This window comes from Phragmites australis, chromosome 12 (assembly GCF_958298935.1).
Source record: "Phragmites australis chromosome 12, lpPhrAust1.1, whole genome shotgun sequence".
In the NCBI taxonomy this organism is placed as follows: domain Eukaryota; kingdom Viridiplantae; phylum Streptophyta; class Magnoliopsida; order Poales; family Poaceae; genus Phragmites; species Phragmites australis.
In genome coordinates this window covers 3,835,362-3,891,730 of record NC_084932.1, presented here as the reverse complement: position 1 = coordinate 3,891,730, position 56,369 = coordinate 3,835,362, and the positions used below count along the sequence as shown (strand labels likewise).

At 43.8% G+C, this 56,369-nt stretch overlaps 5 protein-coding genes, 2 long non-coding RNA genes and 1 pseudogene across 10 annotated transcripts; 2 read left to right on the top strand and 6 right to left on the bottom strand.

Annotated features, from left to right (window-relative positions):
* The first annotated feature begins 9,513 nt into the window (after nucleotides 1–9,513).
* Nucleotides 9,514–11,314, top strand: LOC133887193 (protein FAR-RED IMPAIRED RESPONSE 1-like). Its single transcript, XM_062327146.1, has 4 exons — nucleotides 9,514–10,125; nucleotides 10,212–10,600; nucleotides 10,687–11,144; nucleotides 11,223–11,314. Exons 1-2 carry the CDS (start codon nucleotides 9,653–9,655, stop codon nucleotides 10,465–10,467), a joined length of 729 nt encoding a protein of 242 aa, XP_062183130.1. The 5' UTR covers nucleotides 9,514–9,652; the 3' UTR covers nucleotides 10,468–10,600; nucleotides 10,687–11,144; nucleotides 11,223–11,314.
* Nucleotides 10,701–12,822, top strand: LOC133887306 (uncharacterized). The gene is made up of 3 exons (XM_062327239.1): nucleotides 10,701–11,144; nucleotides 11,223–11,297; nucleotides 12,019–12,822. Exons 1-3 carry the CDS (start codon nucleotides 10,701–10,703, stop codon nucleotides 12,820–12,822), a joined length of 1,323 nt encoding a protein of 440 aa, XP_062183223.1.
* An 869-nt stretch (nucleotides 12,823–13,691) lies between these two features.
* LOC133887448 (uncharacterized) lies at nucleotides 13,692–14,342 on the bottom strand. The gene is made up of 2 exons (XM_062327405.1): nucleotides 14,010–14,342; nucleotides 13,692–13,930 (listed from the first exon to the last, which is right to left on the bottom strand). The coding sequence occupies exons 1-2, from the start codon at nucleotides 14,334–14,336 to the stop codon at nucleotides 13,811–13,813; spliced, it is 447 nt and encodes a 148-aa protein (XP_062183389.1). The 5' UTR covers nucleotides 14,337–14,342; the 3' UTR covers nucleotides 13,692–13,810.
* Nucleotides 14,343–16,097: 1,755 nt separating this feature from the next.
* LOC133887305 (uncharacterized) lies at nucleotides 16,098–18,172 on the bottom strand. Its single transcript, XM_062327238.1, has 6 exons — nucleotides 17,723–18,172; nucleotides 17,451–17,606; nucleotides 16,775–17,102; nucleotides 16,572–16,682; nucleotides 16,236–16,350; nucleotides 16,098–16,125 (listed from the first exon to the last, which is right to left on the bottom strand). The coding sequence occupies exons 1-6, from the start codon at nucleotides 18,161–18,163 to the stop codon at nucleotides 16,098–16,100; spliced, it is 1,179 nt and encodes a 392-aa protein (XP_062183222.1). The 5' UTR covers nucleotides 18,164–18,172.
* Nucleotides 18,173–30,337: 12,165 nt separating this feature from the next.
* LOC133887049 (uncharacterized) lies at nucleotides 30,338–34,991 on the bottom strand. Of its 4 annotated transcripts, XM_062326955.1 has the most exons (7): nucleotides 34,738–34,991; nucleotides 34,543–34,639; nucleotides 33,983–34,242; nucleotides 33,340–33,433; nucleotides 32,980–33,033; nucleotides 32,815–32,859; nucleotides 32,474–32,733 (listed from the first exon to the last, which is right to left on the bottom strand). In XM_062326955.1, the coding sequence occupies exons 3-7, from the start codon at nucleotides 34,219–34,221 to the stop codon at nucleotides 32,635–32,637; spliced, it is 531 nt and encodes a 176-aa protein (XP_062182939.1). In that variant the 5' UTR covers nucleotides 34,222–34,242; nucleotides 34,543–34,639; nucleotides 34,738–34,991; the 3' UTR covers nucleotides 32,474–32,634. The 4 variants fall into 4 exon arrangements, 2 of the variants coding, with proteins under 2 accessions (XP_062182939.1, XP_062182938.1); XR_009903507.1 differs by lacking the exon at nucleotides 32,980–33,033 and adding an exon at nucleotides 30,338–30,569 and having other exon boundaries at nucleotides 31,498–32,733; nucleotides 32,815–32,927; nucleotides 33,983–34,639; XR_009903506.1 differs by lacking the exon at nucleotides 32,980–33,033 and having other exon boundaries at nucleotides 32,815–32,927; nucleotides 33,983–34,432.
* Nucleotides 34,992–35,519: 528 nt separating this feature from the next.
* Nucleotides 35,520–52,324, bottom strand: LOC133887302 (receptor kinase-like protein Xa21; annotated as a pseudogene).
* On the bottom strand, nucleotides 39,904–43,148 carry LOC133887051 (uncharacterized). Its single transcript, XR_009903509.1, has 2 exons — nucleotides 41,236–43,148; nucleotides 39,904–40,094 (listed from the first exon to the last, which is right to left on the bottom strand). It is a non-coding gene; the product is annotated as an uncharacterized LOC133887051 (long non-coding RNA).
* On the bottom strand, nucleotides 45,643–47,837 carry LOC133887050 (uncharacterized). Its single transcript, XR_009903508.1, has 2 exons — nucleotides 47,196–47,837; nucleotides 45,643–46,054 (listed from the first exon to the last, which is right to left on the bottom strand). It is a non-coding gene; the product is annotated as an uncharacterized LOC133887050 (long non-coding RNA).
* Nucleotides 52,325–56,369: the final 4,045 nt, after the last annotated feature.

Genomic DNA, 56,369 nt, shown 5'->3' with positions numbered 1-56,369 from the left:
ACCAGATTTCCATCTGTTTCAACTCACTTCTGTACACATAACCGTATCTTCCTCTGCCAATTAAATTGGATGCCGAGAATCCATCAATCGCTGTAGCAACATCGTTATAAGAAACTTTGGAAAAATTCCTACCAAAAAAGGGAGGGACATAAAATTTCTCTTCCGACCACGCCAGCTCGCCGACACGCGGGGCCCGCACCGCCCCCTCATGAACCTCCCGTCGCCCGCGTCCTCACGCTCGTCCATACCTCCCTGTCTCCTCTCTCCTGGTCTCTCGCTGTCCTATCGCATCAGCGTCGAAGTGAGCACCACAAGTAGCGTGTGTGCACGAGGAACCTGCCGTCTAGCCATCCAGGTCGCAGCCTTTGACCTGAGAAGTGAGAACCCGCTGTCGACGACGACTTCGGAGCTCGACACTACCATGACTAGGAACTCTGCTCGTCCCGTCCCATCTCTCCCTCTCTCGTCACTTTTTCGCCGTTGTAGCCACACCGCGACCACACTGAGCTCGCACCACTGCTTCCCTCTTCCCCACCGTCCGATCTCGTCACCATCAAGAAAAATCTCGCTTCCCCACGATTATTTTTGGAAATTTTTTACGATGATCTTGGAGAAACTTGAGCCATCTATTTTTTTAATCGGATGGTCTAGATTGGTTAGAATACTACCCATTATTTAGAGGTAGTATATGAGAGGAGTATATGTAGTATAAGGGTATTTTTGGGAAAAAAGAAATAGCATGTTAGTTATATCGTGCAAATTTCTAGGTTTAATGTTTAGACTGGCATGAATGCTGATTATTTGGTTGAACGATTATTTGAGGATTAGGTATAAAAAAAAAGATTGCAGTGCCCTTCAATAGTATGGTAGGTAAATATTAACATTACTATCGTAATTACAGAAATGTCCAATCACGTGGACGGTCAGATTAAATTTATACTACCTCCTGCCTACAGGTAGTATGAATCACCATAAAAGAGCTCTATTTTTAAGGCCGGTGAGCAGAAATCCCGCGTTGATATCCCGCACCGTGGCGCGTGGCCTAGCTTCGGAAGTTGGACGCGAGATCCCGCGTTGAGCAGCCGCTCCGATGCGCACAAGCCACTTCCCCTATTCCTCTACAAATGGAACCCAAATAGCAGCGTTGAGATTTCAATTAACTCGAGAGTCCCTCGGAGGAAGAACAAAAAAGTGTGATGCCTTCCCGTTCTTAAGTGTGAATGCGGAGTGCCTGCCGAGGTGAAACAAGCGAGACATCCTTTCACGGCTGCTCGTGCTTACTATACTTGTGTGAATTCTCATGTAAGTGCATAGTAACCGATTGATAGTAATCATTCTACTATATTGTTGTTGATTTTTTTTCATAATTTGACAGGAGAATATGAAATGCTTATTCTTTCAGTGAATTGATGGTTCGGAGAAGTATGATCTAAGAATCTATCTATTCCTATATTGGGATCATCATAGTAGTCTGTATCATCTGTTTAAGCGTTGGGTGCCTCCTCTACTGAACCCACGAAAAATGACTGAGGAAGAGGAGGAAGCTAGTGCTAGGCACCAAAGGAACCCCCTTGTGACATTGTGGTGTCCATGCCAAGCTTCAGTGTTTGCTGGAGAGGTTGACATATACTCATTTCTTCCATTGCTCGAGATGGGATCATGTAATTGAGGAACCATGTCACTCGAACTAACAAAATTATAATCTTGATATGCTAATTTCAACATGTGTGCAGGATGGACAGGCTTCGTGCAACTTTGAACAATTCATATATGGTATGAAGCCATATTGGCTAGAGGAGGAGGAACATGCAGAATACAAGTCATATGAGGAGAAGATGTCATGCGACGTGAACCGACTGATAAAGTGTCAGTGTGGGGACCCGCCTCAGGAGGGTGTACTGCCATATGAGCTCAGTCATGGATACTTTTGTGGTAACACTGTCAGCGATGATTGGGTGAGTATGCGAATTGTGGTAGCTTTGGTGTCAATTTTGAAATTTCTAACTTGTACATACTATGTAGCAGAAGACACAGAGATGCAACTGGAAGAGCTTCATTTGTTGTAGTGAACTGTTGGAACATATCTACTGACTCGCACCCTTAGACAAGAACAACATAATTCAAAAGATTAAGAATGAAATGAGAAGTAGGTATGGTGTGCCATCTCCATCGTGGGATGTTTTGAGCTAAATTATTAGGGAGAAAAAAGTATGTATGGAGGAGGCTTTGATGTTGTAAAGAAAGAATCGTGACAAGTATCCGCCACCATATGAAGGGTCTAAGGAAGAGCGAGAGGGCACGTCGGGCGCGTGAAACGAGACTAGATGCTGCGAGGAAGGGCAAGTATCCCCCAATGCACTCAATAGACTAGCGGCTGTAATTGGGTTGTTTACATTCTTTAAGACATGTTAGGTTTAGAGGTGATACATGGCTAGGTTAGTAGGGAAGTGTAACGTATATGCCATCGTGTGTGTTGGTTGTAATATTACTATGAACTTTGTGTTAATAGTAGACGTCCAACTTTACTAATAAAATTAACGGCTTGTACTGCTCATCCGATTGAATCACTTGTAACCTTTCCAGACATAAACATTTTAGACATAGCTTTTTTAGACGTAGTCTTTTCAAATACAATCTTTTCAGACATAACATTTTTCCAGACATAGCCTTTTTTCAAACATAGCATTTTCAGATGTAACCTTTCAGATGTAGTATTTTTAGACATAATCTTTTTAGATGTAGTCTTTTCAAATAACAGACCACTCTAGATAGAGGAATTAATTGCTTTTACCAACTATTTTCTATGAACTTAGTTTATGAATTAGCATGAATTTTCTGTATAAATAGGAGTGCAGAGGCCATTCATAGAATGAAACCAATCGTCTGGACCTCTTCTAATCGTACTAAAATGGCCTCCGATCCTTAAAAAAAATATTTGCCGGCCGCTACACTGCTGGGTGGAGACCATTGTAGGCTGAAGAAGTTAGACACCTTAGGAGGTTCGAATGAGTGCTTCGCGTTTTCTCACGGCTGATGCAAATCCATCTGCCGGCCGGTCAAAGCCTTCGGCTCGCCAAAAGAAAAGGAGGCAAGAAGTCTTATGACGAATATTCACATATCTTTCGAGATCTCTCGTGCATATGTCTGAGCAATATATCATGTAGCAAGTGTTATTTTTTCTAAAGAAAACAAGGGCTGGAGCTGTGTCATCATTTAAGAAGAATAGAATTACAACACCGGGCCTCCTGAGAGGAAGAAACCATGCAAAATATAATTGAAAGACCGTTCGCAAACCGGAACAGCACCTCAAAGCAGAAACCAAGCCCCTAAGCTCCCACAACAACAACAGACTTGCTAAGGACAATCAAACAATACTAGGCCACCCTCGCGATAGCATCTCCGACTTCACCGCAACAAGTTCTTTACTTCTCTAATCTTGCAAACAACTCATTATTAATCGTAACCAAAAGCAACAATTGGGTATCGTAAAAAACTCCAAACATAAAGAAAACAGAAAAAAAACACAGCCATTGTGTTGCAGCTTCAGGTTGCCAGCCTCAGTTTGCTGGCCCTACTGACGGGAGGAGTCTGCAGACACTACCGGAGATAGCTTCTTTGCCGAGTGCCTCAGGCACTCGGCAAAGGACGATATACACTCGGCAAAGGCTTTGCCGAGTGCTACACTCGGCAAAGGGCGCTCGGTAAAAAATTTGTCGGCAAAGACCTCTTTGCCGAGTGCACTTTATCGGGCACTCGGCAAAGGCTTTGCCGAGTGCTAATCTGACACTCGGCAAAGTCTTCCTCTTTGCCGAGTGCCACCTGGAGGACACTCGGCAAACAGGCCATCTTTGCCGAGTGCCTGGACCGTGGCTCTCGGCAAAGCGGAGGCCTCTTTGCCGAGTGTCATGGCCATTGCACTCGGCAAAGTGACTGAAAACAGCCAGCCTTTTTTATTTGTTTTTGACATCCCATCCAAACAAACAGATATATATATATATATAACAAACATCACCAACATCACATATATATCATCAGCAGCACATACATATCACCAACACCACATATATATCACAAACATCACATGTCTCACAATATATCACAAATAAGTTCACAAGTAATCCAAGTGCTCCATCATCTACAACCATAATTGCAAATAGAAGTACCATTAACAACTACAAGTATCATCACCAAGATGGTCAATGAAACTGATTTGGTGAATGATTCGCTGAAGCATGAGGATCGTTCGATGCCGCCGATTGATTCTGCACAAAGGAGAAGAGATTGCATGTGTGAGACAAGATAAATATATACCATACATGAATAAAATTTTCATACTCCACTAGGTTTGACCGTAAGCATGAACATACAAACTAAAACATTTATACTCACAGGAGTAGAATAGTGAGGAGGTGGAGGTGGAGGTGGAGCGAATAGCGAAGGTGGCGGAGTCACACCCGTAGCGGCGCCAATACTTTGCATGTACTGAAGAATCTCCACCATCCTCCGCTGCTCGGCCTCCATCGTCGCCTGCATTTGCTCCCGTATCCTCCTCTCTTGTTCCAGCTGGGCCTACAATATATTCACCCTAATGTTACAATAATGCAAAGGAAAGGTATGAAAAAACCAATGAACGACGAATAAACCAGGAATAACCTCGAGTGCCTCCACCCGGTGGTGTGAAGTGTCCTTCCGAGGTCGTATGGCCGGGCTCGTGCTCGTGCTGCTTGCTCGAATCTGGGAGAGACTGGGAGTAGCGGCCGAGTCGATTGCGCCGTCGCCAATCCAGTATCGCCCATGCTTCTTGCCTCCTCCCACCCTCATGACGACTTCTCCATCAAGGTCCTCGGTGCTCGGATCGTACTCTGGCCCATGGACCTCCCTTGCCATCGATGTGTACTCACTAAGGCGGTTGTGGACGGTCGCATTGCTGTACGCCTCGGGCCCGTCCTCCGGGTTGTAGTCGACGTCGGACGTCGCCTTGCCCTTGTGGGCCATAGCAAATGCCTTGAAGATGGAGCAAGGCTGGCCACCATGTGACGCCGACTGCGAGAAAAACAGCAAGATGATTAGAAATCATGCAGAATTGAGCGTTAGAATAAATAAATGAATTCGCGTACCCATGTTTCTGCGTATCCGCTGAGGTTGCGGCTGCCTTGATGGTGTGCTACACCTGGCATCATCAAACGCCGCTCCCGGCACAAGTTGTGCGTCTCCTCCCACTCGCGTGAGCACCACTTGTCCACCATCTGTTCCCAGCACTGGGGATGCGCGGCGCACCAATAAGGAATCATCTACAGGCCATCAAGTACATGACATATCAGAAGATGAAATTAAGCCTACTTAATCTCAAAAGGAATCAGTATTAATGTTCTGTATTTACCTGCAGGTACTGGTCCCGGGTCAGCGTCATGGTTCTTGCGTCCCTTTTGGTGACCTTCGTTCCAACGACGGTCCCGTGGTAAGTTACGACGGCCTGGATGCGCGCCTCGTAATGCATGTCCACGACGAGTTTTTTGCAGCATTTGGTAGCCACCGCATCCGCCCTGGCCTCATGTCCGTCCTGGCATCTAAAGAAATCCTGCATACAAACACGATGTATCCATTCATTATTTCAAGAATGTCCAATAAATACGATGTATTGAGCAATGTAGTGCGAGGAAGACTTACCCACAGCTCTTGCTTCACCCGCTCCGCCTTGTTGTTGAATACCCTGTGGGCCCGATCTGCAGCATCGGGGGCGGCGGCGTAGTGGTCAAACGAGTAGGCCGGCCCCGTCACTCCGGCGTACTCAACCAGGCCAGGGAAGTGCTCCTTGCACAGAAGACCGAGGATGCCATTGACTTGGCGTGTGTGAGCACCTCCACTCGCCACAATCGTCCAGTTCCTGCCCAAGTGATTAACAATCGTCCAATTTCTATTTTGATATTCAACATATCATATAAAGTAGTGATAACATCTAAAGTTACTTACTTTTCCCCCTCGGGTCGAATCAGCGGGCGTCTCTCACGAGGTATCGGTCGCTGAGGGAGGCTCGCGGGACCTCGCAAGTAGACGCTGGACGAACTAGAGGAAGCGGAACCCCCTGCTGTCGCCTCCTCCAGCGCGTCCTCCTGCGCCTCCTCCTGCGCGTCCTCCTGCGCCTCCTCGGCGTCCTCCTGGGGCACCTGCTCCTCCTCCTCCTCCTCACGCGACGGGGCGGCAGGCGACGACTCCCTCCTGCGGCTGCTCCTCCTTGTCCTTCGGTACAAGGACGTTAGCTTCCTCATCCCACCGCCCACCATCTTTGTTCAATCACCTGCAATTAAAAAGAGTAAACCAATAAGCACAGATAAACAAGAAGTACTTAGAAAGAGATGCAAAATAAACAAAACGTAATTACAAAATAACATAGTATTACATGTATTAGAAATAATCTTCATGATCGGGATTAGCTGGATCATAAGTCTCATCATCACTATCAATCATGTCGAAATAATCAACACTATCCGAATGAGCAATGTTGCCATTGTCATTGTCTAAATGTAATCGCTCAAGCATTTGTAAGTCCTTCACATTTTGCACCTCATCTCCAACGTCCTCTTCAATAACCGTTTCATTGTCTACTTCCATTCCGATCGCTTCAGTTAAGTCTATCTCAAACCTCCCTTCTAGTCCCTCTTCTTGAAAGAACTCTCCGTCATATGTGTTTGGGTCTAAGTTGTAATCTTCATCGTTTGGGACAGGCACTTTACCGTGTGGCGATACCCTGTGCACAATATCCCAACCCTTAAGATGCCTTATGGTTTGACACGCATATGGGAGATAATAAACTTGCGTGGCCTGTTGGGCCACAATATAGACATCGTCTCCTGGTAAGATAGAATCCTGTCGAATTTCGACTAGCCCAAGATTACAATATGTCCGCCTCGTTACTTCAGGATCAAACCAATGGCATTTAAATATGACGGGATTAAAAGGTTTGGAACCATGAAACTTGAGTTCGTATATTTCTTCAATTCTTCCATAATACTCGACCTCATCAACGCCGGGCGTAAAAACTCCGGAACTTGTGGTTCTTCGATTGGGCCGACTCTGCTCGTAGCTTGTTGTGCGAAAGCGATATCCATTCACGTCATAACCAGAAAATGACCTGACCCTATAGGCAAAGCCATCGGCAACCTGTCTCAACTCGGCACACATAGACGCATCCCTCTGGCCCTGCAAGCTCAAGCAGGATACATCGTTATATTATTCGCACGTACGAGTAACTTGGAATGTCAAACTACGTACGAGCTAAATTGGACGGTACCTTCCGTTTGAACCAAGAAATGAAATCGGGCATTCCATTTCCCGCACCCTGTCTAAGAAGGGTATCTACCTGCTGCGGGGTAGGATCCCTTGATTGACGCCAGAATTCATGAAGAAATTCCCTGTACCAACGAGAAACAAGGGGGTTGGATGCAGAATAGTGATGGCGTATTTAACAAGATCTATGTTCAATTCTAACCTAACCTGACACAAGAACGAAATACAACAAAGCGAGCACAATACACAGCGAAAACAACACGAAAGAGCGCTCACACCGAACAGCAAAAGTTCACCGACCAGTACCGATGAACAGTACTCCGACCAGTCTGATGAATAATACTCTGACAAGATAAACAGTAATTCCGACTAGAAACTGAGAAACAGTAATTCCGACCAGTATTGGTAAACAGTAACTCCGACCAAATGAACAGTGCTCCGGCAGTACTGGTAAATAGTAATTCCAACAAGTCTGATGAACAGAAAAATTCCGACCAGATGAACAGTACTCCAACCAGTGCACCGACCTACACGAAGGTCCGAAAAAGATCTGGTTGCTGAAAAGACTATTCACGGATGTTCAGGATAGGAACCGAAAGTTACGAACTGGTTGCAGTACTGAAAAACTACAGCTCATAACACAAGATCCAAACTAGAAATCTAACTAAACGTGATCCAAATCCAACAAAATTTTAGCCACAGCTTCTCACGAACATTGTGAGTCTTTATCCAAAAGATCTCCTCAAAGAGATCAAAATTTCAACCTTTATTTGTGGATTTGACCACAAACAAGTGGAGAGGAAAATGTTTAGAAAAAGGACTTCAAGTTGCTCGTGTGAGGGAGATTATATGGGATCACCCTAGATGTTCTCACACAAGTCCTAGCAACCTTTTGACCAAACAAAATCACTTGAAATCACTATCACAAGCGAGGAGTGAAAAATCAACTAAAACTTCAAGAACAAGAGATAAACAGGAGAGAGATCAAGAACATCACAAGTTTGCTAAGCAACCGATGAATAGAAATATGAACTTAGCAAGAATCATAGATATATAGCTTAGAATCCGCTCTTCATCCTCCTACTCTTGTTGAGATAAAGTTTAGAGCTATGAACTCTAACTATTCTCTTGAAATCCTAACCAAGCTTAAGAAAATATCAAGAATGAAGATAGGTCCTGAAGAGGTATTGACGTGCTCTGGTTGTCCTCCTCTCAGAGCCTTTGCACCAGCCCTCTCCCATATATATATATATATATAGGGCGCTGCTATTCTTAGCGCTGCGCGTTGAATAGCTATTTAGCGCCCCAGGATACCCCGCGCCCCGATCGTGGATTCGCTCGGGAAATCCGCTCGAAGCCGTAAAACTTTCGACCGCAGCCGTATATTTTGCTTCCGTAACCGTATGAAGAGCATATTTGGTCCGTTTCGATCGGGAAAAAGATCACAGCCGTAAAACTTTCGATCGCAGCCGTAAAACTTTCGATCGCAGCCGTAAATTTGCTTCCGCAACCGTATAAACATGTTGTTATTTACGGAGGGCGTTATGAGGGGGAAACAAAATGGGCGCCATTCACGGGATGACGGTTGGGCCAATGGGGGGAGGTTACATGAAAATAGAAAGGCCTTAGGAAAAAATGGCCAAATCAAATGGAGAATCAATCGGGATATTGCGGAAAAGGATTAGGGTTGGAGGTCATCCGAGTGTATGCCATGGGACGACACCATGAACACAGCGCTGTGCGTAAGCAGCGGCGGGGAGAGACGATCTCTATGCAAAGCAATATACCCACGTGCCCTTCACCCGTAACGACGCAGCAGTTTGTGCGATCTGATGATGACCGCAGCGACTTCTGTGCTCGAACCACGGCTGCGTCTCAACCAACTCCCGAGAGGACGATCGACCTGACAGCTCGGATGTCGATACCTTCTCATGCATCGGATACAAGGACACCTCCATCAACACTGGCGCCGGAAGAGATGGCAACACCTGAGGAGGGTCTAACATTTACTCACGTAAGTTCATTGGGTTTACTGCATTTCGATTGCCAAAGTCGTATTGTTGTATATTTCTATACATCAATGTAAATCCATATACACAGACATAACCATTTTCCAAACATACAGTGAACCGTAAAACATAATTTGACTAACCGTAAAATATAACATGAAGAGAGCTGATTATTTCATACTGATAACCATATTCAAAGCCTTCAAGTGACAGTAAAACATATGTTTCCCAACCATATATCATCTTTTGATGATGACAATGGTTATGCTATATTGAATAAATTGTTACAATGACATTGTTGTTACTAATTGATACTTTAGGGAGACAATGTGGATGAATCCATTATACCAAAGGTGGGAATGTTCTTTCCAGCAGAGGAGGATGCGTATGAGTTCTACAAACGGTATGCAAAGGAGGCTGGATTTGGAATAAGGCGGGACAGGACTAAGAAAACAATTAGGGAAATATCATGCTCATTGGCAGGGAAGTGGCAGTACTTCAAGCCAGGGGAAACAAGGAAGCGGAACAAGTTCTCTAAAAAAACAGGGTGCAAAGCATACATGAAGCTGAAGGAAGTGGAGAATGAGGACAGAGAGTATGATGGCAAGGTGATGGTGGAGAATATTAGGCTGTTACACAACCATCCGTTAGCGAAAACACCAACAGTAACAAACCAGATGGAGTGTCACAAGCATAAGGATGAGACGGTGATGGAGCTTGTGGACGAACTAAATACAAGCAATGTGCCAATCAACTGTACGATAAATATGCTGAGCGAGATGCATGGGGGAGAGCAGAACGTCCCACTAACAGCACGTGACATAGGTAACAGGTAATAAAACATTTTAATGTGACGATTATGGTAACATACTATAAATATATACGGCTGTATTGTGTTACAATACTGTTTGGATGCAGGAAAGCAGGTAAGACGCGGGAGGAGAATGCAGATGACATAGGGAAATTGATTGAATTTTTCCGTTACTGTCACGAACAAAATCCACAGTTTTACTGGGACGTTGATTGTGATAAAGATGGATACATCAAGAACATGTTTTGGAGCCATGCAAGCATGCAGGGGGACTATGCGGACTTTGGTGCCAATGATGCAATGACCTTTGACACAACGTATAAGACAAACGCATATGAGATGCCTCTTGCAATGTTTGTTTGATCGAACCATCACAACCAGAACGCTATATTTGGGTGCGCACTTCTACGACACGAAACAATTGATGCCTTCAGATGGTTGTTTGGGACATTCAAGAGGTGCATGGGAGGGAAAACACCAAGATGCATCCTAACAGGTAAGAATCTTGCAAGCAGTTTAATATTGCACGCAATCTTTTGTTCGTTTATTGACCGTATTATATGTTTTCGGGTAAAAATTTAGATGAAGACCCATCAATGAAGGTGGCAATACCTGAGATGTTCCCGGGTATAGTACATAGGCTGTGCAGATGGCATGTGGTAAATAAAGTGCAGACTAAACTCAATGAGCTGTACGAGCTGCACAAAGAACTGAAAGATGTGTTCAATTCAACCATCAACCATCCACTGACACCAACTGAGTTTGAGAGTGCGTGGGCAGAGATGTTGTCAAGATTCAAACTGCAAGATGACCCGACATTAAGAAGCCTGTACAATATAAGGGAAAGGTGGGTAAAGGCATTCTTCAAGCATAAATATTGTGGAAGGATGACATCTACACAACGGAGCGAGAGCACTAACATGATGGTTAAAAACAACTTTGTGAACCACACAACTGTGCTCCATAAATTTGCCAAGCAAATGCTGAAGGTTATCCAAAGGCGGAGAGCGGCCGAGGCCGCAGAGGAATATGGTGGCATGGTGAGTGTGTTTCGCATAGTGCAAATAATTTTACGGTTAGACCATATGCATTCTAACATTTGATATTGATAAATGCAGTGCAGAACAGATGAGAGTGGCTGGGGATTTGTTGATCAGCTACGACGGGTGTATACAAGAAGAGTTTTCGAGCAGGTACAGAGGACAGTGACTTCAGCAACAAGGTACCGAATTGATGATGATCCTGTGGGGGGGGGGGGAAACCACTACCTGTTATCACACACTAGAAGAACAAACAAAATATCATGGGGTCAATATCAATTCAAGGTGTGTGCCGATATTGAATGTCAGAAGTTCACGTGCGAATGTAGGACATGGGAACACACAGGTAACAACAGTTTTGGAAATATAATTGAACAAGATATCTTTTACTGTTGTGATTGGTACCTTTATGCACTTTGACACGTGAAGTGCTTATTCTATTTTAGCTGGTGCAAACATACAAGTGGAGTTGTATGGTTGAGTAAATGATATTTTATAGTTAATATATTAGTTATATACGGTCAAAAAGTGAACCAACAATTGACCTGTTTCCATGTTCATAACCATATTAATAATAACAATGTAACCATACTAAAATCAACCATGTAACGATGTTATAGGAATTATGGTTGCATATACAGTTAAAATATGGTTCCATATTCTTAACAATATTCAAAACATCCATGTAACCATATCAACAGCATCTATAAAACCATATTAAATGATATACGGGTGCATTGCTATATAAAATTATGGTTCTGCATTCTTAACAATATTGCAAACATCCATGTTTTATGGATATATAATTGAACATGATATCTCTTACACAGGTTTGTTCTGCGAACATCTGATTTGAGCATTCATGCAAGCACAGGTGGAGAGTATACCAGGGAGCTATATTGTTAGGAGGTACACCAGGAATGCAAGGATGGAACTTCCATTTGACCGACATGATGAGAGATTGGTTGGACCGGATGGGACAACACAGAAATACCGGCAAACAACACTGCTAGTGGTTGCAATGGCAATTGTTCGTGCAGGAAGCATGTCAAGACCGGCATACGACAAGGCAATGAAAGATCTGAAAATTCTAAGAGGACATATTGAGAACCTACCAGCAGACATTGGACATTCACAAGGAGAAACAAGTACAATTACCTCAAGACAGGGTTGGGAGCAAACATATAGCAGCCAGGCGACAGATGGCATGTGCACAGAAGAAAATCATGATGAAAACATTCACACTACAACTGTAAATGGAATTATGGAGTCAAGAGCACCACATATAAACAATATGGTCAACATTGCACCCCCTCCAAAGGCCAAAACCAAGGGACGTAGGGTGGATGAGGGAGAGAAGCGAACACTAGGCGCAAGAGGGCCTAAGAAATGTAACCGAGCTTGCAAGCTTTGTGGAATCACAAATGGACATAATAGAGGAACCTGTCCAGAAAACCCAAAGAACAAGGACAGGATTGCCAAGCTGAATCAAGGTCCGAGAAAGAGGGGGAGGCCAAAGGGTAGCGGGAAGTCAACGGTGGCAGGCAATAAAAATAAGGTTTGCCGGTCGCTGGATGAAGATCTGCACGTGCGTAGAGTTTCTGAGAACTATTCTGAAGAAGAATATTCAGTTGGGGATGAGGAAAATGCAACTACAACGGATGAAGATTCAGAATGAATTAATATACTGTTAGCTTGATTGCATTTTAATGGTTATGGAAATATTGAATTTACTGTTGTAATTGTTGCATTAATGCACTTTGGAACGTGAACGTAAAGGTACAATAATAAACGTGGAGTTAAATGAATGCTTCAATCGTCGAATTTATATAGATATTAACAGGGCAATGACATGGAAGTGTAAAATTTGTTATACGGTCGTGAAGTCGGGAGTTTACGGGTATGAAAGAATATTTTTACGGTCACAAATTGAACCAGCACTTATCTTCTATACTGCTGTGACTGTTTCCTTTATGCACTTTGAAAAATGAAGTGATTATTTTTTTTAAAGGTCGATACGGTCGAGGTCCTAACTGTATGCTTCAATTGTGTCATTTTATATACATTATCAAATCACATAAGGGTGCAGAATTTTGTTTTACGGTTGATGAACTGTATGTTTGACGGTTGACAAATATAAATTTTATACGCGTAACGCTGGCACCAGAAAATAAGAGATTAATATAGGTTTTACGGTTACAGAAACTGGTAAATAACGAGTTTGATGATAGGGTTATACGGTCAAAACTTGAGCCATGAAAATACGTTGATTTCTTATATAGGGCAATCAAATCGGAGTGTAAATTGTATTTTACGGTAGCTAAACCGATATATAACGGGAACAAGAATGTAGTTATACGTTCAAAGCTTGAACCAGGAAAAACAGTACATTACCGAAGTAGTAACTCTTATATGGTATTGTGAATAGGATTTTAAGCCTAAAACTTGACTCCATCAGATTATACAGTTTGGTGAATACAGTTAGCACATATGAGATATAATTGAACAGTAAGAGTAGAACGAAGAATCTTGTATGCAAATTCCGGGCCAAAAACACATAATGATATAAACACAAAAGTGGTTTACAGCTAAGGTCATCGGCTATGCCATTCAACAACTTAACATCGTAACTTGAGTTATTTACAAATAAGGATTATGTGTTCGAACTAAAACGGAACTCCAGATAGCCGGAACCGCTCGATCTCAGGAGGCATATCTTTTATATCGTTCAGAGTGTGAAACAACAAGTAATGGAGCATCTCGGATCGGAGCTCACCAGACTTCTCCTGCATCAAAAATATAGAAATATTGAGAAACCAATGTATTCCTATGAAACCAATGTTAACAAAAAGGAAAAATACTAACGGGCGCAATTGAAGTGCGAAGTGAAGACTCCTCTCCGTCAAAGAACTCTATGAACTTCATAGAGAAGAAGGCGCAGTCATTCCTGTTAACCATTACGGGAGCTTCAGTAAAGGGGACGCGCCTCATGTTTGCAAAAACCTTGAAATCTTTCTTAGAAATCCTCTGAAAAGAATCACTCAAACGCTGCATCATGGTATCACAAAATTCTTTGTCGTGATGTTGTTCCCATTCTGTTCCGATGGATTTGTAGTCAAGGGAGTCAAGTACATCAATGCGAGTGTGCCGGAAGTTTATGCAATAGACAGAGATGTGCTCGCGGTGGCACATCGAGAGGAAAACCTATACGGTTGATCATGTTAATCATGTCAGTATAAATGATTTACTGTTTAGATTGCCTTGCATTGACATGAAGAAATCAACATCTATTATGTCCATTAAACTCACCAATTTTGCCTTGGACCAATCGGTGGGAGGAAGGTTCTCCCTAACCATGTTGTCTAGCGCGGTAGGGTCAAAGACTCTATCATTGCCTTTGTTGAGTTCCTCTGGATTGAGTGCACACTACATGGGAATAAACATTCTATTAGGAAAAAAGTAGATAACAATTGGTTAGCAAAGATGACAAATGACATAATGTACGCACACAAACTCTGGGCGGCATAAAAATCCTATAACCGTATGATTCTGCCCGGTGCAACTTATCGTCTTCCGCCAAGCATTTAACAAAATACTCCAGAAAGAATATATCGGTCATTCACCCATCTGAGAATGAGTCAGCAATATCTGAACCCGTCCATGCAAATGGGAGGAATTGAATCAAGTAATGGCTGTAGAGTAGAAAAATAGAGCCCATAATGAAGGATACATACATATGAATCAAATATTTATTATAATTTTGTAAATATTTGAATTGGATTATATGTTACCTTTTTAATGGTGAACCTGGGGAGCATAAAAGGTCTCGTAGTTGCATTGCATGATCAACTACAGGGACAGTCCTGCTCTTTCCTGCCTTGAATGGCGATGAGTACATTGGAGGTTTCCGATTCGCTCTCTTGTAATGACGAGGCAGCACATTGTCGGTCGACAATTCGGACGTTTTCGCCTTGTTTGCCGGTGGTGGCAATGGGTTCACCTTAAACTTTTGATTTGGATGCTTTTCCCGGAACATTGCCTCTAGATCATGTATTCTTTCCGGTTTTGCAAAAACATGCTGTGTTGGTGCCTCCTATAGTCCATAGCGAAACCAAGGGAAAAAAATGTAAATTAGGTAATGCATATGTGACCAGAAGATTATAATTGGTGTTTCCATACATCTACGAAAAGGTACGGTTGCGTGATGAATGTATATACGGTTAACACATGGGATTGGAAAAACATTTATTGTTCTGTTGTTCTAAATTACGGTTAGTTTCAAAAAAATTTATGGTCACAGATAATCCTATATTACCGTAGATGCTTGGACTGCCTCGTCATTCAAGTATGCATTGAAGTTTCCGTCGATATGTAATTTTGAGATAATCTTGTCAACAGCATCGATAGCATCATCTGTATTGCCGTCCTTGCCTAAAAAAACGAAATTGTTATACGGTACAGTCGAGTAGTGGTAACTGTTGTAATACAAAAAAAATAATAGACAAAGAAGATAGAAATGATTGACACCTTCAGCAGAGCCTTCCTTTGTGGCATTTTCCAATGTATTAGCAAGTACCTCCTGGTTCAGAACAATTGAAAGGCCAACCGTACGGTCGGAAGCTGCATATTTGGTGCGCATGTGTTATAACCGTAAATTTAAAAATGTGGAGGGGAAAATACATGAGCTGGAAAATGAGATAGCAACTTTGACGAGGAGTAGAATCATCAGCCATACTTGATTCTATCTGGGGAGGGGTTGGATCATTAAGAAAACTGAAGGCGCCATTAGGGTCAAAAGTATCCTCATTGACATTAGCTTCCGATCGACCAGACTCATGTGGTGGAGATGTAGATGCATGTAGATTGGGGATGACATGAGGCGAGGAATCAATTCCTCCCGGAGACGTGTTAGCACCTGGTGGTGGCGAACGCTGCTGCTCATCATTAGTAACATTAACATCTCCCACATGGTCTCCTGATGCTACACAATTGCAAAACATCACAAATAGGATTTTGGATGAATAAGGTATTTATTATACGGTTAGCACACATACAAAATACATTGTGTGAAGGTGTGTGGGGTTATTGTACATACCTATGTCAGCCTCTTTAGAGAGGTTGGGATTTACAGTTTCAAAATTGCCTTCAGTTTGTGGAGATTGCTGCCCCTCAGCATTATGTGGTGGTTCTTTAACAATTTGGCCATCTGTGACAAAATATATGAAAATGCAAATGTTATGAATAAAAAAAGGGAAGTGTTCAATGAAAAGTAAGAAAATTATGATTGAGATACCGGAGCCTTACTGATAGCGTGATACAAAATTGCAAACAGCACAAATAGGATTTTGGATGAATAAGGTATTTATTATACGGCTAGCACATATACCAAATACATTATGTGAAGGTGTGTGGGGTTATTCTACATACCTATGTCAGCCTCTTTAGACAGGTTGGGATTTACAGTTTCAAAATTGCCTTCAGTTTGTGCATGTTGCTGCCCCTCAGCAGTATGTGCTGGTTCTGTAACAGTTTGGCCATCTGTGACAAAATATATGAAAATGCAAATGTTATGAATAAAAAATAGGGAAGTGTTCAATGTAAAATAAGAAAAGTATGATTGAGGTCCCGGCCTTCTAAGAGTCGACGAAATTCTTCTGCTAATTGACGCTGACGGGATACTATTGCCTGCTGAGCATCATCAATAACACACATATTCTCGTGTATTTTCTGCTTAGCATCATATACAATTGCCAACTTGGCGCTGATGTAGGAGTCAACTTCTGAAACCATAGTGGAAAATTCTTTCGCACTGCGGCCAGTAAGAAAAGTTCTGGCACCAGAGAGTAGATCATTCAGAAGCGGAACTTCTGTAGACTTATCTGATGTGCTGCAGTGGCTAGGACCAGCGAAGATAGCTGGATGATGCGATTGGTAGCACGATCCCACCTGACTCATGAACTGTTAAGAAAAATAAAAATATAATGTAGCTGTGAGGTTAAACAGATGGAGGATGATGTAACCATATTAATAATATGAATGTAACCATATTAAAATCAGTATTGTAAACGTGTTTTTCTCTAATACAACCACAACATGTATGAAGAATTACGGTTGAATATACAGTTAAAATATGGAACCATTTTCTTAACCATATTCAAAACAACCATGTAACCATATCAACAGCATCCATAAAACCATATTAAAAATATATATGGGTGTATTGACAATAAAATTATGGTTCTAGATTCTTAACCATATAACAACATCCATGTTGCGGAAATTAGAATTAAACTAGATAAATAGTACCTGAGTACCACCATAGACCAATTTTCCATGTCTGTCGGTGAATCTATCATGCATTGTAAGGTGCTCAACCTTGTGTTTGTCAAATAATGCTGCACGAGGGATTGAAATCCTATCGCCTTTGTTCAGCTCGTGATTGAGATTATCCAAATAATATATCTGTTACGCAAAGGAACAGCAAACAAATTAAAAGAAACCAAAGGAAATATTAAAATAAATGTTATGCCGAAATTTGAACTAGGATTTTATTACTTCTAAAGGGTTCAGTGCCTCACCAATAGATATGGGGAACAACCGGATATGGTCGGGTTAATGACCTTACAATCACGACGTTGCCATTGAGAAGCTGCTGCTCTAATGTCCTCAACAACAAGCTTGCACCAATCAACTTCACCAATCTTGCTCATATCCATAGTAAGTCTGATATCGTTGTTCGAAACATCATATGATGATGTCGGGAACAAAAGCCTATTAAACACTATCATGAAGAAACACCTCAATGACAACTCATCCGCAAGGCCCTTGGAAACTTCAAGCTTGAGCCTTTCGATCGACAATTTCTCACCAAGCATATCAAACAGATCTTTTTTTGCATTTGTAATCTCCTTGGTCTTGGTAAAGGTGAGCTCTCCACCGCCAATTGGTAAACCAAGAACAATGTGAACTGACTGGGCAGAAATTGGGAGTATTTTATCATGAGATAAAATAAGATTCATGTGAACTATATCAATATGATCCATAAGAAAACAGTAAAGACGACGGATTTCTGCCACTTGATCATCAGAAAGTGACCTGATGGCTTCCAAGACATCTTTTGGATTGCATCGAGACATGAGCTTACCCTTTTTACCATCTTTACCCTAAGGTATGCACGAGAACATATCGAATAAGTCCATTGAAAAATGTAACAGTAATTGTATGGTCAGATTAAGGATGTAATTTACAGAATGTTTTGACAATAATTTTTTTACCCTGATGGTCTGTGTCTCAGGACGGGGTGAACGTGATAAATGTCGAGTCGCAGAAGCCAGCCTCTTCTTCGGAGGGATTACTGGGGATGCTTCAGCGTCCTCAGTGTGACGTTTGCGTGATAACGGAGCCTTACTGATAGCTCTTCTCTTTCTTGGCAATGGGTTAACAAAGTCGCCATCATCTGTTGATTGTTCCTGTTCAGTATTGTGGGCCGTGCCAGATTTGTCAGGACCTGAACCAGCTTCCTCAGAATTTGGACATTTTTCTTCATGGGCCTGATGACCAACAACATTCATGTCGTAATAAACCTGGCTGTTCATGAATGCGACACGGGTTGTGCGCTCTGGTATGTGATCAATGCGACGCATCTACGGATAAAAAATGACAATGATGTCAAACTGTAGCAGGTGGGTATTAAAACAATACCCTATGAAAATGTACAAATTTATACATATTCCGGATGGAATGCTCCACATTGCATCTAATATACTAAAGTATGACTTCTGAGAACGAAAACTGGATGATAAACAATAATGAGGTGGGGTAAAACTACCTAATCTGATATAAAATCGTTGTCAGGGGTTGAACAAATCAGCAAAATTTATAAGGCAACAAAACCATACAACTAAAAACTGAGTAGAACCCGAGAATAGATTTTACCTTTGATTGATTATCAATCGGATGCCCAGTGGTAGAGTCCATGGCGCCGCTCGACGGAGGAGAAGCGATGCGGCGGAGCAGGATCACGAACTCACCCTCTACGAGGTGGCGGAGGAGGAAGAAGGCGGCGGCGGAAGGTGATCCAGGCGGCTAGAACGTATGATGAATTGAGGAATTTCCGCCGGAACCCTAGGAACTACGAACGAAGATTGCGCAATGACGAGAAAATAAAAATGGTAACCGTAATGTGGTAAATGGTAAACCACCCCAAACCGCACTAAGCAGATGGCGCGGTTTCCAAAATATTCGGGGAACAATAACAACCCAAAAAAATAATAAAAAAGAAAAATTGAACAATCGTGTTTTAACGCTCTAAACATGATTGAGTAAAAGTTTTAATGTTAAAACATGAATGACAAAACCGACAGGGCAACATTTTTTTGTAAATTGTCCTGTCGTGAATAAATAACGTATATACGGTTAAAACAAATGAGTAAATACGAATGGGTAAGGTTATGTGCCGCAAGGGGGACCGTGAAAGAATAAAATATATATGGTTATATTATCTAGTTCAGTATGGTTATGTGCGGGTTCGGCGTCAACATGACTGTCAAAGGTATGTTAGACGTATACGACCATATATAATATAAAATTACGGTTGGGAATCGATACAGGTAATTGCCACGTCGAATCGTTAAATAAGAAAGAAATATACGGTTGAAATATGAATGGAACACGGTTGCGGTTGTTTTGATCTGGTTGTTATATGGTTACGGTTATAAAGATTAAATAATTACGGTAAGGATATAATACATAAACGGTCGTAATAATTGCTGGATTACGATTGCAGGTTGGTTGGCGGGGTTTCGCGAGATTGGTCTGGGTCGGGGGGGGGTGGGGGCGGGGCAACATTTTTTTGTAAATTATCCTGTCGTGAATAAATAACGTATATACGGTTAAAACAAATGAGTAAATATGAATGGGTACGGTTATGTGCCGCAAGGGGGACCGTGAAAGAATAAAATATATGGTTATATTATCTAGTTCAGTACGGTTATGTGCGGGTTCGGCGTCAACATGACTGTCAATGGTATGTTACACGTATACGACCATATATAATATAAAATTACGGTTGGGAATCGATACAGTTAATTGCCACGTCGAATCGTTAAATAAGAAAGAAATATACGGTTGAAATATGAATGGAACACGGTTGCGGTTGTTTTGATCTGGTTGCTATATGGTTACGGTTATAAAGATTAAATAATTACGGTAATGATATAATACATAAACGGTCGTATAACATAAAATTTTATGGTCGTAATAATTGCTGGATTACGATTGCAGGTTGGTTGGCGGGGTTTCGCGAGTTTGGTCTGGGTCGGGGGGGGGGGGGTGGGGGCGGGGCTCGGGGTGGTTCGGGGCTGGTCTGGGTCGGGGGGGAGCGGTGCGACCGGTGCGTTGAATAACTATTTTTAGCGCAGGGAGTAGAATAGAGAATTCCCAATATGCCCCTAAAGACTGATACACAGATATTATCCCCAAAGGGCAAAATAGTCTAATTATTTTTGTTGTTCATCGGACGGACCTGACGCCTTCACCACTCTGCTTTGTCTCCAAGCAAGCTTTGTGATGGTGCCACGCATCCTCCGACTCCACCCCTGGTTTTGAGGAAAAACCGACAAAACCATCTTGCATGCTTCTCCAAGCATGACTCCTCGATGTCGATGCGTGTCCGACCTCCGCCATGACCTTTAACGCCTTCGCGCTCCTGCCACTGGTGTAATACCAATTTATTTTGAGAAAAAAGAAGAAGAGAGAGTTGACTAAATATTGACTTTGTGATCCGTGGCTCGTATGGACGATCGGAGACCGTGGTTGCGTTCATCTCGTCGAGACGAACCCATTTTGCTATTCATATGTCCGTTCCGGGCACTGTGAGACCCGTAGCGAGCCCAATCAATTTAGACCGTTCGTGGTTTTAAAACAATAAAAAAAAAGAGGGATAAGTACTGGATGGATCGGTCCTCAACCCGATCCATCCAGACTCTTCACGTCGTGTGCCGACTCTCTCTCTCTTTCGCGAACTCTCTCTCTCTCTCCCGCGCCGCCGAGCTCCTGTGCCCGCCGGCCGCCGTGCTCCGGTCGCCGCCGCTGCGCCTCCGCTCGCCGTCGCTGCCGGTCGACCGCCTGCTCCGACCGCCGTGCGTCGTGCCTGCTGCGTCGCCGCGCCCCAGCTGCGTCGCCGTGCGTGCGCGTCCGCCGGCCGCCGCTGCTGCTGCCGGCCACCGCCGGCCCCGCCGCCGGCGCCTCTCTCTCTCTCTCAATCTCGGTGTGTCGCCGAAGCACCCAGCCGACCAAGCCACCCAGCGACGCAGAGCAGAGAAGCAAGGAAGAAAGGAAAAAGGAAGAAAGAGGAAAAAAAAAAGAGGAGAAGGAAAAAAAAAAAGAAAAAAAAAGGAAAAGTTGGAAATTTCGGATTTTCGTCGGATTCGTCGTCAATCTTTCGAAGGAGATTTTTCGGTAATTTTTGGACGATTGTGGTTTGATTTAAATAAAATCAATCAATTCCTGTCGTATTATTTCATGTGATCGATAGTCTGTTCCGTTTCGATAATTGTTATTGATTCGAAGATACGATATCCGAGTCGAAGTATTCTTTTCGTTCATCGGAGCAAAGTCTAATTAGTGAGAGCTTTTGTTCGACTCTGAATTGGAATTAGTGTATCATTTCATGTGATACAGTTTTCTGTATAGTTTTCCGAAATATAGGCGTACCGATGGCGTTGACGTTATTCTTTTTCGGGATTTGGCTTAGGTGCTTTTGGCGTATTAGCGTGTGTCCTCTTCTTTTTCATCGTCGTGGCATCTTTGTTTTAATGGTGTGTTTGTTCAGGTGGTGCGACCTCACATCACGACTAGTGCCCGGCTTCATCGTCGGTAAAGGCAAGTGAATGTATTGTATGACTATGTTTTAATCTAATATTGGGTTGCCTACATTCTTTAATTGCAGTGCATTCATCTAATCTGAATGACTGATTCTGAGCTGAGTACTATGTTGTTTACGTTTCCAGAAGTTTACTCGATGATTGATTTATGAAGTGCAGTAGGCACGATATGCCATTCTGCAGTTGTGCATTAGTGTTGTATGCAATGTTTTTTTTTGAAGTCTCAAGCATATTCCGGAAGTTATGTTGGTTATGCTTGAAGCACGTCATACATATACATCTCATGCATTGGAAGTTTGTCGTCGTCTTCTGGCCGCGACCGTACCGGTACAATACCGTATGTTACCCGAGGAGGGGTACGGTGCACACCCTTACGTTACCCGAGGAGGGGTAAGGGTGAGGAGAGCATGTCATGTGCATGGTTATGTCTTCTTATGAAATTCAATGGGTTATTCGCATCAAATCTTATTTCCTTTAATTAGCTTGTATATAGATATTATGCGGCTCTGAAGGCTTATACCAACCGAATGTTAAATGATTAATGTTATTGTTGGACTTGCTTAGTCATAATTGTTTCTCCTAGTGTTGGCGGTCTGTTTCATTACTAGTTTCTATTTAGAATTGTTAGCACATTCATCTGTGGCTAATAGCTTTTGCAAAGTACCTTTCACTTGCTGAGATTTTCGAATCTCACCCGTGTTTTCTTTCCAGGTTCCTTTTGAGGTGTCAATCGTTTGCGGGATGGGTAGCTGCACGTCGCCTGCACGTTTACCTTCTCTCTTGGGCTAAACTTGATGCCCTGTTAGATATTGTCTTTTGCCCTGTAATGTTTATAATGAGTTTGATGGTGGTTCAGTTGTTTGGTCGAGGCTTGTACCTCGTTGCTAGGATCTTTGTTTTGCTAGTGTGATATTCTATATCTGTTCTGTCTGCTGTTGTTGCCTGTTATACCTCCACTTTTAGGGGAGGTGCTGCTGAAATTTTTCCTCAGCTTTCGGCAGATTTTGTAGGTTGGCCTAAGTGACCCTCCGGGCTTGTTTTGGTCCCCGGGGTGTTACAGTTGGTATCAGAGCCTAGGCTTTAGGTCCTAGGTAATTAAATTCTAAAACTGACACACATGCACCTGTAGGATGGGGTTGGTTATATTTTCATCGCTTGCGCCTGTTTATATATGTTTGTATGCTGATTTGTTCCTTAAGTGTTGTTGTTGAATGCTGAGCTTTTGGGTGTGGTTTGTAGATGCCGCCAAAGGTTCGTGGTCGTCGATCTGGTCGTGGAGGGCAGGGAGGACGTGGTCGCACTATGGCGCCAGGGGGTGGCGATGCGCGGTCGGTGGCTGAGTCGTCCGTGCCAGAGGGAGGAGGTCAGGTTGACCTGGTTGCTGCCATGAGAGAGATGCAAGAGGTGGTGATGAGGACGCTTAGGCAGGGCCAGGGTCAGGCTGCGGGTGCTGGTCGCACCGCTATGGCGCCCAGGACTACTGCCGCTAGACGTGGCAGTGGCATGATGCTGCGAGACTGGGTCGGGTTGAAGCTCGACAGCTTCGATGGGTCTGGCAATCCAATCCAGGCAGCGGATTGGTTGGCTTATATGGTGAAGCAAATTGAGGCTTTTGAGGTGGGGATGCAGGACAGTGTGCGTTTTGTGACTCAGCTGCTGAAGGGAGAGGCTCAGATTTGGTGGGATAGTGTGTTGGCTTCCAGGTCCGTGGTATTGGGCAGTCCTTCTTGGGAGGAGTTTGCTCGCCAGTACGAGAGACGGTTCTACCCTGCCGCTTTCCTCGATAAGATGCATATCAAGTTGGAACAGTTCACTCAGGACAGGAGGTCAGTGACAGAGTATGAGGTTGGCTTCAACCAGATTGTTCGGTTCGTGCCCCATGTGGCACACGATGAGGCGGAGAAGGCTCGACGCTTCCGGCAGGGGCTTCGCCCTGCCATTCGCCACACACTTGGTGCCTTCCCTATCACTGATTTTCGTTCGATGGTGGAGCATGCACTTGGTGTAGAGTTGCAGTTTAGCTACACTGATGATCTCCGTAAGACTTCCAGTGGAGACCAGTACAGAGGCCCTACGGAGAGAGGGGGCCATTCTAGTGGCCCTATGCAGAGGAAGGGGAAAGGCCATCGTTATCAGCCCTACCGTGGCAGCTCTGGGCCGTCGCGTGCTCCAGGAGGGAGTGTGCCTCAGACCCGCCCCTTTGCCAAGCCTGGCATGGGCATGGTCTGCTTCCGTTGTGGTGATTCGCATCGTCGCAGCGAGTGCACTTGGCGTGGGAAGTGCTCCTTGTGTGGTCTGGAGAACCACAAGGACGTGGTGTGTAGGAAGAACCCCAACTCCAAGCTGCGTTGGGAGCCCGTATCGTCCTCAGCTGGAGGGCAGCGCTCTGGGGGCTCGGTCCAGATGCTAGCTGCGCCTCCTACCCCGCAGTATCTACCAGCACCTTCTTCAGCTTCGTCGGCTGCCCCTACACCTCCACACGGGGTTTACTGGGTACCCCAGTTTTTCCCACCGCCGGGCCCGGTGCCACCGCAGTGGGGTTCCGCACCGACACATTCGGGTGCGGGAACTTCTTCGTCACAGGCTGCTCTTGGGGTCTACGCTGCGCCCGTAGTTGGGGGTGTGGACCGCGGTGACGTGGTGACAGGTATCATTTCAGTTGATTATGTTGATGCTAGTGCTTTGTTCGACTCTGGCGCTAGTTTCTCGTTTGTCTCTGTGGGCTTTGCTGGTCGTGCTGGTCTTCTTGTGCAGGAAATTGATCAGGCCGTGGTGGTTAACTCACCGCGTGGCCTTATTTCTAGTTGCAAGGTCTGTCCAGGCTGTCTTGTATCCTTAGCTGATGAGGAGTTCGTTGTGAATCTGGTGGTGATTCCCTTGGAGCCATTCGATGTCATTCTTGGCATGGACTGGCTATCTCAGTACCGGGCAGTGATCGATTGTTCATGGAAGACCATCACCTTGCAGACGCCATCTGGACGAGAGGTGATCTTTCAGGGGAGTGCTATCCAGCACACTCTCTTGTTCCTGTGCCAAATGTTTCCAGATCGTAAGATGTTAAAATCTGGGATTCTTTGGTCGTTCGTTGATGGTACAGAAGCAGAGGTGCACTTGGAGAATATTCCAGTTGTTTGTCAGTACCCTGATATTTTTCCCAATGAACTTCCAGGATTGCCACCTGAGCGGGAAGCAATGTGTCGCATTGAGCTAGTCCCTAGTGCGAGACCAATCTATAAGACCCCGTACCGGATGGCTCCAGTTGAGCAAGTGGAATTGAAGAAGCAGCTAGATGAGCTCCTGGCTAAGGGCTTTGTTAGGCCGAGCACATCTCCTTGGGCTGCTCCGGTCTTGTTTGTGGAAAAGAAGGATGGCACCAAGAGGCTCTGTGTGGACTATCGGGCACTTAATCAAGTCACCATTAAGAACAAATATCCTATGCCTCGCATTGAGGTTCTCTTTGATCAGTTGAAAGGTGCTAAGGTATTCTCAAAAATTGATCTGCAGTCGGGTTACCATCAATTGCGGATCAGAGAGGAGGATATTGAGAAGACGGCTTTCAGCACGAGGTATGGACATTTCGAGTTTGTAGTTATGTCCTTTGGACTAACGAATGCTCCTGCTGCTTTTATGGAGGCAATGAACAGGATGTTTCACGAGTACCTTGATGTCTTCGTGGTGGTTTTCATCGATGATATCCTTGTCTATTCGAAGACTAAGGAGGAGCACATTGTGCATCTTGGCTTGGTATTGGATACTCTTCGGAAGAACCAATTTTATGCAAAACTCAAGAAGTGTGCCTTTTGGTTATCCGAAGTGGGTTTCCTTGGGCATGTTATCAATGAGAATGGTATCACCGTTGACCCAAAGAATGTTGCATCAGTGGTCAAATGGCGGAGGCCGATCAATGTGACTGAGGTCAGAAGTTTCCTCGGGCTCGCAGGCTATTATCGGTGTTTCGTGCAAGATTTCTCTATCATTGCTAAGCCAATGACCAGGCTCACTCAGAAGGGGGTCCCTTATACTTGGACTGATGAGTGTGAGGCATGCTTCCAGATGTTAAAGAATAAGTTGGTTAATGCGCCTATTCTTTCTTTGCCCGTGAGTGGCAAGCGCTACGCCGTGTACACAGATGCTTCCCGAATTGGTTTGGGTTGTGTGCTGATGCAGGAGGGCCGTGTCATCGCTTATGCTTCCAGGAAGTTGAAGTCCCATCAGCAGAATTATCCCACTCATGATCTTGAATTAGCTGCGGTTGTCTTTGCATTGAAAACTTGGAGGCACTACCTTTATGGGGAGTCGTGCGACATCTTTACCGATCATAAGAGTCTCAAGTACATCTTCACTCAGCGAGAGCTGAATTTGAGGCAACGTAGATGGCTAGAGTTGATAAAGGATTATGATTTGGCGATTCAGTACCATCCAGGCAAGGCTAATGTGGTGGCTGATGCTTTAAGCAGGACAGGTGTCCCTAGGACGGTGATGTCCTTGATCTCAGAGTTTGAGCGGATGCATATATCTTTCTGTTTCGCCGGTGTTGCGCAAGAGGAGACACAAATGATCATTCAGACTGCCATACCCGAGCGTGTTCGTGAGGCTCAGCAGCATGATCGGCTCCTTTCTAATGTAAAGAAGAGGATCTCCGAGGGCCGGTCCCGTGAATTCAGTTTAGACGAGGATGGTGTAGTTCGTTTCAGAGGCCGTCTTTGTGTGCCCCAGAAGTCCGAGGTGAAGGCAGATATCCTTCATGAGGCTCACCGTACGCCATACTCTGTGCATCCGGGTGAGACTAAGATGTACCGTGATCTGAAGTAGCTCTTTTGGTGGAAGCGTATGAGGGTTGACATTGCTAAGTATGTTGCTTCTTGTGGTGTGTGCCAACAGGTGAAGGCCGAGCATAAGCGGCCTGCCGGTTTGTTGCAGCCTTTACCAGTTCCCGAGTGGAAATGGGAGGGTGTCGCGATGGACTTTGTGATTGGCTTGCCTCGCTCTCCTCGTGGTCGAGACGCTATATGGGTTGTCGTGGATAGGCTTACTAAGTCCGCGCACTTTATTCCCATGAAGACGACTAACTCTGCGCAGGATTTGGCTCCCTTGTATATTAGGGAAGTGGTTAGATTGCATGGAGTGCCGAAGTCAATTGTTTCGGATCGGGACTCCAAGTTTGTATCTCACTTTTGGCAGAGCTTGCAGAGTGCTTTGGGCACAAAGCTCACTCTTAGCACAGCTTTCCACCCTCAGACGGACGGTCAGTCAGAGCGGACAATCCAGACATTAGAAGATATGTTGCGTGCCTGCGTGTTGTCTTGGAAGGGCAGTTGGGAGGACCATCTAGCTTTAGTTGAGTTTGCTTACAACAACAACTTTCAAGCAAGTATCAAGATGGCTCCTTTCGAGGCTTTATATGGCCGAAAGTGTGTTTCTCCTCTTTGTTGGAATGCGGTGGGTGAGAGATCTTTGCTTGGTCCAGACTTTGTTCAGCAGACCTCAGAAAAGGTGCAGGAGATTCGCCAGAATCTGTTGGCTGCTCAGAGCCGACAGAAGAGCTATGCTGATATTAGACGTCGTGATCTGGAGTTTGCTGTTGGAGATCTCGTGCTTCTCAGGGTATCGCCGACCAGGGGCATTGTTCGCTTTGGTACCACCGGGAAGCTCAGCCCGCGGTACATTGGTCCGTTTCCGATTGTGACTCGTGTTGGTAGTTTGGCCTATCGTCTGGAGTTGCCGGACTCGATGAGGGGAGTGCATAATGTGTTTCATGTTTCTATGCTACGAAAATATCTCCGCGACCCTAAGCATAAGATCGATTTGGAGTCTATCATGGTGGAACAGGATCTCACCGTGGAGTGTCATCCGGTGTGCATCTTGGACTCATCTGAGCGAGTCATGAGGAGGAGGACCATCAAGTATGTGAAGGTCCTTTGGTCTAATCAGACTGAACGTGAGGCAACATGGGAACTTGAGGATCAAGTACGAAAGAAGTATCCCGAGCTCTTCGAAGCTGGTGAGTATTGTTACTTATCATCGTTTATGTTTTGTTGCCCTCTCTTATCGTAGAATCGGAGCGGCAGAATTCGGGGACGAATTCCTTTAAGGGGGGGAGAATGTAATACCAATTTATTTTGAGAAAAAAGAAGAAGAGAGAGTTGACTAAATATTGACTTTGTGATCCGTGGCTCGTATGGACGATCGGAGACCGTGGTTGCGTTCATCTCGTCGAGACGAACCCATTTTGCTATTCATATGTCCGTTCCGGGCACTGTGAGACCCGTAGCGAGCCCAATCAATTTAGACCGTTCGTGGTTTTAAAAAAATAAAAAAAAGAGTGATAAGTACTGGATGGATCGGTCCTCAACCCGATCCATCCAGACTCTTCACGTCGTGTGCCGACTCTCTCTCTCTCTCGCGAACTCTCTCTCTCTCTCTCCCGCGCCGCCGAGCTCCTGTGCCTGCCGGCCGCCGTGCTCCGGTCGCCGCCGCTGCGCCTCCGCTCGCCGTCGCCGCCGGTCGACCGCCTGCTCCGGCCGCCGTGCGCCGTGCCTGCTGCGTCGCCGCGCCCCAGCTGCGTCGCCGTGCGTGCGCGTCCGCCGGCCGCCGCTGCTGCTGCCGGCCACCGCCGGCCCCGCCGCCAGCGCCTCTCTCTCTCTCTCTCGGTGTGTCGCCGAAGCACCCAGCCGACCAAGCCACCCAGCGACGCAGAGCAGAGAAGCAAGGAAGAAAGGAAAAAGGAAGAAAGAGGAAAAAAAAAAGAGGAGAAGGAAAAAAAAAAGAAGAAAAAAAAAGGAAAAGTTGGAAATTTCGGATTTTCGTCGGATTCGTCGTCAATCTTTCGAAGGCGATTTTTCGGTAATTTTTGGACGATTGTGGTTTGATTTAAATAAAATCAATCAATTCCTGTCGTATTATTTCATGTGATCGATAGTCTGTTCCGTTTCGATAATTGTTATTGATTCGAAGATACGATATCCGAGTCGAAGTATTCTTTTCGTTCATCGGAGCAAAGTCTAATTAGTGAGAGCTTTTGTTCGACTCTGAATTGGAATTAGTGTATCATTTCATGTGATACAGTTTTCTGTATAGTTTTCCGAAATATAGGCGTACCGATGGCGTTGACGTTATTCTTTTTCGGGATTTGGCTTAGGTGCTTTTGGCGTATTAGCGTGTGTCCTCTTCTTTTTCGTCGTCGTGGCATCTTTGTTTTAATGGTGTGTTTGTTCAGGTGGTGCGACCTCACGTCACGACTAGTGCCCGGCTTCATCATCGGTAAAGGCAAGTGAATGTATTGTATGACTATGTTTTAATCTAATATTGGGTTGCCTACATTCTTTAATTGCAGTGCATTCATCTAATCTGAATGACTGATTCTGAGCTGAGTACTATGTTGTTTACGTTTCCAGAAGTTTACTCGATGATTGATTTATGAAGTGCAGTAGGCACGATATGCCATTCTGCAGTTGTGCATTAGTGTTGTATGCAATGTTTTTTTTTTTGAAGTCTCAAGCATATTCCGGAAGTTATGTTGGTTATCCTTGAAGCACGTCATACATATACATCTCATGCATTGGAAGTTTGTCGTCGTCTTCTGGCCGCGACCGTACCGGTACAGTACCGTATGTTACCCGAGGAGGGGTACGGTGCACACCCTTACGTTACCCGAGGAGGGGTAAGGGTGAGGAGAGCATGTCATGTGCATGGTTATGTCTTCTTATGAAACTCAATGGGTTATTCGCATCAAATCTTATTTCCTTTAATTAGCTTGTATATAGATATTATGCGGCTCTGAAGGCTTATACCAACCGAATATTAAATGATTAATGTTATTGTTGGACTTGCTTAGTCATAATTGTTTCTCCTAGTGTTGGCGGTCTGTTTCATTACTAGTTTCTATTTAGAATTGTTAGCACATTCATCTGTGGCTAATAGCTTTTGCAAAGTACCTTTCACTTGCTGAGATTTTCGAATCTCACCCGTGTTTTCTTTCCAGGTTCCTTTTGAGGTGTCAATCGTTTGCGAGATGGGTAGCTGCACGTCGCCTGCACATTTACCTTCTCTCTTGGGCTAAACTTGATGCCCTGTTAGATATTGTCTTTTGCCCTGTAATGTTTATAATGAGTTTGATGGTGGTTCAGTTGTTTGGTCGAGGCTTGTACCTCGTTGCTAGGATCTTTGTTTTGCTAGTGTGATATTTTATATCTGTTCTGTCTGCTGTTGTTGCCTGTTATACCTCCACTTTTAGGGGAGGTGCTGCTGAAATTTTTCCTCAGCTTTCGGCGGATTTTGTAGGTTGGCCTAAGTGACCCTCCGGGCTTGTTTTTGTCCCCGGGGTGTTACAACTGGGCCGTCTCTCGACTTGCCATCGCCTTTTCATCTTGACTTGGTCGACACCATCTTCATCACCTTCTCTTCCCACCATGTTTTCTTGTGCCCTCCATGTGAGCGATGCGGCTCGCCCATGGCTCCACCCGGTCTGGTACGGTCCGTCGGTACCAAGCCTCCACTTGCCCTTCACCACCTTGCCGTCGACCGTCATGTCGCATCCATACACCTACACATCATGAGCCAAGAAACATATCTCTCCGCTATCCTCTGTTTTCACCCCCGGTTAGCCATAAACATAATCAAACATAATTGAAACATACTATGCAAACTAAAGGCTCTAAATCAACAATTACATCAATCACTCATCATCAACAACACAAATCTCTCTTGTGTTCTCACAAACCAACTCTATCAGCGTTGACTTCTCGTGCACTTCAATAGACTGCTTACTGTGTCTCCATCGATCAGCCAACTTACAGCACCTTCAATTTGTTCAGTTCAGATCTCTGACCTAACTTAGATTATTAGCAAGGATAAAGTACGTATAGTATATTCCAGCACAACTGGCATGAGAAACACAAGAATTACGGTGAATATTCACATATCTTTCGAGATCTCTCGTGCATATGTTTGAGCAAAATACCATGTAGCAAGCTCCGAGATCCATATAAGATTTAGAGTTTATAAGATAAAATAAAATAATTTAAATATCTATTTTTTATCCAAAATAACAAGATATCTCAACAAAGACCCTCGAACTAGGGATGAACTAGAAAAGTGGCGCGGCTTTACCGCGCTTGGAGACCCTCGCCTGCTGACCCTTGTTTGTTGTGTCATATTCTTCATGTGGTACATGAGAAGGCTAAGGAAACGAAAATAATCCCTTCTTGTGCATTTTTGCAAAACTGATTATGTTCAGTAGTCGGTCTGTTAATCCATATCTAAGATATACTTGTTATTGTTACATGTATTTTCAATGTATTTACGTGGTAGTACTAAGCTAATTTTCTATTTCCAGTAATACAATCATTATGTCATATACTTTTTGAATTAAGTTATGGATCCACATCGGATCAGAGTAAGAAAGAGTCATGATGCTAAATCCATGTCAGGTATTAATTTAAAAACTGCAAATAGCATGAATGTTAAAATACCTAACTACGCTGGCAACATTGGCGGCGCAGAGCCATCGGAACCGTTGGAGCCGTCGGGGAGGCAACTCTCCGACAAGGCCCTGGTTGAGGAGCCCCTCGTCATCGTCAGCTCGCGAGCGTTCCAGGAGATATTGAAAGTACACATGTAAATGGTCAAGCTTCAGTTCGACCAGTTCACATATTATATGGTGAGAGTGGTCAGTGAATGCAAATTGATTCAAAATTGCACATTGGAAGGTTATGGCAGCAAGGAACTGTATTAACACTGCAGTTCCAAAACGCATGTCAGAGGAATGTTGTAGGAATAACACCTTGAGCATGATGACATGACATTCAAGGGGCGTTGAAGGTATTCCAACATGATAAATGTTACATTTGACAAAATTGAGCTATTGCAAGCTTGGCTGAGAGTTGTGCTTGTAAGAAACTACTTACACTTGAAATGTTCTTGTGGTGGTACCCATGCATTATCAAATATAAGTTTTAGCAGAACCAAATACGTAGCTATCTATGGTACTATAATATTTTCATGTGTACAAATAGAAGATATTAGTAAATAGAATTAGTGCACTTATTTTCAAGAAATGGAGTGCAAATAAACATGTATAACCAGCCTCTTAAAACTGTAAAGTAAATATATCCTTAGATATTATGTGTATATGTATATATATTTCTATGATAAACTCTGAAAATATTCTGCTTTATTTCCTGTCACTATATCCGAGTTTTTTTTAAAGAAAAAAGAACACATTGACAATACAAGTTTTTTTTGTACAGAAAAAGAATAGAGAGAAAGTTCATCCCAATGGCAGTAATAGGTGTAGATATTGTTAAATAAATAAAGCACAATTTGAAACTACAAACTACCTGAAATATAGCATGAGCGCATGAAAAAAAAGAAACCATGTGTATTCGGCTGATTGATGAGGCAGGTACAAACCTTTTCTTTTACATTGATCTTGCATGAAGTCGACTCTTTAACCAAGGAACAAATGCATCCCATTGAATTGTAACAGGAAAATACTTATTACAGAAATTTACTCACGGCATATTCATCAACACCGTCATTGTAAAAAAAAAAAAAAGAATGCTAGATACAACTGTTGCAGATTGAACGCAGAAATCAGAAGAAAATGTTCACCTGTGTGCAAAACTATGGATCTTATAGAATGTTTTTGGATAAAAAAGTAGATGACAATGTGACAACCGCCCATCGCTCCCAGCACAACCAGTTTCCTGGAAAGATCTCAATTAGCTGTCTTGAGAAGAGAAAGGAGAATGGAAAAAAGGCATCCCTTGCACTATGAAGTTCGGTACCTGTATGTATTCTTCTAAGCTTTCTTGCACGCTATAGTGAATCACCTTTAGGTGGAGGGGGGGGGGGATGCTTGAATCAGTCCAAGTGATCAGGAGTATAACTTTGCTTAAAGCTGTGAGATGTGATATTTGAAAGAAAATGTAAATATTTTATGCTATTCATACCCCTTCAACATCACTCTTATCAAGACACATGCCAAATGGCACTGTTGAAACAACCTTGGGCATAGGGAGGTAGAAAACAAGGTTAGAGATCTAAACGTGCAGAATAGAGAGAATGAGATATTCCTTAGTTCATCGAAATGGCAGTAATAGTTCTAGAAATGTTAAATAAATAAAGCAGAATTTGAAGGTAGGCTAGCAAAAGGAGAAGAAAGAAAAATAATCCACTGTGGCAATTCTACAACCTTGTGACTTCCGTTGTAATCTCTATCGTTTGTGCGCACTCTATTCTGAGTAAACAGGATAAGCTTTATTGATCTCAGATCTTTCGTTATTTGAGCTTACTAATACAAGCGGAGTTACCTTGTTGGTATAATAAACCTTGCATGCCTTGAAGACCTTAGCCAGGATGAACTGCGCATTGGTCCTCAGGTTCCTAGCCCTGACGACCACCTGCCTGCGAAGAAGCAAAAGCTTCACGTCAGCTAGTAGATCAAAAGCTGAACGCCAACAAAAGTAACCTTAGCCCCGGCTACTCTCCCAGATGCAAATTTGTCGAGAAATTAAGCCCCATGAGGTGGGTTCTGTATCCAGATTGATCAGGTCGAGTGAACCGGGGAACAAATCGGGGCGGATTGGAGATGGACGTAAGAGGAAAGTACACACCCTTCCTTTTTTTATCAAAATATAGCATCGAAGATGAGGAAAATCATAATTACAGGAGCGTTTTTTTCAACATTTACCAAGGCATTCGACGACCAATTCAGCAGTAAACATGAGTATATAACAATCTTGGCAAACTAATTCTTTGTTCTCTATATGAGTAGTCAATCGTATTGGCTATTATTTTTTCTCTGTATAGTAAAACTGGATAGAGATTTTGCACAGTTTAAATCAATTTTATACAATGGTAGGGCCAATCTAATTTGGATTAATTTAACAATGGAAATTGATGCATACTTGTAGTGTAAGTTTGGTCATTGCAAGGTTGGCACCCAATGCGTACCTGTAATGCAAGTTTGCTGACCAGCGTGAACTCATTGACACCGATGCCTGCCGCGGCGATACGTTGGAAGACGTCCTGCGCGTCACGGTGGCGGCCACTGGAAGCGCAGCCGGAGAGCATGGTCGTCCAAGCCAGAACGTTCCAATCGGGCACTTCATCGAACATATCGTGGGCGTGGCAGTCCCAGTCGGGCATTTCATCGAACACATCGTGGGCACGGCAAACTGTGCCACGCCCATGGGGATTTCAATAGTAATGACCTCGACAAGGAAATATGTCAGCCGCTTTGGCTTCCCCACGTTAATACAGGGAAAATCACCAGGGTATCTCAACTCTATGCCACAGTTCTTGACAAATTAATCATAAACAGTTAACTCTGTTGTTTCAGGGTCACCATTTTCACCATTTCTGTTCTTTAGTTTGAAACTACGAGCATGGAATCACCAAGTACTTAATAAAAAAGTGAAAAATGTCGACATAAGTAAAGAAAAAGAAACTGCAAAGAAGGATGACAAAAAACATAAATTAAGAATATTTCAACATATCATCATGCTACTTACATCTGTTCAGAGCAACTCCTGTCGCTCAAACCAACAATGTTATATTCTGTATTTGCAGGGCTTGTCTTATCTTTAAATTCTTCAGTGCACGCTTAACCTGCAGAAGTTCAACAAAGATGCAATTATAGGCATCTAAGAGTAAAATGGCTCTCGATCTTCATTCTTATACTATTGTTTTCAGCATGATGATGTTACCTTGGCCCAGTCAATCTTGTTTGGATGATCAACCTTCTGATTGGCAAGTAGAAAATCAATAACAGGACCAGGTTTCACTATCATTGTTGTGGACACGGCTGCATAAACCAAATAATACATGTAAATATTACCAACTGCATACAAAGAACTGATCACAGTATAGCATGGATCTGGACATTTAGATGATAAATCATATCAATATTAAGTGAAAGTCCACTCTGCGTGGCACGGAAGCTAGTATGGAATCCTCTACAGCCCATTACACTGCCACACAAATCAACAAAATTGGAAGGATTATTGTGGAAGAATGATTGACGGACCAAGGGGCAACCCCTGCAAACAAAAGGAAAATGTTTAAGGGATACAGAATAGCTATGCTGTAAACAATATCAATAAAATCAACGATGCATGAAAAATAAGCCTTCAGAAAGGTATGAAAGATTCATTCTGTTTTACAGATTGCTGTCTCAAAATAATATCTATTACTCGGATTGCTTCCTGAGTATGCTCCGATTCCTGACCTCTCAAAGCCTGTGCAATTGCACTCATAGGAATTTTCGCTGCAAAGGATAGCTCCACTTTGAACGTCTTTGTCTGGTAGGGCCTTCTAACCCTTTTCCTGTCACTTCCAGAAGGACTATCATTGCCAGGGCTGCCATTTGCAGTCATCCTAAATGCAAGGAAATCAAGTCAGCATGAAGGAATAGTTGCCGCAGTACTAGATCAGGACAAAGCAACTGAAATAGTGCAGTCATTACTTTCCAGTGGAAACATCTTCCAGCACAACAGTAAACTCGTTGTTAACTTGACGAAGAGCACAAATTGTAAACAGGCTATTCTCACCATCATATGCAAAATCTTTTTTTGTAAGCTCAGTTGCGTATGTTTGCTGGAGTTTGTCAATCACTTTTCTCCCTACCCCTTGCCATCAACTGGCCTATCATCTTCAGACTTTAGATTCACCTGCGATCAATAAAACATAGGAGTAATAATAATTAGATACGAGCAAGAAAACAAAATAACAATTGTAAACAAGGATAAGAGGCGCACATAGTAGTGACAGAAAAATTCATCTGTGGTCTTCAGAGAAACTTTGAAGTGGTTTGTTAAAAGCTTTATATGCTGTCCTTTTTTGCGCAAGACCGTGGACTTCGACATTCAGCTCGAGATGGAGGAGTGCGTGCGCAGGCTGCTGCCACCAGGCAAAACTGCGCAGCCGGTGGAGCTATAGGGGACGCGCACCGCGAGATCGATACGGAGTTGGGGGACTGGCACCGCGAGCTCGAGGCGGTGCTCAGGAAGATGGCGCCGCCCAACGGCCGCACTGTGCTCATCTTCCGCGCGCCGTGCGGGTGTCCCAAGGGGAGCATAGAGGTGTGGGGCGGAGGTGGTTCGGATCGAAGTTGAGAAGCAGCGTGTCCTGGTAGACCGTGCGGCTGTCCTCCGCCTCGGAGAAGCCGTACTCAAGGAGGAGGTCGCGGAAGGCACCGGCCCTGTCCGTGTCCCGGATGCGGACGTTGTAGGTGGAGGCGGTAGCGGCGGCGGCGGGGGAGAGGCCGCAGGAGACCAGGTAGGTGACAGTGGCGGGGCGGGTCTCGGGGCCGGTCACGACGGCGGTGGAGGAGTAGCCGCAGGGGAGGACGCATCCATGGCTGGGGAGCCAGAGATGGGGAGGAGCGAAGAATGACACCGAAGGCGACGGGTAGTCGGAAGGGATGACGCACAATGTGGGAGGCGCGCGGCCATGCGTGGGCCTCGGGAGGAGCGGCTGGGGGCGCGCGGTGCGTCGGCTACCACGGATCCGCCGCTGCTGCCGCCGTCTTCTCCTTTCCCACACGGCGAGGACGATGGGAACAGGGTAGGTTGGAGGACGCGCTGCAACGTGGTAGTCCACCGGTGCCGAGAGCTGGTGGCGGGAACGGGTGGAGGAGAGGTGGGGATGCGGAGGGGGCAGCACCGGGCGTGAGCAACGGTGGTTCTGTCGGGCGGAGGAAGAGGGGAGGTAGGGAGCTGCGAGCCTGCGACACTGGAGGGTGGGGGAGCGGTAGACTGTGGCGGCCGGAGACGGAGGCGGCGGTGACGGCGGGGGGTGGAGGCGGCGGTGCCACTTGAAATCTCACCCAAGGCGAAGGAGGCGGTGGGTGGCGGGATGGGGAGGGGAAGAAAGGTCGAGGAGCGTCGCGCTCTGGGAGGACTCGCAGAGTCGCCGGACACCGGCGCTCACAGGCCAAGACCCGGCGGCTTTCCTGTCCCTCGATGGCTTGATCCGACAGGCGTTGTTTTATTATCGACGTGGTTGGCTCGAGAATCCCACGCGAATTCGGTATTAAAGATTTTTTTAAGCTAAGCTCTACTAAATAGATCCTTAAGAAGAATATAATTACAACACTATCCCTGTGAGGAAGACACTACAGGTGAAAACGGATGGACTACAGACGGATAATAGTCATTCCATATTTTTATCCTTATTTTTAATCGGAAATGAAAACAAATACGGAAATTCCAGATACGGAAACGAATACGGATAGTATCAAAAACAAATACGATGCAAATATGAATCGAATACAAATATGAATCCGGATATCTGTCAAATGATAAAGATCCCTTAAATTATGCGTATAAAAACAACAAAAATAACAATATAGTATAAAGAAACAATTAGATCAGAGTTGCAACAATGGGGATATATCTTGGAAAGAGTGAAAGAAGTTCGTATGAATTTTCTTGGAATTTTCTAGAGGCTCTCGGTATTTTTTTTGGGGATTTTTTTGTATTTTCTAGCAATTTTAGGAATTAAAAAAGGATTTTTAGAAAGTAAATAAAACAAAATTGAATTTAATATATTATTCAAAATTATTTTACTAAAGAAAAAACCTTTTCTAAATTATCATAATTATTTATGAATTTTCCAAAATTAAAAACATTTAAGAAACTTATTTAAACATTAAAACTATTATTCTATATTTATTAAAACATTATTATCCGTATTCTTATCCAGATATTATCCGTTTCCGTATCCGTATCCGGGAAAAAAAACGTTTTTTAATCCGTATCTGACCCAAAAAATGTTTCCGTTTCCATATGTGGATAAGGAATATCCATATTCGTATCTGATCCGAAAATATCCATATCTGTATCTGATCCGAAAATATCCATATCCGTATTCGGATAAGACAATCCGTATCCGTTTTTCCAGATCCGGTTCGGATATTATCGGAACTATTTTCCTGCCTAGAAGACACTACGTAAAATTGAAACACCCTTCGCAAACCGGAACAGCACTTAAAAGCAGAAACCAAGGCCCTAAGCTCCCACAACAACAGACTTGCCAAGGATGATCAAACAATACTAGGCCACCCTCGCGATAGCACCTCCGACTTCACCGCAACAAGCTCTTTACTTCTCAAATCTTGCAAACAACTCGTTATTAATCATAACCAAAAGCAATAATTGGGTATCGTAAAAAACTCCAAAAATAAAGAAAACAGAAAGAAAAAAAAAACACAGCCTTGGTGTTGCAGCTTCAAGTTGCCAGCCTCAGTTTGCTGGCCCTACTGACGGGAGTAGTCTGCAGAGGAGCAAGCCTTACCGTCATTTCTCGGCGCTTTTATCCCTGGACGCCTCATTACAGATAATGCTTTGATAGCCTTTGAATGCATTCATACCTTGCAGCATATCAATGACAAGGAGAGGGGCTTCTGTGCTTACAAATTGGATTTATCCAAGGCCTATGACCGAGTTGATTGGGTGTTTCTCCAAAAGGTTCAAGAGAAGCTGGGCTTTCATCGAAAATGGATACAGTGGATGATGAGTTGTGTGACCACTGTAAGCTATGCTGTCTGCTTCAATGGAGTTCGTTTAGACTCCTTTCACCCAACACGAGGTCTACGCCAAGGTGATCCGTTATCTCCATACCTCTTTTTGTTTGTAGCGGATGCGCTCTCAGTGCTGCTCCAACAAGAGTCTCAAAATATGGCAATTACCCCTATAAAGGTTTCCAGAAGGGCTCCGGGTATTTCACATTTGCTGTTTGCTGATGATAGTTTGCTTTTCTTTCGGGCTAATGAGTTGGAAGCACAACGGACCAGAGACCTTCTGCACTCTTTCTGCTCGGCAACAGGTCAATTAATTAATCACTCGAAGTGTTCGCTTATGTTCCATGAAAATTGTGATGGTGAAGTCCAGGATAGAATTGCTTCCGTACTGGGCACTACTCAAACTTCTTTTGAGCCGAAGTATCTTGGCCTCCCTACTCCAAATGGTCGGCTAAAGGCAGATCGGTTCCAGCCCCTAAGGGAGAGGTTAGGCAAGCGGATGTTAACTTACCTTGAGAAAGAACTATCCATTGGAGCAAAGGAAGTACTCATCAAGTCGGTGGCTCAGGCAATCCCAACGTATACTATGAATGTCTTTAAACTTCAGGATTGTGTATGTGATGAGTTGGAGAAAATCATTCGGAATTTTTGGTGGGGATCGAAGAATGGCAAAAGGAAAACTCATTGGATATCATGGCAATGTATGATACGGTCTAAAGGTATGGGTGGCATGGGCTTCAGGGATTTGAGACTCTTCAATCAAGCGCTACTGGCCCGGCAAGCTTGGCGTCTAGTTGAGTGTCCTGAGAGCCTTTGTGCTAGAGTACTCAAAGCGAAGTATTATCCAAATGGAAATTTAATTGATACTTCTTTTCCGACTGTTATGTCTCCTACTTGGCGAGCTATCATCCATGGGTTGGAGTTGCTAAAGAAGGGTTTGATTTGGCGCATTGGCAACAGAGAGAAGGTGCATATATGGCGTCACAATTGGATTCCCAGATTGTCAAATCTGGCAGTATCTGGACGACGGGGGATTTGTAGATTGAAAAAGGTTTCCCAACTTATGACCAACTTTGGTTCTCAGTGGAACGTAAGGCCAATAGAAGCAATTCTAAAGATTAAGATCCCTAGGAGTGAGCACAATGACTGTCTTTGCTGGCATTATGAAAAAACAGGAGTTTTCTCGGTTCGAAGTGCCTATAAAGTGGCTCTGAATCTTCGGGATCAGAACATGGGTGAAGTGTAACACCCTACTTTACAACTCAGCTTATTTATATGAAAATAGGACATTTTGGCAGCATTTCCTCTATAGAGAGGTATAACTGACCAAAAGAAATATCTCAGGCAGACAGAATCAGATATAACCAGCCTATATAGAAACCGTTATGACGCTACCAGCGTCTACCACAACATGAACCAAGCAAACGACAGACCACCAAAAACACCATTTATAACACCGGTTGAGCTATCAACATGGTGATGAGGTAGTGTGTGCAGCTACCAAGATCCATCCCCAAAATGCACGTCAACATCTAAACATACCTGTAAAGAAAACACGGGTGAGATTCGAAAATCTCAGCAAGTGAAAGGTACTTTAACAAAAAGCTATTTAGCCACAGTTGAATGTGCTAACAATTCTAAATAGAAACTAGTAATGAAACAGACCGCCAACACTAGGAGAAACAATTATGACTAAGCAAGTCCAACTATAACATTAAACATTTTAACATTCGGTTGGTATAAGCCTTCAGAGCCGCATATATATCTATATACAAGCTAACTAAAGGAAATAAGATTTGATGCGAATGATTCATTGAATTTCATAAGAAGATATAACCATGCACATGACATGCTCTTCTCACCCTTACCCCTCCTCGGATAACGTAAGGGTGTGCACCGTACCCCTCCTCGGGTAACATACGGTACTGTACCGGTACGGTCGCGGCCAGAAGACGACGACAAACTTTCAATGCATGAGATATATATGTATGACGTGCTTCAAGCATAACCAACATAACTTCCGGAATATGCTTGAGACTTCAAAAAAAAACATTGCATACAACACTAATGAACAACTGCAGAATGGCATATCGTGCCTACTGCACTTCGTAAATCAATCATCGAGTAAACTTCTGGAAACGTAAACAACATAGTACTCAGCTCAGAATCAGTCATTCAGATTAGATGAATGCACTGCAATTAAAGAATGTAGGCAACCCAATATTAGGTTAAAGCATAGTCATACAATACATTCACTTGCCTTTACCGACGATGAAGCCAGGCACTAGTCGTGACGTGAGGTCACACCACCTGAACAAACACACCATTAGCACAACGACGCCGCAACGACGAAATAAAAGAGGATGCACACTAATACGCCAAAAGCACCTAAACCAATTACCGAAAAAGAATAACGTCCACGCCATCGGTACGCCTATATTTCGGAAAACTAAATAGAAAACTGTATCACATAAAATGATACACTATTTCCAATTCAGAGTCGAACCAAAGTTCTCACTAATTAGACTTCGCTCCGATGAACGAAAAGAAATACTTCAACTCGGATGTCGTATCTTCGAATCAACAACGATTATAAAAAAGAATCAGACTATTGATCACATGAAATAATACGACACGAATTGCTTGATTTGATTTAATTCAACCACAAACGTCCAGAAATTACCGAGAAATCGCCTTCGAAAGATTGACGACGAATCCGACGAAATTCCGAAATTTCCAACTTTCCCCCTTTTTTTTCTTTTCTCTTTTTTTTTCTTCCCTTTTCTTTTTCCTGGCTTCTTCCTGCGCTGGCTGCTTGCTTCTTCGATCGGTCAGCTGGCTACTTCGGCCGGCTGGCTGGCGGCTGCTGCTGCTCCTTCACACAGCGATTAGCACAGAGGCACGGCAGCGCGCAGCACCGGCGGCAGCAGCAGCTCAGCGCAGAGGCGGCAGGACGCACAGCCTGGCGCGACGGCGCAGAGCCGGCCCAGCGCGACGACGGCGCACGGCAGGTGGTGGCGCGGCGCAGCGGCGCGGCGAGCAGCGGCAAGGCGGCGGCGGGAGCTCGGCGCAGAGCACAACGATGAGCTTGGGCGCGCGACACACTGAGAGAGAGAGAGAAGAAAAAAGAGACGCGAGCGCTCGAAACCTCTGGATGGATCGAGTGACGACCGGAGCTTTATCTCTTCTCTCTTTTTTTTTATTTTTTATTTTTTAAACAACGAACGGTCTAAATTTATTGGGCTCGCTACGGGTCTCAAAGTGCCCGGAACGGACATATGAATAGCAAAATGGGTTCGTCTCGACGAGATGAACGCAACCACGGTCTCCGATCGTCCATACGAGCCTCGGATCAAAAGTCAAAAATGCGGTCAAATTCCTCTCTTTTTTTTCCTCCAAAAATTCGGTATTACATTCTCCCCCCGTTAAAGGAATTCGTCCCCGAATTCTGCCGCTTCCATGGCAACTATGGAACAGAGGTAAAAATATTTCAAAACTTATGACTCACCAGTCTCAAAGAGCTCAGGATACTTTTTGCGCATTTGTTCTTCAAGTTCCCAAGTTGCTTCTCGTTATGTTTGAGTTGTCCAAAGGACTCTCACAAACTTGATAATCCTCCTCCTCATAACTCCCTCTGAGGAGCCCAAAATACGTATCGGGTGGCACTTTACGGTCAGATCTTTCTCTATCGTGATCGATTCAACATCAATTTTATGCTCAGGGTCTCTGAAATATTTCCTTAGCATAGAAACATGGAAGACCTTATGTACTCCACTCATTGAGTCTGGTAAATCAAGACGGTACGCCAAACTGCCTACTCGGGCTGTGATTAGAAATGGGCCAATGTACCTCGGGTTAAGCTTTCCAGAGATACCAAAACGTACAACACCTTTGGTTGGCGACACTCTGAGAAGAACATAGTCACCAACTATAAATTCTAGGTCTCATCTCCGGATATCTGCATAGCTCTTCTGTCGACTTTGAGCAGCCAACAGGTTTTGACGTATTTGGTGCACCTTTTCTGATGTTTGCTGAACCAAATCCGGACCAAGTAGTGATCTCTCTGAGTGAAAATATACTTGAGACTCTTATGATCAGTGAAAATATCGCATGACTCACCATACAGGTAATGCCTCCAACTCTTCAAGGCAAAAACCACTACAGCCCATTCTAGGTCATGAGTGGGATAATTTTGTTCATGAGTTTTCAATTGTCTGGAAGTATATGCAATTATTTGACCTCCTTGCATAAGCACACAGTCAAGTCCAATTCGGACAATATCGGTGTAGACTGCGAAACGCTTGCCACTCTCGGGCAAAGCCAGAAAACGAGCGTTCACTGACTTATTCTTCAAAGTTTGGAAATTTATCTCACATTCATCAGTCCATACAAATGGAACACACTTCTCAGTAGGTCTAATCATATGCTTTGCAATAAAAGAAAAACCTTGTATAAAATGTCGATAATGGCCAGCGAATCCAAGAAAACTCCGAATCTCGGTTACATTGGACGATCTTTACCATGCCGTTGCCTTCTCACTCTTAGAAGGGAAAACGAATCCAAGAACACACAACATTTCTGCTAATACTATACCAGTCAATTATGAGACACTCTCTTCGACTAGTTCAAAAACCAAGGCATTAATTGCCCAGAAACATCCTTTTTGGTGAATGCAATCACACCAAAAATATTGTTTGGCTATCTCCACAAACTCGGGTCGAAACCCCCAATAAGAATATAAACCTTCTTCGCTTCAACTTCAACTCCTTCACAGGAAGGATCAATTTAAAACCTTTATGGTTCATGATTAAAGAAACATCAACACTTCACCTCTTCTACCAACATCACTAACTCCAAAAATACGAGTGCGGGTAAATCTACACAAGAGACAGTCACAACGTTAAGATATAAACCTCTAGTTGGTCACTCTCATCCCGATGTATCACCAAGTCTAGAAGGAGTGATCAGGAGATTACAACCACTTGACTAAATCAATCTTTCCAAACATCTAACGACTCATCCTTCATGGTACAAGTTTAGACTTGCACTTTCCAACTTGAATACCAGAACACTTCCATCCAAAGGCAGTTGGACCAATAGGTAAACTGTATTGACCGGTACATTCAGAAACATGCCAAACTGGCATACTAAAGAACTTCACATCTTGCTCACATTCCCAGGACAGTCATACTATCGGTAACCACGCCACAACTTCTTCAAAGTAAAATTGCATGCAAAAACACATCCTCCTTAAAAGTTGAAAAGACATCGGTTAATCTAACCGACAAGATGATCACTGCGGAAAGCTCATGGAGAGGGTTGAAAATATGACTTCTGCAACCTCAACCCTGTTAACCCAACTCAAATTTAGTTATTTTGCGAATTTAGTTTAGCAAGCACCATTTGCAACACCAATTTACCGTCCACGGGTCGAGCATTAGCATACAATGCTTCTCTCCGGGTCCTTAGAAGGCATACCCTCTCCTGAACAGCAACAAAACTACAAAGATACACCCCAATGGTTCATCCTCTTTCATAACATTCCTTTAAACAGGGGAGCAACCCTTAGCTCCCAAACATAACTCTAATCTCAGTATTTAAATACCGGAATGAACCCCACTCTTTCCTTGAACCAGGTTTTAAATAGACTTACTCCCAATAGATACAAACTTCCAACATGTAAACCCACTCAGGCATCTCTCAGTCAATTCTCCATCCTTAGAGAGAACTGGGTCACCAACAAAAATCCAAAACTCTCACGTCAGAAATTAATCAATTACTTCTTTAACTTCATTCACCCCACAAGAGCCAATAGGAAACAAAGTTCTAGGATGGATCACATTAAAAATCTATCAATAAAACACCATGACAAGCCCTAACAACACCTTCGATTATTAGGTCAGGAAAAATTTAGGCAACCTTAAATTTCAACATTCACTCAACGAGCAAAACTCACCAGGTTCAATTGATAATGCTCCCATGGTGACAAGCCAACTTAGCATCCTATCATGATGTTATAGGTCATAGACTATTCAGTAAACCCTTGACAACGCCAATGCTCCTACAACCCAAGTATATTCTTCGCTTCAAACTTCAAAGCAAATGACAGGTTTAGCTAAGCGATATCAGAAACATAACACGTTTCAACCAAAATCTCTACCTCAGCCCCGCAAGAGCCAACCTTAGGTATTCCAATCGTGAAACCTCATAAAACAGGTTTGAAACAACTGATGCCTCCTTAAGTAAGGTGTCACTCCATTAGCATCACTTCGATACAAATCGGTTGTTTCAACGCAATCGATATCTCCAACTCCCATAGCCAGTGGACTATTCCACAAAGGCTAACTTAACAAAATAACTACCTCAAATAATCATTTCAAAACATGCATAGATATTCCAATTACAAAAGGTTATTCTCAGATATTTAAGAAACTGACACATAAGATATGTAAACATCTCAACTTAAACACGAGGTGTGAACTAACCCTCAAAACATCAACAACTAGGGTACAAGTCTAGCAAAAGATTAGAAAAACTCCCAGAACCCTATTAGGATCTCACTATCAACACATCTTCACACAATCGACAAAAAGATCGCCCCGACTCCATGGAAAAAAGAAATCCTACACCATTCTAATGGTCAGGTTGAAAATATTATCACCTTATCTTCTATGGTAAGGCACATATCGATCCATTTCTCCGACATTTCGAGAACGAATAGTTAGGGTCAACGACATGGGGGCCATTCCATCTCGTACCCAAAATATTCGCTCTGTATGTGGATAGTTGGATCGCAAACCTAACTCTTGGTCAACCTCACCTGGCAATGCAGAAAAGGCATCATGGGGGCCCTCCACTTACCCCATCTGCAGTGCCATACAACAGTTATGCTATTGATCCTCTGAAGCTTCTCAGGTTCTAATGACCAATGTAACCATTTTAACGCCCTGTCAAATTCACCATTCCAACGGAACTGACTCCAACAACTTAACAATATATATCAATGATAAAACACTAAAGAATATGTGGACAATCAAACAAGTAACTTCAATAATACTTATTTGAGATAGCGAACATAAGCGAACAAAGATAAACAAGACGTGTGCAATGCAATGCATCCCATACCCATTCTATTTGTGCAAGTGTGTCAGGTTCATCATTCAATTACCTAGGACCTAAAGCCTAGGCTCTGATACCAAGCTGTAACACCCTACTTTACAACTCAGCCTATTTATATGAAAATAGGATATTTTGGCAGCATTTCCTCTATAGAGAGGTATAACTGACCAAAAGAAATATCTCAGGCAGACAGAATCAGATATAACCAGCCTATATAGAAACCGTTATGACGCTACCAGCGTCTACCACAACATGAACCAAGCAAACGACAGACCACCAAAAACACCATTTATAACACCGGTTGAGCTATCAACATGGTGATGAGGTAGTGTGTGCAGCTACCAAGATCCATCCCCAAAATGCACGTCAACATCTAAACATACCTGTAAAGAAAACACGGGTGAGATTCGAAAATCTCAGCAAGTGAAAGGTACTTTAACAAAAAACTATTTAGCCACAGTTGAATGTGCTAACAATTCTAAATAGAAACTAGTAATGAAACAGACCGCCAACACTAGGAGAAACAATTATGACTAAGCAAGTCCAACTATAACATTAAACATTTTAACATTCGGTTGGTATAAGCCTTCAGAGCCGCATATATATCTATATACAAGCTAACTAAAGGAAATAAGATTTGATGCGAATGATTCATTGAATTTCATAAGAAGATATAACCATGCACATGACATGCTCTTCTCACCCTTACCCCTCCTCGGGTAACGTAAGGGTGTGCACCGTACCCCTCCTCGGGTGACATACGGTACTGTACCGGTACGGTCGCGGCCAGAAGACGACGACAAACTTTCAATGCATGAGATATATATGTATGACGTGCTTCAAGCATAACCAACATAACTTCCGGAATATGCTTGAGACTTCAAAAAAAAACATTGCATACAACATTAATGAACAACTGCAGAATGGCATATCGTGCCTACTGCACTTCGTAAATCAATCATCGAGTAAACTTCTGGAAACGTAAACAACATAGTACTCAGCTCAGAATCAGTCATTCAGATTAGATGAATGCACTGCAATTAAAGAATGTAGGCAACCCAATATTAGGTTAAAGCATAGTCATACAATACATTCACTTGCCTTTACCGACGATGAAGCCAGGCACTAGTCGTGACGTGAGGTCACACCACCTGAACAAACACACCATTAGCACAACGACACCGCAACGACGAAATAAAAGAGGATGCACACTAATACGCCAAAAGCACCTAAACCAATTACCGAAAAAGAATAACGTCCACGCCATCGGTACGCCTATATTTCGGAAAACTAAATAGAAAACTGTATCACATAAAATGATACACTATTTCCAATTCAGAGTCGAACCAAAATTCTCACTAATTAGACTTCGCTCCGATGAACGAAAAGAAATACTTCAACTCGGATGTCGTATCTTCGAATCAACAACGATTATAAAAAAGAATCAGACTATTGATCACATGAAATAATACGACACGAATTGCTTGATTTGATTTAATTCAACCACAAACGTCCAGAAATTACCGAGAAATCGCCTTCGAAAGATTGACGACGAATCCGACGAAATTCCGAAATTTCCAACTTTCCCCCTTTTTTTTCTTTTCTCTTTTTTTTTCTTCCCTTTTCTTTTTCCTGGCTTCTTCCTGCGCTGGCTGCTTGCTTCTTCGATCGGTCAGCTGGCTACTTCGGCCGGCTGGCTGGCGGCTGCTGCTGCTCCTTCACACAGCGATTAGCACAGAGGCACGGCAGCGCGCAGCACCGGCGGCAGCAGCAGCTCAGCGCAGAGGCGGCAGGACGCACAGCCTGGCGCGACGGCGCAGAGCCGGCCCAGCGCGACGACGGCGCACGGCAGGTGGTGGCGCGGCGCAGCGGCGCGGCGAGCAGCGGCAAGGCGGCGGCGGGAGCTCGGCGCAGAGCACAACGATGAGCTTGGGCGCGCGACACACTGAGAGAGAGAGAAGAAAAAAGAGACGCGAGCGCTCGAAACCTCTGGATGGATCGAGTGACGACCGGAGCTTTATCTCTTCTCTCTTTTTTTTTATTTTTTATTTTTTAAACAACGAACGGTCTAAATTTATTGGGCTCGCTACGGGTCTCAAAGTGCCCGGAACGGACATATGAATAGCAAAATGGGTTCGTCTCGACGAGATGAACGCAACCACGGTCTCCGATTGTCCATACGAGCCTCGGATCAAAAGTCAAAAATGCGGTCAAATTCCTCTCTTTTTTTTCCTCCAAAAATTCGGTATTACATGAAGGCAGTATGAGCAGCCACCCTTTGGGGGAGAGACCATTATGGAATTCGGTATGGAAATTGAAAGTGCCTACAAAGGTAAAGAACTTCATTTGGAGAGTTATCAATCAAGGTTTACCCACTCGAGTTAATAAATGGAGGAGACAAATTGAAAGGATTAACATGTGCGAGCTATGCAGTTTGGAGCCTGAGACGGAGCATCATGCGTTAGTAAATTGCATTGAGGCAAAAGAGCTTCGGTCAGCTATCAGAATGCACTGGAACCTACCGAAAGAGGATCAATTTCGCTTCAATGGTCCGGACTGGCTTCTTCTATTGATTTCCAGTTTGGATCCTGAAATTGGTGTGCAAGTTGCTCTCCTTATGTGGCGCTCTTGGCATGTGAGAAATGAAATTGTACACAATGAAAGCTGATCGCCGATAGCTGTCTCTGTCCGATTTTTATGCAGTTACCTTGAGACACTGTTTATGATCTGGCAAGAACAGGGGATGGGGAATGACAAAGGAAAGCGGGTAATGCTGTCTGCTGCTGAGCAACGGCGGAAGGCTAGACTGGCCAAGGCTGAGCTGAGGGGACATCTGCGCTGGACTCCTCCTCCAGTGGGATGGGTTAAAATAAACGTGGACGGGGCGTTTTCAGCAGAATCGGGAAGGGCCGGAGTGGGCATTGTCATCCGAAACCACCATGGTTCTGCTCTGCTATGTGCCTGGAGGGCGATCTTCGATTGCTCATCTGCGGAGGAGGTGGAGTTAATGGCGTGCAGAGATGGGATAAACCTAGCGGCTGAATGGATTCGGGAAAAGGTGATTGTGGAATCGGACTGTGCCACAATTATCAATGCTCTGAGATGTAGAGTTACTGATAAGTCGGCACTTAGCTTCTTGATTGAGGACACCAAGCAGGCTAGTTGCTCTTTGCCGGAAGTGAAGTTCCAGGCTGTAAAGAGAGAGAGGAATTTAGTCGCTCACGAACTCGTGCAATTGGCGAAACGTACTACACACTCTGCAGTGTGGCGTATGCAGGTTCCCCTTTGCGTTGAGTCTATGATTGCCCAGGAGTGTAATTACGTTTCTGAGTAATCAATAAAGCTCTCTCTTTGCCTGCAAAAAAAAAATTTATAAATGAAATAGCTAGTATATTACCAATATTTCCCCTCAGATATGCCTCCTTGATTCCGTGCAGCTTTGCAGCCACTTCCTGCATGTCCAGACGCTCATTTGGGGACGCCTTAGCGCAGCGAAGTCCAATGTTTAGCACTGAAAGTAAACACTCCAAGCTTTTCTCCTTCATGGCAGCTGATGTTTCTTGCGATAATGCATGCTCCTCTTCTAGTAGTTCAGGATCTACAATCTGTGATATCCTGTCCGGGAAGTTCATCTCAACGAATGTTGCAATGTTCAGCCCGTCCTTGAACATATCGTCAGTTGGCCTCTTCCGCAAAATACTTCAAGTAGACAAATCCCAAAGCTGTAAACATCCCCAGCACTTGAAACTCCACCACCTGCTGCACATTCTGTGGATAACATATACAAGAAAGTTTTAGTCCAAAGTTTAGTAGAGGAACCACAACGCATTACGAAAATTAGAATACCTGGGGCAACATATCCAATTGTTCCCTTTATAGCAATTGAAGAAGTTGAGATCGAATCACTGGAAGATGATGCTGTAGAATCAACTTTGAACCTTGCAAGACCAAAGTCTCCAACATGTGCCGTCATGTTGTCATCCAGAAGAATGTTGCCTGGCTTCAGATCGCAGTGAACAATAGTTCCTTGGTTGTTATGGTGGAGGTATTCCAATGCATCTGCAACATCCACCACAATGCTTAACCTTTGTGCCAGTGTAATGCGGCTCGGAGTTGAAGTGTTCTCATCATCTTGAGCTGAGTACAGTAGTGCATGCAGGTCACCTCGCGGCATGAACTCATAGACTAAGGCTTTGAAATCATTCCCCTTATAATCAATACTTGAGCACGCAGTTAGGATAGGAACTAGATTGCGATGCCGCACATTTCTCAGAGCATTACAGTCTACGATGAAGCTCTTATGTGCTCCCTCTGTCTCCAGGCTGAAAACTTTGATAGCAACCACAATTCTGTCTTGGAACATTTTTCCTTGATAAACGAAAGAATATCTTCCTCTACCAATTAAATTGGATGTGGCAAACCCCTCTGTTGCTCTAGCAAGATCATGGTAAGAAACTTTCGGAAAGTTGCTACCAAATGAGGGCCGAAATATAGGTTTTCTCTTTTGTTTGCCCCTCCAGAGCAACATTACAGATATGACTATAGCAAGTGCCACAATACAGGCTAACGGGATCACCACTTTTTGCACGGTGGAATGCTTGTGCCTTCTGGAATTCAAAGGCGTGACAGAACAAGAGAGTAAGTGTAACTCCAGAGCCCCACCACAAAGCCCCTGGTTTCCATCAATCCTCACGGCAGTTGCATTCCCAAAAATTCCTTTTGTTGGAACCTCACCATTTAGGTGGTTGAATGACACATCTAGTTGCTCAAGAAGTTGTGGGCTGCCAAGAGACACTGGTATTGATCCGGTCAAGTTATTGTGAGACAAATTGAGAACTTGTAGGCTAGTTATATTAATGATGTGGGGATGCTTCCACTGAAAACGTTATGGCCCAGCTTGATAACTTGTAAACTTTCACAGTCACCCAAAGTGCTTGGAATATCTAAAGATAAATTATTACATTGAAGATTCAAATATATGAGTTGTTTGGCATTGCTAATATCGGGATGAAGTGGTCCATCTAGGTTGTTGAAAGATAAGTCAATCTGTCCTAATGTTGGAATTCTGAAGAGCTCCTTTGGTATGCTCCCATGAAGATTGTTGTTTCTAATGTCCAGTACTTCAAGCATTTGGAGGTTTCCTAGGATTGAGGTTATGTATCCATCAAATTTGTTTGCGTATAGATAGACACGTTCCAATTGAGTCATATTTGAAAAGGTTGGTGGAATGACCCCTGTAAAGAAATTGCTGCCTAGTGATAGTATTTGCAGATTTTTTAGAGTTCCAAGCCATTCTGGAAGCACTCCAGTAAATTGATTCAGTTCCAATGTCACAAGGATCAGGTTGCGATGGTTTGCTATACCAGAAGGAAAATATCCTGACAACTGATTTCCTCCCAGATATAGATATTGGAGTTGATTGGAAAGGTTACCTAATGAATTTCGAACATGGCCTTCTAGACAATTCCCATCTACCTCCAAACGCTGCAGCTCAGTGCAGTTGGCTAAGCTGTCCATAAAGTTCCAGTCTTGCTTGTTGCTTGCTCGGAGTTTATTGAACTCGAGATTTAACACAGATAGTTTAGAAAGTTTGCCGATGGAGCTAGGTACCACCCCAGTGAAATTATTCCTGGATATATCGAGCTCGTATAGCCTCGAAGCATTTGTTAATCCAGATGGGATATGCCCATGAAAGAAGTTGCCACCTAATTGGAGCAGTTCGAGATTGGGTAGAGAGTTGCCGATATTGGATGGTACTTCTCCACTTAGACCATTTAATGGAGCGCTAAATCTAACTCGATCCGCAGCTCAAAAACACCCCCAGGTCCCGACCAATCCCCCCAAACCCACGACCCACGAAACACCGATACAGCAGGAGAGCGTGCGAAACGGGAGGAAATCTACGAGAGCAGCGGCGTGGTTGGTCACCGTACCTGCGAAGCTCGCCGGCCCCCGACGGGGTCAACCTTCCTGCGCGCGGGCGAGTGCGGTAGGAGATGGGGAGAGCACCACTCGCTCCAATCAGCGTTTGCCTTGGTTGGATCCCGGAGGCTTAAACCCGGAATCAGCTTATAGTTTAATCGCCGCCTCGGCCGGGTTAGAGCGAGGGGGCGGCGTTACCGGGGAAGATCACCGTCGCGCTGACGTGGCGGCTCACTTCGTCGCACCTGAAGTGGAGGACAGCGTCACGCGGGGCGGACTTTTTTTTATCTCGCTTCTTCTTTCTTCTACAAGGGACAGCGATTAGGGATGTAAATGGCCCCGATCTCCGTTTTCCGACCGGAAATTCTTCTATTAGAGAATACAAATGGGGCTAATTTTCTCCTCACGGAGTTTAATGGGGGAAAAGTCCTTCCCATCGGGTATGGCGGAGGTATTCCCGTCCCTGTTTCTCGCGGGACCAATTTTTTGAAATATCTAAATTCCCTAGGGCCCATATATGCAAGAAATAGTCCAACTAAAGTCCAACCTATCAAAACCCGTAGAGCAACAGGTCCGTCAGGTGCCTTTCACCGTACTGGCGCAGCGGGGACAGGGAACCCATTGGGTACACATTCCCCGTACGGAGGCGGAGATGAGAGAATTTTCTCCCCCGTAGGTGGAGATGGAAACGAGAGAAAATTCCTCCAATCAAAGATGAGATAGTTACCCATTCCTACAAAAATTTTCCTCACTGCCATGCCTAACAATGACACCGTCGTTTTCCCCTTTCTCCGTCTCTCTCCAACTACAATAGATGAAGCGTCCTTCCACTCCGCCGGAGGTAGGCGGGGCGGCTTGTCACCACGATGACATGTTTCCCGAGGAAGAATTGTCTAATTCAAACCAACTCAAGTTCTGGTTACTACAAGCATCGGCTTCAATTAGTGAGTCAAATCAATATTTAGTCTCCACTCGGTTGCTATGTTAACTTCAGTTCTGTCAGTCTTTCCTTAGACTAGTCCTAATGGGAGGTTTCATATTCGTGTTTCCAAGAGTGCCACATAAACAAGAATGTATTTAATTGATGGTTGAAATAGCCCTCTACAATGCATTGTTTCATTTTGTTGTTTCATATGCAACACATACAAGAGAGTAATTATATTGGAAAGAGTGTTTAGTGATTTCATGCAGATGAAACCCCCTTCTTCTCTCTTCATTATTTCTTTGCCACATCAAAAAATACTGACATGTCGCTCTATTTAATGATAATGAAACTCCCTTTGGGGTGATCTTAGTGGCCCAAATTTCCAACTATGCAATTAATGGTCTTGTCACATTATCATTAAAGATGACCCCCTGCCCCCAAAGCCATGACCCATGAGGAGACTTGACCCGTCTAATTTTCACATGAAATTTTGCCTATTGATGAATACTTTCAGGTTGCTTAAAATTTTGCCTATTGCTATTAATGCTAAATTTTCTCTCCTTTATGTCCTATATTTTAGTTAATACTCCTTATGTAGCAACTATTTGTAGCAATCATGTGATTTTTCGCGCGAAATACGTGCTCGTGCGGTTCATCAAAGTCAAACCTGTGACTTGTCACCTCGCGTGAAGCCTTCTTACCTTCTCATCTATCACCTGATTGCTTGAGACTTTTGACGATTATTTGGGCATCAGAACGACTTCGAATGAAAAGTTGTTAACTACAAAGTCGTTAACTGAAAAGCCATCACTAATGAGTGGCCCGGGCTAAGACCCGACCAAGACCCGCCACTAATGAGAGGGTCATTAGTGACAGCGAGTAAATGATCCATCACTAAAGATAATAGTAACGGGTTACCTCAAAGCCTGTCACTAATGATGTAGTCATTAGTGATGGCTAGCGAGGGCACATGTCACTAAATGTAGGCTCGGACGGTTCACTGCCAGGCCACTCCCTAGTGACGGGTGTCCTTATTACCCATCACTAATGAGTGATGTTACCTGTCACTAATGGGCCACTAATTAGTGACAGGTGATAAGGACTCCCGTTACTAATGACTACATCATTAGTGACGGGTGTTCTTATCACTAGTCACTAATGAGTGATGTTTACTGTTATTTTCTGCACCGAGCAACACAACCAAATAGTGTCTGTCTGCCGGTTGCTCGGCAAAGGGCAATTTTTTTTTTTTGCGATTCTGTTGAGGACCAATCAAATCTTGGTGATTTGAAGTTTGGATTGCCCCTTGACCTTTGAAGGTTTGTCTCCCCCATCTCCTCCTCCTCTTGCTCATATATGCATGGTGGATTCTAAGGATTGAGTTGGAATCAACAATTTTGCTCCTTCTCCCAAATCTTGATACATGTGGATTATCCCCCTTGGCTTTTAAAGGTTTGCATCCCCTTTCCTCCTCCTCTTGCTCCTATTTGCTAAATTATAGGGTTTGAGTTGGTGTTCACAGTTTCTCTTTCTCCCAAATCTTGATATGTATATGGCGTAATTATGTTAATTGTATTCGTAAAAGTGAATTAGCGCACATGCGTAAGCTACGTCTCCCGTTCGGGAGTGCTTGATTATAAATATGACTTGGAAACTTGTCATATTTATAAGAAGATGCTTTTGAATTATCTACGAACTTTGGACAGCTCAAGGATATGTGGTCCGAGTAGTAGGTTTCTATGCTCTTGTATGGTTCTAGAGAGAATTTCGGAGGTATCTCCCTGTTGTTCTCCGGATACACACTCTCTTAGCTCGTTGTCGAGACGTATATTTGCATAACAGCGGGGAGGTGCTTCCGAAATTTTCTCTAGAACTGTACAAGAGCATAGTAACATGCTCAGGCCTCATAACCTCGAATGAGATTAGGAACTATTTTTGTCTATGCAGAAATTAGTTAGTATCATTCGCCATAGATAACATGTATCATATTGGATGTTAATTGTTGGCTTGAATCTCACTAGAACACACGCACACACTTAATTTAGTTAAATTGAGTTAGAATTTATATACTTATTCTAGCTACTCTTTCGTTTCTATTAACAATGAATATTTTTTCAATTTGTAGATGGTGGAGAGAAGTTGGATGTACCTTGATTGCCGTACTTGTAACGAGTACATGAGCGGGGTGAAGTCTTTCATGAGTGCCGCGGTGGCAGATATGGAAGGTTGGGGTAAAACGGCAATGTGGCATCCATGCTGTGATTGCAAGAACGAGAAGAAATTCCCAAAACCTAACAATGTGTACGATCACATGTTAAGGTGGGGATTGAGAGAGAGATATCACATTTGGAACAAACACGGCGAGGAAGACCTTAACGAAGGGGAAATGTATCAGGTCCTCCCGGACGGCAGTATGGACCAAGGACCCCCGCCAGCTGGTGATATAGATGATTATCTCAGGGATGCAGACATATTAGGATTCAATGATGGCTACGTGGATTTGGTGGAGAATATGGACCAAATGGTGCGCCATGCTGAGGGGCACAACAAGTACAGTGATGGTGAGTTTGCCAAATTCCAGAAACTGGTGCGAGGCTCGAAGACACCATTTTATCCTGGTGTAAGGAGAAATACACGCTGCTGTTTGTGGTGCTTACACTTCTGCAATTAAAGGTAACCCATCATTGGTCTGATAGGAGTTTCAAAGTATTGTTGCATCTGCTAAGGGACATGCTACCAGAGGGGAACAAGGTGCCCAAGACCATCTACTATGCAAAGAAACTAATTTGTCTTTTGGGATTGAAAATAGAAAAAATACATGCATGTAAGGAGGATTGTGTCCTATTTCGTGGAGAGTATGCAGACCTGGATCAATGGCATGTTTTTGAAACCCATCGATACAAGCATAGAAATGACGGTGGCGATGTGGAAGAAGGCAACAAGAGAAAAGGGCCTCCTAGAAAGGTGATGTGGTAATTCCCTGTAATTCCCCATTTGAAGCATTTGTTTGCGAACGAAAAGGAGTCCCAATTGCTGTGATGGCACAAGGAGGGTCGTAAGAATGACGCAATGATATGATACCCCGCAGATTCAGCATAGTGGCGAATCATTGATTCTATATTTGGTTGGTTTGCTGAAGAATTAAGAAATATTAGGTTTGCTATGAGCACAGATGGCATGAATCCATTCGGTAACATGAGTACCTCATATAGAACCTGGCATGTTGTACTGTCTATCTACAACCTTCCACATTGGCTTTGTAAAAAGTGAAAATACATTATGTTGTCGACCTTAATTCCTGGTCCGAGGTAACCTATCAATGACATCGATGTGTATCTTAGGCCTTTGGTGGATGATCTTAAAGCACTTTGGTCTGAAGGCGTTGAGGTTTGGGATCAGTACAAGCGAGAATACTTCACCATACATGCCATGTTATTCATCACAATCAATGATCTACCAGCACTTCGTAACTTTTCAAGGCGAGTAAAAGAAAAGGTGAAGCTTGCCCCCAATGCTTAGATGACACTAAAAGTATGTGGTTGTATAAGTCAAAGAAAATAGTGTACATGCGGAATCGACGTTTCCTTCCCAGGAACCACCCGAACCGGGAAATGAAGTCTCAGTTTGACAGCACAAAGGAGAAAGCGTCACCTCCAAGGTATTTCAGCGGGCAAGATGTCTATGATAAGGTTAAGAATATCAATGTTGTCCTTGGCAAGAGAAAATGATCCTCCACGAGTGATGAAAATTGAATGTGGAACAAGAAATCAATTCTCTGGGAGCTTGATTATTGGAAATACTTAGATATTCACCACTCTATTGACTTCATGCACATAGAGAAGAATATCTGT

Excerpts from the sequence above, each read along its gene's own strand:
- LOC133887049 (XM_062326954.1), bottom strand. The coding sequence starts at position 34,221 with ATGGGCGTGGCACAGTTTGCCGTGCCCACGATGTGTTCGATGAAATGC. Across the intron at positions 33,034-33,339 it reads AGGTTTATTATACCAACAAG|GTTGTTTCAACAGTGCCATT; the intron begins GTAACTCCGCTT and ends CCTATGCCCAAG. Across the intron at positions 32,860-32,979 it reads ATAAGAGTGATGTTGAAGGG|GTGATTCACTATAGCGTGCA; the intron begins GTATGAATAGCA and ends CTCCACCTAAAG.
- LOC133887193 (XM_062327146.1), top strand. The coding sequence starts at position 9,653 with ATGTTCTTTCCAGCAGAGGAGGATGCGTATGAGTTCTACAAACGGTAT. Across the intron at positions 10,126-10,211 it reads GCACGTGACATAGGTAACAG|GAAAGCAGGTAAGACGCGGG; the intron begins GTAATAAAACAT and ends GTTTGGATGCAG.
- LOC133887306 (XM_062327239.1), top strand. The coding sequence starts at position 10,701 with ATGAAGGTGGCAATACCTGAGATGTTCCCGGGTATAGTACATAGGCTG. Across the intron at positions 11,145-11,222 it reads CAGAGGAATATGGTGGCATG|TGCAGAACAGATGAGAGTGG; the intron begins GTGAGTGTGTTT and ends TGATAAATGCAG. Across the intron at positions 11,298-12,018 it reads CAAGAAGAGTTTTCGAGCAG|GTGGAGAGTATACCAGGGAG; the intron begins GTACAGAGGACA and ends ATGCAAGCACAG.
- LOC133887448 (XM_062327405.1), bottom strand. The coding sequence starts at position 14,336 with ATGTGCCACCGCGAGCACATCTCTGTCTATTGCATAAACTTCCGGCAC. Across the intron at positions 13,931-14,009 it reads TTCGCACTTCAATTGCGCCC|GAGAAGTCTGGTGAGCTCCG; the intron begins GTTAGTATTTTT and ends TTTTTGATGCAG.
- LOC133887305 (XM_062327238.1), bottom strand. The coding sequence starts at position 18,163 with ATGAATCTTATTTTATCTCATGATAAAATACTCCCAATTTCTGCCCAG. Across the intron at positions 16,351-16,571 it reads GTCTAAAGAGGCTGACATAG|ATGGCCAAATTGTTAAAGAA; the intron begins GTATGTAGAATA and ends ATTTTGTCACAG. Across the intron at positions 16,126-16,235 it reads AAAGAGGCTGACATAGGTAT|CATCAGGAGACCATGTGGGA; the intron begins GTACAATAACCC and ends GCAATTGTGTAG.